This window comes from Oncorhynchus masou, unplaced genomic scaffold (genome assembly GCF_036934945.1).
Source record: "Oncorhynchus masou masou isolate Uvic2021 unplaced genomic scaffold, UVic_Omas_1.1 unplaced_scaffold_1998, whole genome shotgun sequence".
NCBI lineage: Eukaryota > Metazoa > Chordata > Actinopteri > Salmoniformes > Salmonidae > Oncorhynchus > Oncorhynchus masou.
This window is the reverse complement of record NW_027008488.1, coordinates 7,123-79,211: the sequence shown is the minus strand read 5'-3', so window position 1 is coordinate 79,211 and position 72,089 is coordinate 7,123. Positions and strand designations below refer to the sequence as shown.

Here is a 72,089-nt window from a genome sequence, read left to right as displayed (position 1 = left end):
CATTTGCCTCATCTCTCCACATCCTCTCCACCCGTGCTTCCACATTTGCCTCATCTCTCCACATCCTCTCCAGCCGTGCTCAACTCTCTCTTCCTCCGGTCTTTTAATTCAAACCAGTCCAATACAAACAATATTTATTCACATGGAAGGAACAGACCAGTATTGCCAGGGCAATATACAGTGTTAATATATTCAAAAATATATATATTATCTCTTTCTCGCTCTCTGTATCTTTATTTTTAATCCCCAGGAGGCCTTTTGGTAGGCCGACATTGTATATAAGAATTTGTTCTTAACTGACTTGCCTAGTAAAATATTTTAACTACAGAAAATCTATAAATGTATCTCTCTCTGTCTCTCTCTCAGTTTGTGAAGTGTGGCTATGCAGGCTCCAACTTCCCCGAGCACATCTTCCCTGCCTTGGTGGGCAGGCCAATCATTCGCTCCACAGCCAAAGTGGGCAACATTGAGATTAAGGTAATACTACGAAGCTCTCCTCTCCTGTGCAACACTCCAACGTTGGTTCAAAAGTTACGCCGACACAACAACCCTATTCCTGGACCAAGAAGCATGGACCAGACTTAATCTCATCTGTGTCTGTCATACTGACTCTCTTAGTCTAGTAACACCTATTTTAAAATGACATCCCATCCCCTCTCTTTGTTTTACTGGCTGGCTCTCTACTTTATGCTCCACCTCCTTCACCTGTCATCACATGATGAAGTAGAATATTCAGAAGATGGTAAGTGGTGTGAGTTCCTGGCTGGTGTGTGCAGGCCCATGCCCTCCCTGGTTGCCTAACGGGGAGAGCGAGTGATGCTGTGTTTTTACTTCATTTGGAGTGCCTTTTATTTGTTGTTGTTTTCTATATTTAATTTGTCTCTCATTGGTGTTTTATTTGGCTAAATATTTGGCTAATTATAACATTTTAAGTACTTCTGTGGAGAAAAATGGATTCCTAATGACTAGGCAGACAGAAATCTAGTGATTTCTTTTTAAGAGTCCACTCATTTCACTGTTTTGTTGTTCCTGTTTTTCATCTCAAGTTAGTTTAGCAGAAGGAACTTAAATGCCACATGGCCTGTGTCTGAAATGACATCCTGTTCCCTATATAGGGTCAGCATGCCCATTAAGCCCACGTACCCACTAAGCCCACGTACCCACTAAGCCCACGTACCCACTAAGCCCACGTACCCACTAAGCCCACGTACCCACTAAGCCCACTTCCAGCTTTGGATTCAAATGTATAATAAAAAGCTAGTTTTATAATCAACTTTTTCCGCCATTTTATGTTTCAGCCAATTAATCTGGTTGTTATATCCATAACCGTTTTTATTCTTAGCCAATCAGAAGTTTTATTATTAAGTTATTGAGTTGTGTTCCCCTAGTGGCCAATTTCAAAACTGAAGAAAAAACGTTGGTGTTGAGTCAACCCTCAGATAAATTGTTCAGACATTTTTTGGTACCTTCTCAGATAAGTGATCATACTATCATTTAAAATTAAGAAATTAATGTGCCTATATGCACATGCAGTGGTGGAAAAAGTTCTAAATTGTCATACTTGAGTAAAAGTAAATATACCTTAATAGAAAATGGCTCAAGTCACCTAGTAAAATACTACTTGAGTAAATAAATATACTTAAGTATTAAAAGTAAATGTTATTGCTAAAATATAGTATCAAGTATCGAAAGTAAAAGTATAAATCATTTCAAATTAGCAATGAATATAAATGTTCTACCATAACAAAAAATGTTATTTTGGGGAAGCATATTAGATTGTGAGTTGGGACATATAGATTTTGTATGTGAACTACTTCTAAGACCCATACATTCAGCTGTTCCCAACTCACTTCACTCGCGCTAGAGGGAGACTGGCCCGGCTGGTGTTAGCTCATGTGCAGATCACACCGCTGGTGTTAGCTCATGTGCAGATCAAACCGCTGGTGTTAGCTCATGTGCAGATCACACCGCGGCTGCTAGCACATGTGCAGATCAAACCGCTGGTGTTAGCTCATGTGCAGATCAAACCGCTGGTGTTAGCTCATGTGCAGATCACACCGCTGGTGCTAGCTCATGTGCAGATCACACCGCTGGTGCTAGCTCATGTGCAGATCAAACCGCTGGTGTTAGCTCATGTGCAGATCAAACCGCTGGTGTTAGCTCATGTGCAGATCACACCGCGGGTGCTAGCTCATGTGCAGATCACACCGCGGGTGCTAGCTCATGTGCAGATCAAACCGCTGGTGTTAGCTCATGTGCAGATCACACCGCTGGTGCTAGCTCATGTGCAGATCACACCGCGGGTGCTAGCTCATGTGCAGATTACACCGAGGGTGCTAGCTCATGTGCAGATCACACCGCGGGTGCTAGCTGATGTGCAGATCAAACCGCTGGAATGGCGATTTAAGGTGTTTACATGTTCTAATAATTTGAAAGAATTCTCAGAAAACAGGGTGTTTTAATTAGCGTATGTTTACTTTGATTTTGAAACACTTGGGGATGGTGTTGATATCCCTAATCAATGAACATGAGCATAACTGTCTTTTGTCGTCGTTTAAGTTGATTAAAACACAAAAACTACAGTTGTGCATCTAACCCTGGTGCCTTTACCAAGATTAGAAACCTCGGTACTTTCTCCAAGATGTTTGGAGTGGACAGGTAGTCGTTGATGCAGAGAGAGAAGAAGAAGATGATCAGGGTTGAGTGACATCAGTGGTGGAAGACCTACAAGTGGTGGACGAACATGCAAACAAATGAGGGACAATGAGATGACTATTGGGCGACAACTCGTGCACTTTGGGCTGGGGGCCTTGGCATATTGTGTTTTATGGTCCCCCACCGGTACCTTTTAATACAACAGTAGAGGGAGATTTTAAATGGTCTTCAGATATGGTTTAGGAAGACAAGTTGAACTTATTAACAACAGTAGTAGTACAGCAAATGTCAATCAGCTTTCAGATAATGAATTGAAAGTTGTGTTGGTGTGTTTGTGGTGATGGTGTGTTTGTGGTGATGGTGTGTTTGTGGTGATGGTGTGTTTGTGGTGATGGTGTGTTTGTGGTGATGGTGTGTTTGTGGTGATGGTGTGTTTGTGGTGATGGTGTGTTTGATGTGTGTGTGGTGGTGGTGTGTTTGTGGTGATGGTGTGTTTACATTTACATTTAAGTCATTTAGCAGACGCTCTTATCCAGAGCGACTTACAAATTGGTGAATTCACCTTCTGACATCCAGTGGAACAGCCACTTTACAATAGTTTGATGTGTGTGTGGTGGTGGTGTGTTTGTGGTGATGGTGTGTTTGTGGTGATGGTGTGTTTGTGGTGATGGTGTGTGTACATGGTGTGTTTGTGGTGATGGTGTGTTTGTGGTGATGGTGTGTTTGTGGTGATGGTGTGTTTGTGGTGATGGTGTGTTTGTGGTGATGGTGTGTGTACATGGTATGTTTGTGGTGATGGTGTGTTTGTGGTGATGGTGTGTTTGATGTGTGTGTGATGGTGGTGTGTTTGTGATGATGGTGTGTGTGTGTGTGTGTGTGTGTGTGTGTGTGATGGTGGGTGTACATAGCTGTTGATTGGCAGAACAGACAGGATGGAAGCAGCAGGTCTTCATTGAAAACACATGGCACTGCCAGACGGGGGCTCCTTCAGTGCCAAAACACACACTGTGTCAACTGTTTCTCTAACCTGGTCCTAGATCTGTTTGTTCCAACCATTGACCATAGCAGTTGGCACAAGTCAAAACAATACAAACAGATCTGGGACCAGGCTACGGTTTCTAAATGTGTCAAGTAGCTTCCGTGGGCAACAGTTTACTAGTCTGCGCTGATGACAGTCAGGCTCAGTGTATGCCAGTGAAATAGGAAGCGTTGTAATGTGTGACTAACACTTGGCTAACCAAATCATGTAGTGATTCCCAATGCCGGGTTTGCATGTAACTCTGACTGAGCCTTGCTCGAATGAGACTGAATCTGAACTTGACCTGCATGCAGATTGTCACGCAAACTTCTCATTGACGTCAATGGTGTCCATGTAAGTTACTTGCATGTTTCTCAAGTTTAGGATTGTGCCCTGTGCTCTGGTCAGAAAGGGAACAGGTTTTAAGAGTGAATGCATGGGAACATGCTGTTTTAAAGAATGCATGCTGGGTAATTGCTGACGGATGTGACTTGCCTCTTTTTGTTTGAGCGCTGCGTATGTGTATATCCCATTACTGTGTCTCTTTAGGCCATCGTGGAGCCGTCATGGAGGCAGTGTTGACATGCCCCTCTGTTACTGCTGGTGAAAGGTGACGGTACAGCTAAGCTAACGGTCTGATTTCTCCAGGGCCGTATTCATGAGGCTCTCCACCGATCCAACACAAACTATCCCGCTGAGAACAACACCTGCACTTTTCCAATAAGAAGAACGCTTGTTTCTGTTTACGGTTGCAAAATGCTTTGTCACGTCGTGTGCTAATGAACACGACCCAGGGGTGTCTATCTGAACCTTAAACCCCTTAACGTCCATAGGACCTGATGGTGGGCGACGAGGCCAGCGAGCTGCGCTCCATGCTCGAGGTCAACTACCCCATGGAGAACGGCATCGTCAGGAACTGGGACGACATGAAGCACCTGTGGGACTACACCTTCGGGCCTGAGAAGCTCAACGTCGACTCCAGGAACTGCAAAATCCTGCTCACCGAGCCGCCCATGAACCCCACCAAGAACCGAGAGAAGATCATTGAGGTGGGTATGTCGGGGGGGGGTGTGTGTAGCAAGTTGACTCCAAGTGCATAGCAACAGCTAGCTACCACTCTGACCTCATTACCGTGTGAGAACTAATGTAGGAACATCTGTGTGAGGTTCAGCATTAACAGAGCTCTAAAGCTGTGTGAGGGTCAGTATTAACAGAGCTCTAAAGCTGTGTGAGGGTCAGTGGGTTCAGCATTAAGAGCTCTAAAGCTGTGTGAGGTCAGTGGGTTCAGCATTAACAGAGCTCTAAAGCTGTGTGAGGGTCAGTGGGTTCAGCATTAACAGAGCTCTAAAGCTGTGTGAGGGTCAGAGGGTTCAGCATTAACAGAGCTCTAAAGCTGTGTGAGGGTCAGAGGGTTCAGCATTAACAGAGGTCTAAAGCTGTGTGAGGGTCAGTGGGTTCAGCATTAACAGAGCTCTAAAGCTGTGTGAGGGTCAGTGGGTCCAGCATTAACAGAGCTCTAAAGCTGCGTGAGGGTCAGCGGGTTCAGCATTAACAGAGCTCTAAAGCTGCGTGAGGGTCAGCGGGTTCAGCATTAACAGAGCTCTAAAGCTGCGTGAGGGTCAGCGGGTTCAGCATTAACAGAGCTCTAAAGCCGCGTGAGGGTCAGTGGGTTCAGCATTAACAGAGCTCTAAAGCTGCGTGAGGGTCAGTGGGTTCAGCATTAACAGAGCTCTAAAGCTGCGTGAGGGTCAGTGGGTGGGTTCAGCATTAACAGAGCTCTAAAGTTGCGTGAGGGTCAGTGGGTTCAGCATTAACAGAGCTCTAAAGCTGTGTGAGGGTCAGTGGGTTCAGCATTAACAGAGCTCTAAAGCTGTGTGAGGTTCAGCATTAACAGAGCTCTAAAGCGGTGTGAGGGTCAGTGGGTTCAGCATTAACAGAGCTCTAAAGCTGCGTGAGGGTCAGTGGGTTCAGCATTAACAGAGCTCTAAAGCTGCGTGAGGGTCAGTGGGTTCAGCATTAACAGAGCTCTAAAGCTGTGTGAGGGTCAGTGGGTTCAGCATTAACAGAGCTCTAAAGCTGTGTGAGGGTCAGTGGGTTCAGCATTAACAGAGCTGTGTGAGGGTCAGTGGGTTCAGCATTAACAGAGCTCTAAAGCTGCGTGAGGGTCAGCGGGTTCAGCATTAACAGAGCTCTAAAGCTGTGTGAGGGTCAGTGGGTTCAGCATTAACAGAGCTCTAAAGCTGTGTGAGGGTCAGCGGGTTCAGCATTAACAGAGCTCTAAAGCTGTGTGAGGGTCAGCGGGTTCAGCATTAACAGAGCTCTAAAGCTGTGTGAGGGTCAGTGGGTTCAGCATTAACAGAGCTCTAAAGCTGTGTGAGGGTCAGTGGGTTCAGCATTAACAGAGCTCTAAAGCTGCGTGAGGGTCAGTGGGTTCAGCATTAACAGAGCTCTAAAGCTGTGTGAGGGTCAGTGGGTTCAGCATTAACAGAGCTCTAAAGCTGCGTGAGGGTCAGTGGGTTCAGCATTAACAGAGCTGTGTGAGGGTCAGTGGGTTCAGCATTAACAGAGCTCTAAAGCTGTGTGAGGGTCAGTGGGTTCAGCATTAACAGAGCTCTAAAGCTGTGTGAGGGTCAGCGGGTTCATCATTAACAGAGCTCTAAAGCTGTGTGAGGGTCAGTGGGTTCAGCATTAACAGAGCTCTAAAGCTGTGTGAGGTTCAGCATTAACAGAGCTCTAAAGCTGTGTGAGGTTCAGTGGGTTCAGCATTAACAGAGCTGTGTGAGGGTCAGTGGGTTCAGCATTAACAGAGCTGTGTGAGGGTCAGTGGGTTCAGCATTAACAGAGCTGCGTGAGGGTCAGTGGGTTCAGCATTAACAGAGCTGTGTGAGGGTCAGTGGGTTCAGCATTAACAGAGCTCTAAAGCTGCGTGAGGGTCAGTGGGTTCAGCATTAACAGAGCTGTGTGAGGGTCAGTGGGTTCAGCATTAACAGAGCTCTAAAGCTGTGTGAGGGTCAGTGGGTTCATCATTAACAGAGCTCTAAAGCTGTGTGAGGGTCAGTGGGTTCAGCATTAACAGAGCTCTAAAGCTGCGTGAGGGTCAGTGGGTTCAGCATTAACAGAGCTGTGTGAGGGTCAGTGGGTTCAGCTTTAACAGAGCTGCGTGAGGGTCAGTGGGTTCAGCATTAACAGTGTGTTACACATGTTCATCATTCCAGAAGCAGTCCAGCTGTAAGACTGTATTTGATGGCGGTCTCTTAAAGTTGTCTCTCTGTCTCTGGTAGGTGATGTTTGAGACGTATCAGTTCTCAGGGGTCTACATTGCTATCCAGGCTGTGCTGACGCTCTACGCCCAAGGTACTAGACTAGAGGAACACACAGCCTCTTCAACTCTCTCTGGTTCACTTTAAGACCCAACTCAACACAGCTTACTCCCTCCCATTCAGAGGGTTTGTCAAACGTATCGGGGGTGTGTTAATTATGTTACTCTGTGCGTGTGTCTGACGTGTGTGTGTGTGTCTGACGCGTGTGTGTGTGTGTGTGTCTGACGCGTGTGTGTGTGTGTGTGTCTGACGCGTGTGTGTGTGTGTGTGTCTGACGCGTGTGTGTGTGTGTGTCTGGCGTGTGTGTGTGTCTGACGTGTGTGTGTGTCTGACGTGTGTGTGTGTGTGTCTGACGTGTGTGTGTGTGTGTGTGTCTGACGTGTGTGTGTGTGTGTGTCTGACGTGTGTGTGTGTGTGTGTGTGTGTCTGACGTGTGTGTGTGTCTGACCTCTGTGTGTGTGTGTGTGTGTGTGTGTGTGTGTGTGTGTGTGTCTGACCTCTGTGTGTGTGTCTGACCTCTGTGTGTGTGTGTGTGTCGGATTTCTCTGTGTGCGTGTCTGACCTGTGTGTGTCTGACCTCTCTGTGTGTTTCTGCCCTCAGGCCTGCTGACAGGTGTTGTGGTGGACTCTGGGGACGGTGTGACACACATCTGTCCGGTGTACGAGGGCTTCAGCTTGCCCCATCTGACACGACGCCTGGACATCGCTGGGAGGGACATAACCCGCTACCTCATTAAGGTACCTCTGCCGCGGCAGGTTAGGAGAATGGAACGCGGCAGGTTAGGAGGATGGAACGCGGCAGGTTAGGAGGATGGAACGCGGCAGGTTAGGAGGATGGAACGCGGCAGGTTAGGAGGATGGAACGCGGCAGGTTAGGAGAATGGAACGCGGCAGGTTAGGAGAATGGAACGCGGCAGGTTAGGAGAATGGAACGCGGCAGGTTAGGAGAATGGAACGCGGCAGGTTAGGAGAATGGAACGCGGCAGGTTAGGAGAATGGAACGCGGCAGGTTAGGAGAATGGAACGCGGCAGGTTAGGAGAATGGAGCGCGGCAGGTTAGGAGAATGGAACGCGGCAGGTTAGGAGAATGGAACGCGGCAGGTTAGGAGAATGGAACGCGGCAGGTTAGGAGAATGGAACGCGGCAGGTTAGGAGAATGGAACGCGGCAGGTTAGGAGAATGGAACGCGGCAGGTTAGGAGAATGGAACGCGGCAGGTTAGGAGAATGGAACGCGGCAGGTTAGGAGAATGGAACGCGGCAGGTTAGGAGGATGGAGCGCGGCAGGTTAGGAGGATGGAACGCGGCAGGTTAGGAGAATGGAACGCGGCAGGTTAGGAGGATGGAGCGCGGCAGGTTAGGAGGATGGAGCGCGGCAGGTTAGGAGGATGGAGCGCGGCAGGTTAGGAGAATGGAGCGCGGCAGGTTAGGAGAATGGAGCGCGGCAGTTTAGGAGAATTGAGTTATGGTTGTCCCCGATGCGACTGAAACATGCAGCTTTTGGTCTGTAGTTGTACTCCATCCAGTTACGGTCCTCATTCACTGTGTCCCAGTTCTCTGTCCTGTGGAAAAGGACCAGTGGCAGGTAGCCTAGTGGTTAGAGCGTTGGGCCAGTAACCAGCAGGTAGCCTAGTGGTTAGAGAGTTGGGCCAGTAACCAGCAGGTAGCCTAGTGGTTAGAGCGTTGGGCCAGTAACCAGCAGGTAGCCTAGTGGTTAGAGCGTTGGGCCAGTAACCAGCAGGTAGTCTAGTGGTTAGAGCGTTGGGCCAGTAACCAGCAGGTAGCCTAGTGGTTAGAGCGTTGGGCCAGTAACCAGCAGGTAGCCTAGTGGTTAGAGCGTTGGGCCAGTAACCAGCAGGTAACCTAGTGGTTAGAGCGTTGGGCCAGTAACCAGCAGGTAGTCTAGTGGTTAGAGCGTTGGGCCAGTAACCAGCAGGTAACCTAGTGGTTAGTGTTGGGACAGTAACCAGCAGGTAACCTAGTGGTTAGTGTTGGGCCAGTAACCAGCAGGTAACCTAGCGGTTAGAGCGTTGGGCCAGTATCCAGCAGGTAGCCTAGTGGTTAGAGCGTTGGGCCAGTAACCAGCAGGTAACCTAGTGGTTAGAGTGTTGGGCCAGTAACCAGCAGGTAACCTAGTGGTTAGTGTTGGGCCAGTAACCAGCAGGTAGCCTAGTGGTTAGAGTGAAAGGTTGCTGGATCGAATCCCCAAGCTAACAGTAAAAATCTGTCTTTCTGCCACTGAGCAAGGCAGTTTAACCCACTGTTCCCCGGGTGCTGAAGACGTGGACATTGATTAAGGGTGATTTAGAGGGGTTGGGTTAAATGTGGAAGACACATTTCAGTTGTACAACTGACTCGGTATCCCCCTTTCCCTGACAAGCTTGGTGGTAACACCTCTCTACCTCTCTGATCTCCAGCTGTTGCTGCTGAGGGGCTATGCGTTCAACCACTCTGCGGACTTTGAGACGGTGCGTATGATGAAGGAGAAGCTGTGCTACGTGGGTTACAACATCGAACAGGAGCAGAAACTGGCTCTGGAGACCACCGTGCTGGTCGAGTCCTACCAGGTCAGTACCACTGTCCTACCGGGTTAGTATCACTGTCTTCCCGGGTTAGTATCACTGTCTTCCCGGGTCAGTTCTACCAGGTCAGTACCACTGTCCTACTGGGTCAGTTCTACCAGGTCAGTACCACTGTCCTACCGGGTTAGTATCACTGTCTTCCCGGGTCAGTCCTACCAGGTCAGTACCACTGTCCTACCGGGTTAGTATCACTGTCTTCCCGGGACAGTTCTACCAGGTCAGTACCACTGTCCTACCGGGTTAGTATCACTGTCTTCCCGGGTCCGTTCTACCAGGTCAGTACCACTGTCCTACCGGGTTAGTATCACTGTCTTCCCGGGTCAGTCCTACCAGGTCAGTACCACTGTCCTACTGGGTCAGTCCTACCAGGTCAGTATCACTGTCCTACCGGGTTAGTATCACTGTCTTCCCGGGTCAGTCCTACCAGGTCAGTACCACTGTCCTACCGGGTCAGTCCTACCAGGTCAGTATCACTGTCTTCCCGGGTCAGTCCTACCAGGTCAGTACCACTGTCCTACTGGGTCAGTTCTACCAGGTCAGTACCACTGTCCTACTGGGTCAGTTCTACCAGGTCAGTACCACTGTCCTACCAGGTCAGTACCACAGTCCTACCGGTCAGTTCTACCAGGTCCGTTCCACAGTCCTACCGGGTCAGTACCACTGTCCTACCGGGTCAGTACCACTGTCCTACTGGGTCAGTCTTACCGGGTCAGTACCACTGTGCTACCGGGTCAGTACCACTGTTCTACCAGGTGAGCCGTACCAGGTGAGTTCTGCACGGTCAGTGTAAAATAGACCCCTAGTGACCACTCTGAGTAGCTGATGAGTAACAGAATATACCACCACACCACACCACTCTGAGTAGCTGATGAGTAACAGAATACTACCACCACACCACTCTGAGTAGCTGATGAGTAACAGAATATACCACCACACCACACCACTCTGAGCAGCTGATGAGTAACAGAATATACCACCACACCACTCTGAGTAGCTGATGAGTAACAGAATATACCACCACACCACTCTGAGTAGCTGATGAGTAACAGAATATACCACCACACCACTCTGAGCAGCTGATGAGTAACAGATTATACCACCACACCACTCTGAGTAGCTGATGAGTAACAGAATATACCACCACACCACTCTGAGCAGCTGATGAGTAACAATATACCACCACACCACTCTGAGCAGCTGATGAGTAACAGAATATACCACCACACCACCCTGAGCAGCTGATGAGTAACAGAATATACCACCACACCACACCACTCTGAGTAGCTGATGAGTAACAGAATATACCACCACACCACTCTGAGCAGCTGATGAGTAACAGAATATACCACCACACAACTCTTGAGCAGCTGATGAGTAACAGAATATACCACCACACCACTCTGAGTAGCTGATGAGTAACAGAATATACCACCACACTACTCTGAGTAGCTGATGAGTAACAGAATATACCACCACACCACTCTGAGCAGCTGATGAGTAACAGAATATACCACCACACCACTCTGAGCAGCTGATGAGTAACAGAATATACCACCACACCACTCTGAGTAGCTGATGAGTAACAGAATATACCACCACACCACTCTGAGCAGCTGATGAGTAACAATATACCACCACACGACTCTGAGCAGCTGATGAGTAACAGAATATACCACCACACCACACCACTCTGAGTAGCTGATGAGTAACAGAATATACCACCACACCACTCTGAGTAGCTGATGAGTAACAGAATATACCACCACACCACTCTGAGCAGCTGATGAGTAACAGATTATACCACCACACCACTCTGAGTAGCTGATGAGTAACAGAATATACCACCACACCACTCTGAGCAGCTGATGAGTAACAATATACCACCACACCACTCTGAGCAGCTGATGAGTAACAGAATATACCACCACACCACCCTGAGCAGCTGATGAGTAACAGAATATACCACCACACCACTCTGAGTAGCTGATGAGTAACAGAATATACCACCACACCACTCTGAGCAGCTGATGAGTAACAGAATATACCACCACACCACACCACTCTGAGTAGCTGATGAGTAACAGAATATACCACCACACCACTCTGAGCAGCTGATGAGTAACAGAATATACCACCACACCACTCTGAGCAGCTGATGAGTAACAGAATATACCACCACACCACACCACTCTGAGTAGCTGATGAGTAACAGAATATACCACCACACCACTCTGAGTAGCTGATGAGTAACAGAATATACCACCACACCACTCTGAGCAGCTGATGAGTAACAGAATATACCACCACACCACTCTGAGCAGCTGATGAGTAACAGAATATACCACCACACCACTCTGAGCAGCTGATGAGTAACAGAATATACCACCACACGACTCTGAGCAGCTGATGAGTAACAGAATATACCACCACACCACTCTGAGTAGCTGATGAGTAACAGAATATACCACCACACCACTCTGAGTAGCTGATGAGTAACAGAATATACCACCACACCACTCTGAGTAGCTGATGAGTAACAGAATATACCACCACACCACTCTGAGCAGCTGATGAGTAACAGAATATACCACCACACCACTCTGAGTAGCTGATGAGTAACAGAATATACCACCACACCACTCTGAGCAGCTGATGAGTAACAGAATATACCACCACACCACTCTGAGCAGCTGATGAGTAACAGAATATACCACCACACCACTCTGAGCAGCTGATGAGTAACAGAATATACCACCACACGACTCTGAGCAGCTGATGAGTAACAGAATATACCACCACACCACTCTGAGTAGCTGATGAGTAACAGAATATACCACCACACCACTCTGAGTAGCTGATGAGTAACAGAATATACCACCACACCACTCTGAGTAGCTGATGAGTAACAGAATATACCACCACACCACTCTGAGCAGCTGATGAGTAACAGAATATACCACCACACCACTCTGAGTAGCTGATGAGTAACAGAATATACCACCACACCACTCTGAGCAGCTGATGAGTAACAGAATATACCACCACACCACACCACTCTGAGTAGCTGATGAGTAACAGAATATACCACCACACCACTCTGAGTAGCTGATGAGTAACAGAATATACCACCACACCACTCTGAGTAGCTGATGAGTAACAGAATATACCACCACACCACTCTGAGCAGCTGATGAGTAACAGAATATACCACCACACCACTCTGAGCAGCTGATGAGTAACAGAATATACCACCACACCACTCTGAGTAGCTGATGAGTAACAGAATATACCACCACACCACTCTGAGTAGCTGATGAGTAACAGAATATACCACCACACCACTCTGAGTAGCTGATGAGTAACAGAATATACCACCACACCACTCTGAGCAGCTGATGAGTAACAGAATATACCACCACACCACTCTGAGTAGCTGATGAGTAACAGAATATACCACCACACCACTCTGAGTAGCTGATGAGTAACAGAATATACCACCACACCACTCTGAGTAGCTGATGAGTAACAGAATATACCACCACACCACTCTGAGCAGCTGATGAGTAACAGAATATACCACCACACCACTCTGAGTAGCTGATGAGTAACAGAATATACCACCACACCACTCTGAGCAGCTGATGAGTAACAGAATATACCACCACACCACTCTGAGTAGCTGATGAGTAACAGAATATACCACCACACCACTCTGAGTAGCTGATGAGTAACAGAATATACCACCACACCACTCTGAGTAGCTGATGAGTAACAGAATATACCACCACACCACTCTGAGCAGCTGATGAGTAACAGAATATACCACCACACCACTCTGAGTAGCTGATGAGTAACAGAATATACCACCACACCACTCTGAGTAGCTGATGAGTAACAGAATATACCACCACACCACTCTGAGTAGCTGATGAGTAACAGAATATACCACCACACCACTCTGAGCAGCTGATGAGTAACAGAATATACCACCACACCACTCTGAGTAGCTGATGAGTAACAGAATATACCACCACACCACTCTGAGTAGCTGATGAGTAACAGAATATACCACCACACCACTCTGAGCAGCTGATGAGTAACAGAATATACCACCACACCACTCTGAGCAGCTGATGAGTAACAGAATATACCACCACACCACTCTGAGTAGCTGATGAGTAACAGAATATACCACCACACCACTCTGAGTAGCTGATGAGTAACAGAATATACCACCACACCACTCTGAGCAGCTGATGAGTAACAGAATATACCACCACACCACTCTGAGTAGCTGATGAGTAACAGAATATACCACCACACCACACCACTCTGAGTAGCTGATGAGTAACAGAATATACCACCACACCACTCTGAGTAGCTGATGAGTAACAGAATATACCACCACACCACTCTGAGCAGCTGATGAGTAACAGAATATACCACCACACCACTCTGAGTAGCTGATGAGTAACAGAATATACCACCACACCACTCTGAGCAGCTGATGAGTAACAGAATATACCACCACACCACTCTGAGCAGCTGATGAGTAACAGAATATACCACCACACCACACCACTCTGAGTAGCTGATGAGTAACAGAATATACCACCACACCACTCTGAGTAGCTGATGAGTAACAGAATATACCACCACACCACTCTGAGTAGCTGATGAGTAACATAATATACCACCACACCACACCACTCTGAGTAGCTGATGAGTAACAGAATATACCACCACACCACTCTGAGTAGCTGATGAGTAACAGAATATACCACCACACCACTCTGAGTAGCTGATGAGTAACAGAATGTACCACCACACCACACAGGAGGCTGAACACTGGATTGGTCTCGACATGTTAATGTCGGTGGAGCTTCAGAGGAACCAGGAAGTGCTGAGCAGCTTCCAGAGAGTGGGTGGAATATTCCTCCATGATATTGCTTTTCTTTCATAAGAAGGGCACTCATTATAAAACACACACATCTTAAGAGTGTGTGTGTAGCGTATATGTGTGTGTTAGACAAGGTGGGTAGTGTGTCTGTGGGGGTGTGTGATATCATATCCTTTGTGGCCACAGGGCGGCGGTGGCTGGGCAGCTCTCAACTTCCTCCCACGGCCTGAGCTGAATAGAGCCTTTACACACAAGCTACAAAGACGCACACAACTCATAAAATACAGATGAACACGTTTTACAGTAAATACACACACACACACACACACACACACACACACACTCACCACCACACGTGATCATCAACAAGATACTACTACACATTCACCACACGTAAGCCTGAACAACATACACACACCACCCTCTGACTTTCAATCTCCCTCCCTCCCTCCCCTCCCTCCCCTCCCTCCCTCCCTCCCTCCCCTCCCTCCAGCTCCCAGACGGCAGGGTGATCAAGGTGGGAGGGGAGCGTTTCGAGGCTCCAGAGGCTTTGTTCCAGCCCCATCTCATCAACGTAGAGGGAGTCGGGGTGGCAGAGTTGCTCTTCAACACTATCCATGCAGCAGACATCGACACCAGGTAACTAACACAGACCGACAATACACACACACACTGACAATACACACACACACACAGGCCGACAATACACACACACAGACACTCATACACACACAGACCGACAATACACACACACACACTCATACACACACAGACCGACAATACACACACACACTGACAATATACACACACACACAGGCCGACAATACACACACACAGACACTCATACACACACAGGCCGACAATACACACACACAGACACTCATACACACACAGACCGACAATACACACACAGACCGACAATACAGACACACACACAGACCGACAATACACAGACACTACTTTTTTTATCGTCACCTGTTTTAATCTCCCCCTCTCTCTGCCTACCCCCCTCTCTCTCTCTCTGCCTCCCCCTCTCTCTCTGCCCCCCCCCCTCTCTCTCTCTCTCTCTCTCTGCCTCCCCCCTCTCTCTCTCTCTGCCTCCCCCTCTCTCTCTCTCTGCCTCCCCCCCTCTCTCTCTCTGCCTCCCCCCTCTCTCTCTGCCTCCCCTCTCTCTCTGCCTCCCCCCTCTCTCTCTCTCTGCCTCCCCCCTCTCTCTCTCTGCCTTCCCCTCGCTCTCTCTCTCTGCCTCCCCCTCTCTCTCTCTCTGCCTCCCCCTCTCTCTCTCTGCCTCCCCCCCTCTCTCTCTCTCTGCCTCCCCTCTCTCTCTCTCTGCCTCCCCCTCTCTCTCTCTGCCTCCCCCTCTCTCTCTCTGCCTCCCCCTCTCTCTGCCTCCCCCCCTCTCTCTCTCTCTGCCTCCCCCCCCTCTCTCTCTCTGCCTTCCCCCTCGCTCTCTCTCTCTGCCTCCCCCTCTCTCTCTCTCTGCCTCCCCCTCTCTCTCTCTGCCTCCCCCTCTCTCTCTGCCTCCCCCCTCTCTCTCTCTGCCTCCCCCTCTCTCTCTCTCTGCCTCCCCCCCTCTCTCTCTCTGCCTCCCCCTCTCTCTCTCTCTGCCTCCCCCTCTCTCTCTCTCTCTGCCTCCCCCTCTCTCTCTCTCTGCCTCCCCCCTCTCTCTCTCTGCCTCTGCCCCCCCTCTCTCTCTCTCTGCCTCCTCCCCCCCTCTCTCTCTCTTTGCCTCCCCCTCTCTCTCACCTCTCTCTCTCTGCCCCCCCCTCTCTCACCTCTCTCTGCCTCCCCCTCTCTCTCTCTCTGCCTCCCCCCTCTCTCTCTCTCTGCCTCCCCCTCTCTCTCTCTCTGCCTCCCCCTCTCTCTCTCTCTGCCTCCCCCCTCGCGCTCTCTCTCTGCCTCCCCTCGCGCTCTCTCTCTGCCTCCCCCTCGCTCTCTCTCTCTGCCTCCCCCTCTCTCTCTCTCTGCCTCCCCCCTCTCTCTCTGCCTCCCCCCTCTCTCTCTGCCTCCCCCTCTCTCTCTGCCTCCCCCTCTCTCTCTCTCTGCCTCCCCCCCTCTCTCTCTCTCTGCCTCCCCCCCTCTCTCTCTCTGCCTCCCCCTCTCTCTCTCTCTGCCTCCCCCTCTCTCTCTCTCTGGCTCCACACTCTCTCTCTCTCTGCCTCCCCCTCTCTCTCTCTCTGCCTCCCCCCCTCTCTCTCTCTCTGCCTCCCCCCCTCTCTCTCTCTGCCTCCCCCCCTCTCTCTCTGCCTCCCCCTCTCTCTCTCTGCCTCCCCCCCTCTCTCTCTGCCTCCCCCCCCTCTCTCTCTGCCTCCCCCCCTCTCTCTCTCTGCCTCCCCCTCTCTCTCTGCCTCCCCCCTCTCTCTCTCTGCCTCCCCCCCCTCTCTCTCAGGTCTGAGTTCTATAAACACATAGTGTTGTCAGGTGGGTCCACCATGTATCCAGGTCTTCCATCTCGACTAGAGAGGGAGCTCAAACAGCTCTACCTGGAACGCGTGCTGAAAGGCCACGTGGACAAACTCTCGGTGAGAACAACTCTTTTCAAATAGATTTTGTTTTTATTTAACTTACATTTATGAATAGAAAGTCAATAACAAATTGTTATTTGCAATGATGACCTGTCTAAAGGTCCAACCGGTCCCTAATGGACCTGAAGGGTGGGAGGAAGGATGTATGCTGAAAAGTATTGGGACAGGGCCCACTTCCTCAACATGGTGCAGTGTTGTAGTTAACCCACTAGGTGGAGACAAAAACATCTCTTCAGTAGTCAGCTCATCGTACACAACAGAAGTAGATCGCTGCTCTACAAATCACCTTGCATCCTGAATTACTAGTCATTATATGATGAGGTCAAGATTTATCCATCCTGTGCCAAACTCCTCCCCTCGGACATAATGCTGAATTTCCCCCCCCGTCTCCCTCTGTAGAAATTTAAGATCCGCATCGAGGACCCGCCGCGGCGTAAGCACATGGTGTTCCTGGGCGGGGCCGTGCTGGCGGACATCATGAAGGACAAAGATCACTTCTGGCTGACCAGGGAGGAGTACCAGGAGAAAGGTGTCAGGGTGCTGGAGAAACTGGGAGTCACTGTCAGATAAAGACCTCCGCAATGTTAAAGACCATACACACACACACACACACATACATACATACATATCCATATATTCACCCAAACATTGAAGAGTCATCATAGAGAAGCACCTAGAATGGTGTACGTGTAAAACACACAGACTCAACACGGTTTCCTCCCCCATGGCAGACTAGATCTCTATGTATCCTTCTTCCTCTTCTAAACAACAGAATCACAGCATCACCGTAGGGAGTGATGACGCCCTCCAGCTCTCCTCTGATGGTCTAGTATAGTTTAGCTCAGGGTTGGTAGTAGAGTTCAGGACATCACTCCTCCAGCCCTCCTCCTCTCCTCTGATGGTCTAGTATAGTTTAGCTCAGGGTTGGTAGTAGAGTTCAGGACATCACTCCTCCAGCCCTCCTCCTCTCCTCTGATAGTCTAGTATAGTTTAGCTCAGGGTTGGTAGTAGAGTTCAGGACATCACTCCTCCAGCCCTCCTCCTCTCCTCTGATGGTCTAGTATAGTTTAGCTCAGGGTTGGTAGTAGAGTTCAGGACATCACTCCTCCAGCTCTCCTCTGATGGTCTAGTATAGTTTAGCTCAGGGTTGGTAGTAGAGTTCAGGACATCACTCCTCCAGCCCTCCTCCTCTCCTCTGATGGTCTAGTATAGTTTAGCTCAGGGTTGGTAGTAGAGTTCAGGACATCACTCCTCCAGCCCTCCTCCTCTCCTCTGATGGTCTAGTATAGTTTAGCTCAGGGTTGGTAGTAGAGTTCAGGACATCACTCCTCCAGCCCTCCTCCTCTCCTCTGATAGTCTAGTATAGTTTAGCTCAGGGTTGGTAGTAGAGTTCAGGACATCACTCCTCCAGCCCTCCTCCTCTCCTCTGATGGTCTAGTATAGTTAGGAATTTTGGTAGTAGAGTTCACGGTGAATATCAAGTCTCCTGAAGAAAGATTTTCACAACACGGTGAAAGCACTATGGTGGAAAGTTAGTCAAGAAGTCTTTTTCCACACTGCTGTTTCTTTTCCAGACTAGTGCAGATCAGGGTTGAGGTCAATTTCAGTTTAGATTTTAATTTTTTAAATTTTTTTTTAAAGAAAGTGAAAACTGAATGGTCCCCAACCTTAATGCAGATGAGGAGACGAGGAGAACAACGTTAGACTATTGAGACCCACCCCTAGAACAGTTAAACCTCTCCTTACCAATCACTTCAAACTTCCCTGTTCTCTTCATAAAGGAGTCGCTAGAAGCTGTCCCTAATCGCTGATGCAGCGTCAGATGGTATCATAAAGGAGTTGCTAGAAGCTGTCCCTAATCGCTGATGCAGGGTCAGATGGTATCATAAAGGAGTCGCTAGAAGCTGTCCCTAATCGCTGATGCAGGGTCAGATGGTATCATAAATGAGTCGCTAGAAGCTGTCCCTAATCACTGATGCAGGGTCAGATGGTATCATAAAGGAGTAGCTAGAAGTTGTCTCTAATCGCTGATGCAGGGTCAGATGGTATCATAAAGGAGTTGCTAGAAGCTGTCCCTAATCGCTGATGCAGGGTCAGATGGTATCATAACGGAGTAGCTAGAAGCTGTCTCTAATCGCTGATGCAGGGTCAGATGGTATCATAAAGGAGTCGCTAGAAGCTGTCTCTAATCGCTGATGCAGGGTCAGATGGTATCTCATTTCCCAAATGGTTAAAGGGATAGTATGAGATTTTGGCAATTAAGACTTTTTGTTCTACTTACCCAGAGTCAGATGAACTTGTGGACACCAAAACAGGCTGAAATTCCAGGCAGTCTTTTCAAACAGCTCTTACACTGAAAGGGCATCATCATCATTTTAACATTCTCACAGTATTATTCCATCACAGTATGGAAATAGATTATAATTTAAAAAAACAAAACAAGTAAATCTATTATTTTTGACTGCACTGGTCCTTTAAGGTCAGGGTACGGTACGGGTTGACTGATCCTAAATCTGTGGTTATGTAGAGGCAACCTACCATACGTTTTCTAGGACGTCACAATCAGGATGCATCTCAAACAGGCATTGGCCAGTCCGGTATACACACAAACCTATTATTCATGGAGAACTGATCATGTTTTTATATGATGTTTTGTATATCATGATTTATTAATTTCTCTTTTTGGGAGAGGGATGTCTTGATTCTTCTGTTGGATATATACAGATCCTCTTCACCTTAATTTTTATTTTATTTTTTACAATTTTATTTTTTGTGTGGTGCACGACCATTTTAAAACAGAGCATATGTCATATGAAAATTCCTCCTTGTTTTTAATGAAGAATTGATGATGATGAGGATAGTGAAGAAGATAAGGGACATGACCCCCTGACCTTAGTGACGATAGTGGGGTTCAAAGGTCGGGGGTTCAGGAGTGGGGTTGTGTGAGGGTCATGATATAAAAACAACAACAACATGGTTCAATCTGAAAGTTGTACTTATTAGGTCTGTTCCAGTCGAGCTGCACACAACAACCAATGGTTATACGCCACGTCATCGACTTCAGTTTAGTCATGTCATCGACTTCACCGTCAGGTATCAGATTGCTACATCCTCTGGTATCGGTTTCCTAGACACAGAGTTTGTCCTGGACTAAACATTCTCCATGGAGAGTTTTCATTGGAATGCATTTTGAATCAGGTACCAGACTTAATCTGTCCGGTCAACTGGACCTAGATGTGGTCAGCTGATATGTTCAACACCTATCCAGCCACTGAAGGGTTAATCTGTCCGGTCAACTGGACCTAGATGTGGTCAGCTGATATGTTCAACACCTATCCAGCCACTGAAGGGTTAATCTGTCCGGTCAACTGGACCTAGATGTGGTCAGCTGATCTGTTAAACACCTATCCAGCCACTGAAGGGTTAATCTGTCCGGTCAACTGGACCTAGATGTGGTCAGCTGATCTGTTAAACACCTATCCAGCCACTGAAGGGTTAATCTGTCCGGTCAACTTAGATCTGATATGTTCAACACCTATCCAGCCACTGAAGGGTTAACCGGTCAACTGGACCTAGATGTGGTCAGCTGATATGTTTAACACCTATCCAGCCACTGAAGGGTTAATCTGTCCGGTCAACTGGACCTAGATGTGGTCAGCTGATATGTTCAACACCTATCCAGCCACTGAAGGGTTAATCTGTCCGGTCAACTGGACCTAGATGTGGTCAGCTGATATGTTCAACACCTATCCAGCCACTGAAGGGTTAATCTGTCCGGTCAACTGGACCTAGATGTGGTCAGCTGATATGTTCAACACCTATCCAGCCACTGAAGGGTTAATCTGTCCGGTCAACTGGACCTAGATGTGGTCAGCTGATATGTTCAACACCTATCCAGCCACTGAAGGGTTAATCTGTCCGGTCAACTGGACCTAGATGTGGTCAGCTGATATGTTCAACACCTATCCAGCCACTGAAGGGTTAATCTGTCCGGTCAACTGGACCTAGATGTGGTCAGCTGATATGTTCAACACCTATCCAGCCACTGAAGGGTTAATCTGTCCGGTCAACTGGACCTAGATGTGGTCAGCTGATATGTTCAACACCTATCCAGCCACTGAAGGGTTAATCTGTCCGGTCAACTGGACCTAGATGTGGTCAGCTGATATGTTCAACACCTATCCAGCCACTGAAGGGTTAATCTGTCGGTCAACTGGACCTAGATGTGGTCAGCTGATATGTTCAACACCTATCCAGCCACTGAAGGGTTAATCTGTGGTCAACTGGACCTAGATGTGGTCAGCTGATATGTTCAACACCTATCCAGCCACTGAAGGGTTAATCTGTCCGGTCAACTGGACCTAGATGTGGTCAGCTGATATGTTCAACACCTATCCAGCCACTGAAGCGTTAATCAGCCTGGAACATGTCCTCTGAGACTATCCAGTAAAAAGCTGGTATTTAAGTTCACTAGTCCGGCTCTCACCATCACAACATGATGTATGTTGGAGACACCACCCCCCACACAAGCCTAATATAATATTTGTTGTTTTCATAAATGTTCTATCCAGTGCCAAGAACAGTGATTGTTATCTGGATCTTTCATGTTTTTATTTGACGTTTCTGTCTTGTCTCTTTATTTTCTTATTGTTCATAGTGTAACTGCCTAACGTCGCTGATTTTAAATAAAGTAAATTGATTTATAAGTAAGTTCTTGTTGTGTGGCTCTTTCTTCTGAAGGACTAAACAGACCGAAAAGGTTAACAGCAGGGGGTGACCTTATATATATATATATATATATCCCATTTAGCAGACGCTTTTGTCCAAAGCGACTTACAAGTCGGCTGGGGCCACTACTTTTGCATATGGGTGGCCCTAGCGGGAATCGAACCCACGACGCTTGGCGTTGCAAGCACCATGCTCTACCGACTGAGCCACACAGGACCTTCCCATCTCCTCCGACCACGGAAACATCGGACATAATTCTGTTCATTCTCCAAAGGAGAGCGAGAGAAGAGGGTGGGGCATCATCTATATTATTCAAAAGAAACCACTTGAGGTGGACCCTGAGATCTCAAAATGGTGTCCAAAGTAGAATGGGACAGGAGAGAAGACGGTAGCATTATTACTTCCATCATATATGGGTTCATAGGTCACCCCCATGGTAAATACAACACACACCGGCCCCAGGGGGGCGAGCTGCCGGGGGAAGGAAGGAAGTAATTTCTAGTCCATAAACAAAGTAGCACTTAGGGAAAAAGACAAAAGGGAGAGAAGAGAGGAGGAACTGAGCCCAGAGCAGAGGGACTGAATAGGAGGAGGGCCGTGTTCTCGAGGATCAAAACCCTAATGTGACTGACTCATCTACAAATGAACAATGAAGTAGATATTTATGATGCAAGGTTCTGTGTAGATCAGTCGGCCTGTAATGTTGAACAAGCCTGAGGAAATGTAAACCTGGTTACACTAAACCTTTAACACCAACAGAGAATAAAAGCCTGTATCTTCAGGTCTCAAATACAGATCTCACACCTCCTGACTGACACTCCTGGGTTGTGTTCATTTGGCATCGCATTGGAAGAAAACAGATCGAAAACGTCCTGAAGTTGTCCAATAAGAAACATTTGTTTTTCGTATTCTGTTTTGCTATGATGTGCCATAATGAATATGACCCCGATCTCAGTCCCCCTGACTCTCCTCTCTGTTGACCCTTCTCTCTTGTCCAGGTACTGTTCAGTAGGCACGAAACTGAAGAAAACCCTACAGGCTGCTCTCGGTGTGAATAGTTTTCAGGACAGTGACTTTGGCTCAATTTGAGACCAGGGTTATTAGTCCCAAAGCGATCTCCATTGGGCGCGTTCGATGCAGATCACTTTTGTCAAGTGCCTTTCAAAGTTCTGTGGATAAACATTGTCCCAGTTGCGCCTACATGTCAACCGCAGTAAGTTTCTGCAGTAGCTCTTCACCAACTTCATCCTGCAGCCATCGCCTGCCTGCATGGTGGGAGGCTGCCTGCATGGTGAGAGGCTGCCTGCATGGTGGGAGGCTGCCTGCATGGTGGGAGGCTGCCTGCATGGTGAGAGGCTGCCTGCATGGTGAGAGGCTGCCTGCATGGTGGGAGGCTGCCTGCATGGTGGGAGGCTGCCTGGATGGTGGGAGGCTGCCTGCATGGTGGGAGGCTGCCTGCATGGTGAGAGGCTGCCTGCATGGTGGGAGGCTGCCTGCATGGTGGGAGGCTGCCTGCATGGTGGGAGGCTGCCTGCATGGTGGGAGGCTGCCTGCATGGTGGGAGGCTGCCTGCATGGTGGGAGGCTGCCTGCATGGTGGGAGGCGGCCTGCATGGTGGGAGGCTGCCTGCATGGTGAGAGGCTGCCTGCATGGTGGGAGGCTGCCTGCATGGTGAGAGGCTGCCTGCATGGTGAGAGGCTGCCTGCATGGTGGGAGGCTGCCTGGATGGTGGGAGGCTGCCTGCATGGTGAGAGGCTGCCTGCATGGTGGGAGGCGGCCTGCATGGTGAGAGGGTGCCTGCATGGTGAGAGGCTGCCTGCATGGTGGGAGGCTGCCTGCATGGTGAGAGGCTGCCTGCATGGTGAGAGGCTGCCTGCATGGTGAGAGGCTGCCTGCATGGTGGGAGGCTGCCTGCATGGTGGGAGGCTGCCTGCATGGTGGGAGGCTGCCTGCATGGAGGAGGCTCTAATGTCAACCAATCATGAGGGTGCTTTTGTTTGGCCCACTTGAATGTGACCAAAGACATGACAAACACTTCCCTTGAATCAACCATATTTACTTTGATGTGGGCTTTGGACAGGCAGGTTCTGCCCATGTTACTTTTCACACCGCCCCTCTGTGGTGACTATACAGGCCTCTGTGGTGACTACAGTCCACCAGGCAGACCGGCTCTGTGGTGACTATACAGTCACCAGGCAACCGCCCCTCTGTGGTGACTATACAGTCACACCAGGCCCACCCTCTGTGGTGAATGGTGACCTATACAGACACCAGGCAGACCACCCCTCTGTGGTGACTATACAGTCACACCAGGCAGACCACCCCTCTGTGGTGACTATGATCACACCAGGCAGACAGGCCACCCCTCTGTCTGACTATGTCACACCACACCACCCCTCTGTGGTGACTATACAGTCACACCTGTGGTGCAGAGTCACACCACCCCTCTGTGGTGACTATACAGTCACACCAGGCAGACCACCCCTCTGTGGTGACTATACAGTCACACCAGGCAGACCACCCCTCTGTGGTGACTATACAGTCACACCAGGCAGACCACCCCTCTGTGGTGACTATACAGTCACACCAGGCAGACCACCCCTCTGTGGTGACTATACAGTCACACCAGGCAGACCACCCCTCTGTGGTGACTATACAGTCACACCAGGCAGACCACCCCTCTGTGGTGACTATACAGTCACACCAGGCAGACCACCCCTCTGTGGTGACTATACAGTCACACCAGGCAGACCGCCCCTCTGTGGTGACTATACAGTCAGGCAGACCACCCCTCTGTGGTGACTATACAGTCACACCAGGCAGACCACCCCTCTGTGGTGACTATACAGTCACACCAGGCAGACCACCCCTCTGTGGTGACTATACAGTCACACCAGGCAGACCACCCCTCTGTGGTGACTATACAGTCACACCACCCCTCTGTGGTGACTATACAGTCACACCAGGCAGACCACCCCTCTGTGGTGACTATACAGTCACACCAGGCAGTCCACCCCTCTGTGGTGACTATACAGTCACACCAGGCAGACCACCCCTCTGTGGTGACTATACAGTCACACCAGGCAGACCCCCTCTGTGGTGACTATACAGTCACACCAGGCAGACCACCCCTCTGTGGTGACTATACAGTCACACCAGGCAGACCACCCCTCTGTGGTGACTATACAGTCACACCAGGCAGACCACCCCTCTGTGGTGACTATACAGTCACACCAGGCAGACCACCCCTCTGTGGTGACTATACAGTCACACCAGGCAGACCACCCCTCTGTGGTGACTATACAGTCACACCAGGCAGACCACCCCTCTGTGGTGACTATACAGTCACACCAGGCAGACCACCCCTCTGTGGTGACTATACAGTCACACCACCGCCCTCTGGGTGACAGTCACACCAGGCAGACCACCCCTCTGTGGTGACTATACAGTCACACCAGGCAGACCACCCCTCTGTGGTGACTATACAGTCACACCACAGACCGCCCCTCTGTGGTGACTATACAGTCACACCAGGCAGACCGCCCCTCTGTGGTGACTATACAGTCACACCAGGCAGACCGCCCCTCTGTGGTGACTATACAGTCACACCAGGCAGACCACCCCTCTGTGGTGACTATACAGTCACACCCTCCCCTCTGTGGTGACTATACAGTCACACCAGGCAGACCACCCCTCTGTGGTGACTATACAGTCACACCAGGCAGACCACCCCTCTGTGGTGACTATACAGTCACACCAGGCAGACCACCCCTCTGTGGTGACTATACAGTCACACCAGGCAGACCACCCCTCTGTGGTGACTATACAGTCACACCAGGCAGACCACCCCTCTGTGGTGACTATACAGTCACACCAGGCAGACCACCCCTCTGTGGTGACTATACAGTCACACCAGGCAGACCACCCCTCTGTGGTGACTATACAGTCACACCAGGCAGACCACCCCTCTGTGGTGACTATACAGTCACACCAGGCAGACCACCCCTCTGTGGTGACTATACAGTCACACCAGGCAGACCCCTCTGTGGTGACTATACAGTCACACCAGGCAGACCGCCCCTCTGTGGTGACTATACAGTCACACCAGGCAGTCCACCCCCTCTGTGGTGACTATACAGTCACACCAGGCAGACCACCCCTCTGTGGTGACTATACAGTCACACCACCACCCCTCTGTGGTGACTATACAGTCACACCACCCCTCTGTGGTGACTATACAGTCACACCAGGCAGACCGCCCCTCTGTGGTGACTATACAGTCACACCAGGCAGACCGCCCCTCTGTGGTGACTATACAGTCACACCAGGCAGACCACCCCTCTGTGGTGACTATACAGTCACACCAGGCAGACCACCCCTCTGTGGTGACTATACAGTCACACCAGGCAGACCACCCCTCTGTGGTGACTATACAGTCACACCAGGCAGACCACCCCTCTGTGGTGACTATACAGTCACACCAGGCAGACCACCCCTCTGTGGTGACTATACAGTCACACCAGGCAGACCACCCCTCTGTGGTGACTATACAGTCACACCAGGCAGACCGCCCCTCTGTGGTGACTATACAGTCACACCAGGCAGACCACAGTCACCTCTGTGGTGACTATACAGTCACACCAGGCAGACCACCCCTCTGTGGTGACTATACAGTCACACCACCACCCCACCCTCTGTGGGACCCTCTGTGGTGACTATACAGACCATTTAAGTCATTTAGCAGACGCCCTCTGTGGTGACTATACAGTCACACCAGGCAGACCGCCCTCTGTGGTGACTATACAGTCACACCAGGCAGACCGCCCCTCTGTGGTGACTATACAGTCACACCAGGCAGACCACCCCTCTGTGGTGACTATACAGTCACACCAGGCAGACCGCCCCTCTGTGGTGACTATACAGTCACACCACAACCCCTCTGTGGTGACTATACAGTCACACCAGGCAGACCACCCCTCTGTGGTGGCTATACAGTCACACCAGGCAGACCACCCCTCTGTGGTGACTATACAGTCACACCAGGCAGACCACCCCTCTGTGGTGACTATACAGTCACACCAGGCAGACCACCCCTCTGTGGTGACTATACAGTCACACATTTACATTTACATTTAAGTCATTTAGCAGACGCTCTCAGGCAGACCGCCCCTCTGTGGTGACTATACAGTCACACCACCCCTCTGTGGTGACTATACAGTCACACCACCCCTCTGTGCTGACTATACAGTCACACCAGGCAGACCGCCCCTCTGTGGTGACTATCCACCATTAATGTTAACAATAATAATACTAAGAAATACAACATACATGGACAGTGTACAAAACATTAAGAACACCTTCCTAATATTGTGTTTGATAGAACAGCCATGATCAATTTGTTGGGATGATCCACCATCCAAAGGACATGACACAACTTGACACAACTGTGGGAAACATTGGAGTCAACATGGTCCAGCATCCCTGATGGAAGTGTTCAACACCTTGTAGAGTCCATGTCCCGATGAATTGAGGCTGTTCATGATGGGTGTTACCCATGATGGATGTTTTGTACATGGAGTGTTATGATATGTTATGTGGATGTTACCCATGATGTGTTACCCATGTGTGTGATGGAGTGTTATATAGTGTTTTTTCCCCCAGATGTAAAAATAAGGAGTGTTAAAAAAAGATAAGAATCAAATACCCATGACAATGGTGGATGTTTCCATGATACAATTTCCCATTTTAATGATTTTCCCCATGAAAGTGTTCCATTGATATGATGGAGGAGGAGAGTGAGATGAAGTGCATGATGCTTTCAGGCAATGACAGTTCCCCATGATGTTGGATGTTACCCATGATGGAAGTGTTCCCCGATGAGGAGTGTTCACCATGATGGAGGAGTGTTACCCATGATGGAGGAGTGTTACCCATGATGGAGGAGTGTTGGCATGATCCACCATGAGAGTGAAGGTTCATGATGGAGGAGTGTTACACATGATGGAACTGTTAACCCATGATGGAGGAGTGTTACCCATGATGGAGGAGTGTTACCCATGATGGAAACCATGATGGAGGAGTGTTACCCATGATGGAGACTTCCTGATTGGCTGATGGAGGAGTTTGACCGATGAGTGTTACCCATGATGGAGGAGTGTTACCCATGATGGGAGTTACCCATGAATGGAGTGTTAATGGGAACCCATGATGGATTACCACAGATGACAACACATCCCATGATGGAGTGTTATCATGATGTTTACCCATGATGAAGTAATACCCATGATGATGGAGTGTTCCCTTATGATGGAGGAGTGTTACCCATGATGGAGTGTTACCCATGATAGTGTTACCCATGATGGAGTGTTACCCATGATGGAGTGTTACCCATTATAGTTACCCAAGTGACGATGAAGTGCATGATGGAGGAGTGTTACCCATGATGGAGTGTTACCCATGACAATGGAGTGTTCGATGGAGTGTTACCCATGATGATGGAGTGTTACCCATGATGAGTGTTACCCATGATGGAGTGTTACCCATGATGGAGTGTTACCCATGACGATGGAGTGTTACCCATGATGGCGTGTTACCCATGATGGCGTGTTACCCATGATGGAGTGTTACCCATGATGATGGAGTGTTACCCATGATGGAGTGTTACCCATGATGGAGTGTTACCCATGATGGTGGAGTGATACCCATGATGGAGTGTTACCCATGATGATGGAGTGTTACCCATGATGATGGAGTGTTACCCATGATGATGGAGTGTTACCCATGATGATGGAGTGTTACCCATGATGATGGAGTGTTACCCATGATGATGGAGTGTTACCCATGATGATGGAGTGTTACCCATGATGATGGAGTGTTACCCATGATGATGGAGTGTTACCCATGATGATGGAGTGTTACCCATGATGGAGTGTTACCCATGATGGAGTGTTACCCATGATGGAGTGTTACCCATGATGGAGTGTTACCCATGATGGAGTGTTACCCATGATGATGGAGTGTTACCCATGACGATGGAGTGTTACCTATGATGGAGTGTTACCCATGATGGAGTGTTACCCATGATGATGGAGTGTTACCCATGATGATGGAGTGTTACCCATGATGGAGTGTTACCCATGATGGAGTGTTACCCATGATGGAGTGATGATGTTACCCATGATGGAGTGTTACCCATGATGATGGAGTGTTACCCATGATGAGTGTTACCCATGATGGAGTGTTACCCATGATACCCATGATGGAGTGTTACCCATGATGGAGTGTTACCCATGATGAGTGTTACCCATGATGGAGGAGTGTTACCCATGATGGAGTGTTACCCATGATGATGGAGTGTTACCCATGATGGAGTGTTACCCATGACGATGGAGTGTTACCCATGACGATGGAGTGTTACCCATGATGATGGAGTGTTACCCATGGTGGAGTGATACCCATGATGGAGTGTTACCCATGATGATGGAGTGTTACCCATGATGATGGAGTGTTACCCATGATGATGGAGTGTTACCCATGATGATGGAGTGTTACCCATGATGGAGTGATGGAGTGTTACCCATGATGATGATGGAGTGTTACCCATGATGATGGAGTGTTACCCATGATGATGGAGTGTTACCCATGATGGAGTGTTACCCATGATGATTACCCATGATGAGTGTTACCCATGATGGAGTGTTACCCATGATGATGGAGTGTTACCCATGATGGAGTGTTACCCATGATGGAGTGTTACCCATGATGGAGTGTTATGATGGAGTGTTACCCATGATGGAGTGTTACCCATGATGGAGTGTTACCCATGATGATGGAGTGTTACCCATGATGATGGAGTGTTACCCCCATGATGATGGAGTGTTACCCATGATGGAGTGTTACCCATGATGATGAGTGTTACCCATGATGATGGAGTGTTACCCATGATGGAGTGTTACCCATGATGGAGTGTTATGGAGTGTTACCCATGATGATGGAGTGTTACCCATGATGAGTGTTATGATGGAGTGTTACCCATGATGATGGAGTGTTATGATGGAGTGTTACCCATGATGGAGTGTTACCCATGATGGAGTGTTACCCATGATGGAGTGTTACCCATGATGTTAATGATGGAGTGTTACCCATGATGGAGTGATGATGATGGAGTGTTACCCATGATGATGTTACCCATGATGGAGTGTTACCCATGATGATGGAGTGTTACCCATGATGATGGACCCATGATGAATGGAGTGTTACCCATGACAATGGAGTGTTACCCATGACAATGGAGTGTTACCCATGATGAGTGTTACCCATGATGATGATGGAGTGTTACCCATGATGATGGAGTGTTACCCATGACAATGGAGTGTTACCCATGATGAGTGTTACCCATGATGGAGTGTTACCCATGATGGAGTGTATGATGGAGTGTTACCCATGACGATGAGTGTTGATGAGATGGAGTGTTACCCATGATGGAGTGTTACCCATGACGATGGAGTGTTACCCATGAGGATGGAGTGTTACCCATGATGGAGTGTTACCCATGATGGAGTGTTACCCATGATGGAGTGTTACCCATGATGATGGAGTGTTACCCATGATGAAGTAGTGATACCCATGATGAAGTAGTGATACCCATGATGAAGGAGTGTTACCCATGAAGAAGGAGCACTATATGTCTGGAGTGGAGTAGTGACAATCATTCCATAGAAAGTGAACGAACATATAATGCCTGTGACACTTTTATAAAGGTGCATACATGCTTATAACAGGTTATAAGGCATTATACCAGTTGGCTTTTACGTAACGTGTTACCAAACAACCTTCCCCATTAGAAGCTTTCAGACAACAACAGATGTGTCAAATCCCGTTCTACAGCAACATGGTCTGGAACAACACATTCATTCAACCATTTAGGTTTGAGAGGAGCGTTGACATTACATACCTGACAACGCACCGTTGTATTTCTATGGACCCAACGGACACGTTAGTTGACAGGGTTGTACTCATTAGGACATGCAACTGAAACGTTTGAAAAAAACTTTAACCGCTTCTTATTGGAGTCCAGGTCGTCTCTTCCCGTTGCAGTCTGTTGTTCCTCCGTTCAGTACCTAATGAATACTTCTACCTTGTGTAGAATAGACTGGAACCTGGGACAGAACCATGTCCACCCGTCTCATTACTAAATCAGAAACATTTTGTCAGAACATCGCCCCCTCTTGAACGGACCCCAGCCCTCGTTTTTATTTTTATTTTGTCTTTATTTTTTAAGAACAAATTCTTATTTTCAATGACTGCCTAGGAACAGTGGGTTAACTGCCTGTTCAGGGGCAGAACGACAGATTTGTACCTTGTCATCTCAGGGATTTGAACTCTAACCACTAGGCTACCCTGCCGCCCCAATTAGTGTTGGGCTTTAACATTGTGGATGGAGTGTTGGGAGTGGATAGCTGCAGTGTCAATCATATGAGAAAAGGTGTGTGACTGGTGAGAAGGGGGCGGGACAAAGGTGAAACTGCTTCTTATAGGTCCTCAGTGAGAGTACACGATGCTGATAAGCTAATAATAATAATAATAATAATAATCTATCATTGACTCATTTTCTCAATAGAAAAGTCCCATTGAGTTTGACTTCCTTTCTCATATATTAGATACATATACAGTTGATTTCCTGCAGGTACATTTCAACTTTCAAACTGTATCAAATGTTAGTAACATTCATGTCTCAAAGTAGTGCTTCACAAACATCTACGATAGTCAGACGTTTTCAAACCTCAAGTGGTGAGATAAATCCCACATTGACACACCTCAGATTTGACAGAAACTTTTTTTTTAAAGGCTAAGTATATGTCCCAAATGGCAGCCTATTCAGTTTATAGTGCACTACTTTGACCAGGGCCCTATGAGAATAGGGTGCCATTTGGGACTCATCCTAAATGTGTTCCTGGCTTTAGAGAAGGTATCTAGACACTGTCTATCTATTTCCTACCAACTGGCATATCTGTCTGTCTGTCTGTCTGTGCACCCTGTGGCATCTAGACAGTATCTCTTACCAACTGTCTGTCTGTCTGTCCACCCTGTGGTATCTAGACACTATCTCCTACCAACTGTCTGTCTGTCTGTCTACCCTGTGGCCCTGTGGTATCTAGACACTATCTCCTACCAACTGTCTGTCTGTCCACCCTGTGGTATCTAGACAATATCTCCTACCAACTGTCTGTCTGTCTGTCTGTCCACCCTGCCGCCCTGTGGTATCTAGACACTATCTCTTACCAACTGTCTGTCTGTCTGTCCACCCTGTGGCCCTGTGGTATCTAGACACTATCTCCTACCAACTGTCTGTCTGTCTGTCTGTCTGTCTGTCTGTCTGTCTGTCTGTTTGTCTGTCTGTTCACCCATGTGGTATGTAGACACTATCTCCTACCGTCTGTCTGTCTGTCCACCCTGCCGCCCTGTGGTATCTAGACACTATCTCTTACCAACTGTCTGTCTGTCTGTCCACCCTGTGGTATCTAGACACTATATCCTACCAACTGTCTGTCTGTCTGTCCACCCTGTGGTATCTAGACACTATATCCTACCAACTGTCTGTCTGTCCACCCTGCCGCCCTGTGGTATCTAGACACTATCTCCTACCAACTGTCTGTCTGTCTGTGCACCCTGTGGCCCTGTGGTATCTAGACACTATCTCCTACCAACTGTCTGTCTGTCCACCATGTGGCCCTGTGGTATCTAGACAATATCTCCTACCAACTGTCTGTCTGTCTGTCTGTGCACCCTGTGGCCCTGTGGTACCTAGACACTATCTCCTACCAACTGTCTGTCTGTCTGTCCACCCTGTGGTATCTAGACAATATCTCCTACCAACTGTCTGTCTGTCTGTGCACCCTGTGGCCCTGTGGTATCTAGACACTATCTCCTACCAACTGTCTGTCCACCCTGTGGTATCTAGACACTATCTCCTACCAACTGTCTGTCCACCCTGTGGTATCTAGACAATATCTCCTACCAACTGTCTGTCTGTCTGTCCACCCTGTGGTATCTAGACACTATCTCCTACCAATTGTCTGTCTGTCTGTCCACCCTGTGGTATCTAGACACTATCTCCTACCAACTGTCTGTCTGTCCACCCTGCCGCCCTGCGGTATCTAAACACTATCTCCTACCAACTGTCTGTCTGTCTGTCTGTCTGTCCACCCTGCCGCCCTGCGGTATCTAAACACTATCTCCTACCAACTGTCTGTCCACCCTGCGGCTGGTGGGGCAATTCATAGAGAAAATAAATACAATTAAAAATGATCTTTGGATTCAAAACATCAAAACTCGATGTGTCCCTGTTGATTCTCCCCGGAGAGGTTAAAGTTGAACCTCTGTGTAGTAGGCTCCACACCAACTTCCTGGACACAAATGAAAGATAGTGCTGGACTAAGAAGCCATTTCAATATGGATTCTCCATTGAGTATGTTTTTAAGTCCAGGACGAGACTTAATCAGTGGGAAGGTTTCCTGGTTGATTGTAGGGTCCAACTCAAACCTTTATAAACGCTGATATTGCAGTTCATGTGAAGATGGTGTAAATGAAATGTACTGGGGTAGTGAAGAGGTAACATTTGTTACTAACACCAAAGGAGGCTTTAGTCAACACGCACGCACACACACACACACACACACACACCACTACAGCAGCTTTAGGCTTATCTCCTAGTTGTTGCTCTAAGGACTTGGGACAGAAGGCCAGTTCAGAGGGGGCTGGGATCGGCCCTGGTGGCATATAATCAGAACTATCAAAAAAAAAAAAGGACCTGGGTTCAAATGCTATTTGAAATCATTTCAAAGACTTAAAACTGTGCTTGATTGATCTCGCCTGGATTAATGAACCAATAGGAGTCTAAACACGGCAAACCCCGCCCATCTGGCGCTTCAGGCCGGCTAGAACAAACACTGAAATTATTTTTTATAAAATGTCAAATACTATATGAACCCAGGTCTAATATCAAACAGGCTCTCCGAGCAAACAACCACGCAGGACAACAACGTACGCAAACTAAACAATTCAAGTTGTTCAACACCAAGTCGGTGTAAATAGTAGAAAGTACCTGGTTGTATGTGATACATGACATATTAGTCAGCTATAAAAAATAAAAAGAGTCCCTCCCTCAAACAGGAATGGAGGGAACAAGACAGTCACGTGGAAAGAGGAGAGAGAGAAGAACAGCACACAAGAAGGAGCTTATCAATCTTTAAGCCATTTCAAAATGGCAGCCACAACACGCCAACGCTGTATATACACGTCCGTCTGGAGAGTAACAAAACCACAAAACCAAAATGGGGCATAGGACCGCTCTTCTTCTCCCCCTCCCTCTCCCCTCCATGTGTTTTTTGGGTTTATGTCATTGAGGCTTCATGCCTGCCCCCGCAGCTCCCGCACGCCACCCCGGCCCGGTGGCAGGCGTGAAGGGGCGGGTACAGACAGAGACACGGCGCCACCAGGGACAACCCCAGCAGAGCTGCCCAGCGCGTGCCCAGCCTCCCCTCGCCACCCCCCTCACAGGAGCAGGGGTCTGAGTAGTCCCCCTCCGGGTCAGACATGCAGTGGTACAGCAGTGTGTCGGCCAGCCACAAGCAGCTGACCCCCCGGACACACGCCCTGATCGGGTCTGGCGCATCCTGGCAGCGCCCCCGTCGGTTGTTACCGCCGTAGAACGTTCCGCCGCAGTATTGGCACTGCAGGCGCTCGCCAACCCCGCCCTCCTCAGACTTCTTGTCCTGTCCATCAGACGAGCCAGGGAGGAGGGGCTGGGGCTGGCTAGAGACCACGCCCCCACCGAAGCCCTGATCCCCTGGACGGCGGTGTTGCGAACCCAAGCCGGCGTAGTGGTGCCTCTTGGGTAAAGGTCTGAAGGTAGGTTTGGGGTCGGAGGAATCTACCGGTGTGGATACCAGGGGATAACTATAGTGGTGTTTGTGTGGCTCGCTCTTAGCGAAGTGGACATAGGACTCAGAGTCGTCTGGCGGGCGGATGTATTTGTGGCGCACGGTGGCGTGGCGGTAGTCCTCATAGCCCGTGAGCCAGGAGCGTTCTAGTTGGTCCATATGGAGTTCCGAGGGGGAGGAGGATTCTGAGGGGAGCTCCCAGGAACGTTCCCGGGGGTTGATCCTGACGATCTCCTCGTCGTCCTGGAAGGTGACGTGGCGAGGGATGCGGGGCAGAGGCTGCAGGGAGGAGAGCGAGAGGAGAGAGAGAGAGAGGAGAGAGGGAGAGAGAGGAGAGCGAGAGGAGAGCGAGAGAGAGAGAAAGGAGGAGAAAGAGAGAGGAGAGGGAGAGAGAGAGAGAAAGGAGAGAGAGAGAGAGAGAAAGGAGATGAGCGAGAGGAGAGAGAGGGAGAGAGAGAGGAGAGGGAGTGAGAGAGGAGAGAGAAAGGAGAGGGAGAGAGAGAGAAAGGAGAAAGGAGAAAGGAGAGAGAGAGAGGAGAGGGAGAGAGAGAGAGAGGAGAGAGAGAGGGAGAGAGAGAAAGGAGAGAGGGAGAGAGAGAAAGGAGAGAGGGAGAGAGAGAGAGGAGAGGGAGAGAGAGAGAGGAGAGGGAGAGAGAAAGGAGAGGAAGAGAGAGAGAGAGGAGAGGAAGAGAGAGAGAGAGGGAAAGGAGAGGAGGAGGAGAGAGAGAGAGAGAGAGAGAGAGAGAGAAAGGAGAGAGCGAGAGAAAGGAGAGAGAGAGAGGAGGGAGAAAGAGAGAAGGGAGGGAGAGAGAGAGGAGAGGGGGGGAGAGAGGAGAGAGGGAGAGGGAGAGAGAGAGAGGGAGAGAGAGAGAGGGGGGATGAACAAATGCCTAGAATTGAACAAATGTCATTAGATAACAAGTTGGAGCTACAGACACGGTGTGGATGATGCTGTGTAACTTTTGTATTTATAGTTCCACTGTGTACATTTTACTACACAGTATTTTCTAAATATATGCATTACTATTGGTAATATGCAGTAAAGAAGTGGTAAACAGTGAGGTGGGTAAAACACTGACTGCTGTTATGCAGAGTAAGACAAATGCAAAATACATGTCAAAAAAGTAACCGTACAATAGCAGTAACGAGGCTCTATACAGGGGGTACGGGTTGGTTGAGGTAGTGTAATGGGGGCCGGCCTGAGTGATTCACGGAAGGTTTGAAAAAAAGTCCAGACATCTCTGTAGAATGCATGTTTTTCGGGCACCTGGTTTTATTTTTGGGTTACCAAGCCCCCATTTTCAAAACGGTTTTAAATGCATTTAAGGGAAATCCAGACTTCCATGCCCGCTATGGGAGCACCATACTACGGCCCCAAATCAATGGGGGCCGGCATTAGTGATTTATGGAGGTTTGGAGAAAAAAAGTCTGAAAATATTTTAAGTCCAAACTTCTCATGGTTTAGGGTAGAACCTGTTCAGCAGTCTAATGGTTTGGGGGTAGAAGCTGTTCAGCAGTCTAATGGTCTGGGGGTAGAACCTGTTCAGCAGTCTAATGGTCTGGGGGTAGAACCTGTTCAGCAGTCTAATGGTCTGGGGGTAGAACCTGTTCAGCAGTCTAATGGTCTGGGGGTAGAACCTGTTCAGCAGTCTAATGGTTTGGGGGTAGAAGCTGTTCAGCAGTCTAATGGTCTGGGGGTAGAAGCTGTTCAGCAGTCTAATGGTTTAGGGTAGAACCTGTTCAGCAGTATAATGGTTTGGGGGTAGAACCTGTTTAGCAGTCTTATGGTCTGGGGGTAGAAGCTGTTCAGCAGTCTAATGGTTTGGGGGTAGAAGCTGTTCAGCAGTCTAATGGTCTGGGGGTAGAAGCTGTTCAGCAGTCTAATGGTTTGGGGGTAGAACCTGTTCAGCAGTCTAATGGTTTGGGGGTAGAAGCTGTTCAGCAGTCTAATGGTTTGGGGGTAGAACCTGTTCAGCAGTCTAATGGTCTTGGGGGTAGAACCTGTTCAGCAGTCTTAATGGTCTAATGGTTTGGGGGTAGAAGCTGTTCAGCAGTGGCTTGGGGGTAATGGTTTGGGGTAGAACCTGTTCAGCAGTCTAATGGTTTGGGGTAGAACCTGTTCAGCAGTCTAATGGTTTGGGGGTAGAACCTGTTCAGCAGTCTAATGGTTTGGGGTAGAACCTGTTCAGCAGTCTAATGGTTTGGGGGTAGAAGCTGTTCAGCAGTCTAATGGTTTGGGGGTAGAAGCTGTTCAGCAGTCTAATGGTTTGGGGGTAGAAGCTGTTCAGCAGTCTAATGGTTTGGGGGTAGAAGCTGTTCAGCAGTCTAATGGTCTGGGGGTAGAAGCTGTTCAGCAGTCTAATGGTTTGGGGTAGAACCTGTTCAGCAGTCTAATGGTTTGGGGTAGAACCTGTTCAGCAGTCTAATGGTTTGGGGGTAGAAGCTGTTCAGCAGTCTAATGGTTTAGGGTAGAACCTGTTCAGCAGTCTAATGGTCTGGAGGTAGAACCTGTTCAGCAGTCTAATGGTTTGGGGGTAGAACCTGTTCAGCAGTCTAATGGTTTGGGGGTAGAACCTGTTCAGCAGTCTAATGGTCTGGGGGTAGAAGCTGTTCAGCAGTCTAATGGTTTGGGGGTAGAAGCTGTTCAGCAGTCTAATGGTTTGGGGGTAGAACCTGTTCAGCAGTCTAATGGTATGGGGGTAGAAGCTGTTCAGCAGTCTAATGGTTTGGGGGTAGAAGCTGTTCAGCAGTCTAATGGTTTGGGGGTAGAAGCTGTTCAGCAGTCTAATGGTTTAGGGTAGAACCTGTTCAGCAGTCTAATGGTTTGGGGGTAGAAGCTGTTCAGCAGTCTAATGGTTTGGGGGTAGAACCTGTTCAGCAGTCTAATGGTTTGGGGGTAGAAGCTGTTCAGCAGTCTAATGGTTTGGGGGTAGAAGCTGTTCAGCAGTCTAATGGTTTGGGGGTAGAAGCTGTTCAGCAGTCTTATGGTCTGGGGGTAGAACCTGTTCAGCAGTCTAATGGTTTGGGGGTAGAACCTGTTCAGCAGTCTAATGGTTTGGGGTAGAACCTGTTCAGCAGTCTAATGGTTTGGGGGTAGAAGCTGTTCAGCAGTCTAATGGTTTGGGGGTAGAAGCTGTTCAGCAGTCTAATGGTTTGGGGGGAACCTGTTCAGCAGTCTAATGGTCTGTTCAGCAGTCTAATGGTTTGGGGGTAGAACCTGTTCAGCAGTCTAATGGTTTGGGGGTAGAAGCTGTTCAGCAGTCTAATGGTTTGGGGGTAGAAGCTGTTCAGCAGTCTAATGGTTTGGGGGTAGAAGCTGTTCAGCAGTCTAATGGTTTAGGGTAGAACCTGTTCAGCAGTCTAATGGGTTGGGGGTAGAACCTGTTCAGCAGTCTAATGGTTTGGGGGTAGAACCTGTTCAGCAGTCTAATGGTTTGGGGGTAGAAGATGTTCAGGTACCTTTTAGTCCCAGACTTGGTGCTCCGGTACCGTTTGCCGTGTAGTAGCAGAGAGAACAGTCTATGACTTGGGTGGCTAGAGTCTTGACAATTTTTTAGGGCCTTCCTCTGACACCGCCTGGTATAGAGGTCCTGGATGGCACGAAGCTTGGCCCGAGTGATGTACTGGGCCTTACGCACTACCATCTGTAGTGCCATTGCGGTCGGAGGCCGAGCAGTTGCCATACCAGGCGGTGATGCAACCAGTCAGGACGCTCTCGATGGTGCAGCTGAATAACCTTTTGAGGATCTGAGGACCCATGCCAAATCTTTTCAGTCTCCTGAGGGGGAATAGGTTTTGTCGTGCCCTCTTCACGACTGTCTAGGTGTGTTTGGACCATGTTAGTTTGTTGGTGATGTGGACACCAAGGAACTTGAAACTCTCAACCTGCTCCACTACAGCCAAGTTGATGTGAATAGGGGCGTGCTCAGCCCGCCTTTTCCTGTAGTACACGATCAGCTCCTTCGTCTTGCTCACATTGAGGGAGATGTTGTTGTCCTGGCACCACACTGCCAGTTCTCTGACCTCCTCCTTATAGGCTGTGTCATCGTTGTCAGTGATCAGGCCTACCACTGTTGTGTCGTCTGCAAACTTAATGATGGTGTTGGAGTCGTGCTTGTCCACGCAGTCGTCGGTGAACAGGGAGTACATCTGTGGATCTGTTTGGGGATCTGTTTGGGCGGTATCCAAATTGGAGGGTTTCTGGGATGATGGTGTTGATGTGAGCCATGACCAGCCTTTCAAAGCACGTCATGGCTACAGATGTGAGTGTTACGGGTCGGTAGTAATTTAGACATGTTACCATGGCGTTCTTGGGCACAGGGTCTATGGCGGTCTGCTTGAAACATGTTGGTATTACAGACTGGGTCAGGGAAGCACATCCAGTGTCAACATCATCCCATCCCTTACTCTCCTCCCATTGGCTTACCAGATCTAGGAAGTAGTGGTCTGACAACCTATAGGGTTCGTGGAGGTCGTTTCCCAGGATGCAGTTGTTGTGTAAGTGGGATGAGTCAGCGAGGGGGGAGGAGTCCAGTGGCTGCAGACAGGGCTCCAGTCTCTCGGAGGAGGAGTTAGACGAGCTGTCTGTGGCATTCTGATTGGACAAAAGACAAAACCAGAAGAGTCAGTAAAGCTCTGATTGGACAAGCAGTTGTCGGTGGGCAGGTATGGTTTGAGCAAATGGTCTATATATTTTATATTTTTTATATTGTATTTCTCTCTCCAAATCTCCCCCTCTGCTCCCCCCCCACTGTCTCTGATTGCCCCCTCTGTCTGTGCTCCCCCCCCACTGTCTCTGCTTCCCCCCACCCACTGTCTCTGCTTACCCCCCCTCCCCTATCTCTGCTTCCCCATCTCGGCCCCCCCCCCACTGTCTCTGCTCCCCCCCCACTGTCTCTGCTTCCCCATCTCCCCCCCCCCCTTTGCTTCCCCCCCACTCTACCCGCTCTGCCCCCCACCCTCTCTGCTTCCCCCCCCACTCTACCCTCTCTGCTTCCCCCCCACTCTACCCTCTCTGCCTCCCCCCCACTCTACACTCTCTGCTTCCCAGGTCATTCTACAAAAATTGAGGCTTTCCTGTCCTGGCCTTATTCACCAGGAAAACCCCTTAAAAGTGTGAGATAATGACACAAAACATTTTTGGGATTTTAATTGAAGTGTTTTACTATTAATAAAACATGTGTAAGACAGTTATATTGCAATTTTTTTTATATATTGTAGAGCACGGTCAGTACCATGAAATTGGCTTGTCTCCCAGGTCAGGAGTCATGGTTTAGTGACATTTTTTGAGTTTAAAAATATAGTTTTCTCCCTCTTTAAATGTCATAATACAAAGAAAAATATATTTATTTAGTGGACTACTTAAAAAACTAAAATATCAAATAATTATTTCAAATAATTTACAAGTAATAGCTGTCCCTCAATTTCATGTCACTGGTGTTCAAATTTATTAAAAAACACCACTTTGAAAAAATTAAACTTCTTTGCCAAATTCTTCCTGGGTCAAAGGTTCATTGGAGACGGAACTGTTTTTGAAAAGCACATGGTGAGTGTGCGCTCTCTCTTCATCTGTTAACAATATGACGATTAACTTGGTAATTTCATGCGAGGACTTAAGATGTGTCACTGGTGTTATACAGTTTATAGTAAGGGGAAAGGAAATTGGATACAAATTTTTGATAAAATTGCATGATTAAGTGATTTATTTACAATTTAAGAAGTGTGGTTTGAGCTACAGTGGCCGCCATCTTAGATTTGCCATCTTGTCTGCAGATTTGCCACTGGTGTTATCGTCACTGCTGTTACTGTTCTTGCTGGTAACCAGTGACATGAGGATAACGCCAATGACAATCAATAACACCACAAACCTTTTTCTCAACGTCATGTTTTATAAAACCCTCAACGATTATATTTAAAAAAAGACTAAGTATTTTATTACTTTTTTCAATATTGTAATCACATAATATAGCTTTCCTTTTGAATAGATATGGTGAAATGAGGTGCTGCTGAAATGCGTTAGACTCGACAGGCAGCCCAGGCATGCTGACCCACACCACAGAGAAGCCTACCTTCAACAAAAACACCAGACATACTGACAGGATTTAGAGAGTCAGAAAAGGAGAGTGGAGGATCTCACAGAAAGAGAAGAAAGACAGCAGTGGAAGGAAATGTCGGATCAGACAGGCAAAACACAGAGAGAGATTGAGAGCAGGAACCACATTGTTGACCCCCATCCACTCCAGACCCAGACCTGCAATAAAGACAATGTGTCTGTAGGAAGACAAAGTAACTCTGTAGATACAGAGTACATATAAGGGATAATTCACCCCAATTACAAAATGACTCTGGTTTCTTTACCAAGTATGCAGTCTGTGGACAAGGTATGACAGCAAGCCATGCGTTGGTTTACCTGGCCATTGTTTCAACTGCTAATTATTTTGCATCTGTGGCACAAAACCAAAGCGTGGCTTGCTGTCATACCTTGTCCACAGACTGCTTTACACGGTAAGGAAATCAATATGTCAATTAGTAATTCAGATTAACTATCCTTTTTAAGGAGACCTCGACAATATTTGTCACATGGCACGAGAATTGATATATATATACTGTTTTAATTAACAAGCCACGTAGTTTTGTGGCGTGACAGAGTAGGATTTCATGTTTGTATTATGTTGCATCTTACACTGGAAATCAAATACATTTTATTACATCATTACAGACACAAATCTGTTGTGTTATGAAAGACACATTTTAGTCAATAGGCTTCATTTTTTGGTCTTAATCTTTGACCAATAACCCTCATTTTATTGTTCATATTAAATCAACCCATCTTAAGAAAACCTGAAATGATTTGTAATTTAAAAATATTACTAATAAATTGATCAAATTTTTTTGAAATAATTTTGTTTGTCATTGGTGTCACATTGTGTCACTGGTATTACTGTATGGGATATTGGTGTTCTGGCATCAGAGTTAACCAATTTAATTTAAAATGATTTTTGGTATTTGTTGCCACATTCATTAGAAAACATTTTAAGGATATGATCATTCCATTTTGATGATTCAACCTCAATTATTTCTAATGTTACAAAACAACAAAACAATAGTATAAATGGAACTGTACATGTTTAAAGCCAATTATTACTATTCCAAACACGTTCTTAGTATTCTCATGAACCCTTTCTGTCTTTGATTATATAAAGACTGACATGACATTCTAGAAAGCCTGAATTGTCATCTAAAATATAGGTAACGCCAGTGACCAAAAGGCAATGGTAATGTAGTAAAAATATAAAAATATGTTAAGCTGTCATTTATGTTGATTTATAATGTTACGGGGTTAACTATTATCTGACTATTATCTGACTAAACTGACTAAGTTTTGATAAAACATTTTTTATTACAATTTGTAAAAGTTGGCTGTTCAAAAAGCCACCATTTTCATAGAATGACCCTCCCTCTCTGCTTCCCTCCCCTCGACCCTCTCTGTTTCTCTCCCCTTGACCCTCTCTGCTTCCCTCCCCTCGACCCTCTCTGCTTCCCTCCCCTCGACCCTCTCTGCTTCCCCCTCTCTGCTTCCCTCCCCTCTACCGCCTCTGCTTCCCTCCCCTCTACCCTCTCTGCTTCCCTCCCCCTCGACCCTCTCTGCTTCCCTCCCCTCTACCCTGTCTGCTTCCCTCCGACCCTCTGTCTGCTTCCCTCCCCTCGACCCTCTGCTTCCCTCCCCTCGACCCCTCTGCTTCCCTCCCCTCTCTCTCCAGGTCTGCTTCCAGCCTGTGTGAGTCTGCTTATCCTCCCTTTCCTCCTCTGCTTTTCCCTCAAACCTTGGCCAGACACAAAACACACCAGGCCGCCGGCTAGCCGACCAGCAGCCAGATGACTCTACACATTGTGGACCCTCTCTGTCTGTGTGACCCTCTCTGCTGAGCTCCCCCAGACAGATATTTTGGACCCTGTCTGGCCCTGGACAGCCTCCAGGTCTACTTCCAGCCTGTGTGACTAGCATTATCCTGGCCCTATTCCTCCTCAGGCTTTGGTCCAAGTCAAACCTTGGCCAGACACAAACACACCAGGCCCTATATAGTGACCAGCAGCCAGATGACCACATATTGGGTGTCTGTGTGACTCCACATTGCTGAGCGCCCAGACAGATATTTTGGACAGGCAGGCAGGTGGACAGCCTCAGGGGGCATATTCCCTATATAGTGCACTACTTTAGACCAGAGCCCTATTCCCTATATAGTGCACTACTTTAGACCAGAGCCCTATTTCCTATATAGTGTATTACTTTAGACCAGAGCCCTATTCCCTATATAGTGCACTACTTTATACCAGGACCCTATTCCCTATATAGTGCACTACTTTAGACCAGAGCCCTATTCCCTATATAGTGTATTACTTTAGACCAGAGCCCTATTCCCTATATAGTGCACTACTTTAGACCAGAGCCCTATTCCCTATATAGTCCACTACTTTATACCAGGACCCTATTCCCTATATAGTGCACTACTTTAGACCAGAGCCCTATTCCCTATATAGTGCACTACTTTAGACCAGAGCCCTATTCCCTATATAGTGCACTACTTTAGACCAGAGCCCTATTCCCTATATAGTGCACTACTTAAAACCAGAGCCCTAATCCCTATATAGTGCACTACTTTAGACCAGAGCCCTATTCCCTATATAGTGCACTACTTAAAACCAGAGCCCTAATCCCTATATAGTGCACTACTTTAGACCAGAGCCCTATTCCCTATATAGTGCACTACTTTAGACCAGAGCCCTATTCCCTATATAGTGCACTACTTTATACCAGGACCCTATTCCCTATATAGTGCACTACTTTAGACCAGAGCCCTATTCCCTATATAGTGCACTACTTTATACCAGGACCCTATTCCCTATATAGTGCACTACTTTATACCAGGACCCTATTCCCTATATAGTGCACTACTTTATACCAGGACCCTATTCCCTATATAGTGCACTACTTTAGACCAGAGCCCTATTCCCTATATAGTGCACTACTTTATACCAGGACCCTATTCCCTATATAGTGCACTACTTTATACCAGGACCCTATTCCCTATATAGTGCACTACTTTAGACCAGAGCCCTATTCCCTATATAGTGCACTACTTTAGACCAGAGCCCTATTCCCTATATAGTGCACTACTTTAGACCAGAGCCCTATTCCCTATATAGTGCACTACTTTAGACCAGAGCCCTATTCCCTATATAGTGCACTACTTTAGACCAGAGCCCTAATCCCTATATAGTGCACTACTTGAGACCAGAGCCCTATTCCCTATATAGTGCACTACTTTAGACCAGAGCCCTATTCCCTATATAGTGCACTACTTTAGACCAGAGCCCTATTCCCTATATAGTGCACTACTTTATACCAGGACCCTATTCCCTATATAGTGCACTACTTTAGACCAGAGCCCTATTCCCTATATAGTGCACTACTTTAGACCAGAGCCCTATTCCCTATATAGTCCACTACTTTATACCAGGACCCTATTCCCTATATAGTGTATTACTTTAGACCAGAGCCCTATTCCCTATATAGTGCACTACTTTAGACCAGAGCCCTATTCCCTATATAGTGTATTACTTTAGACCAGAGCCCTATTCCCTATATAGTGCACTACTTTAGACCAGAGCCCTATTCCCTATATAGTGCACTACTTTAGACCAGAGCCCTATTCCCTATATAGTGCACTACTTTAGACCAGAGCCCTATTCCCTATATAGTGCACTACTTTAGACCAGAGCCCTATTCCCTATATAGTGCACTACTTTTAACCAGGAAATAGGGTGTTATTTAGGAAGCAACGGCACTCTGTCTGTCTGTCTGTCTGTCTGTCTGTCTGTCGCTGCCCACACCGGCAGGCCAGGGGGAAGTGTGTAGAGACACTTTATTTAGCTTTTTCAACCGGTTTCTCCCCCCACCCACTGGTTTGCTTTATGGGGGTCCGTGTTGGACTAAACTTAACTTCTCCCTCCCTCCATGGCCAGCGTTGAGATCTACCCACAGAGTGGACTGTAATGTTGATTGGTTGTTACAAAGCCCTTCAGAATGGCTGGCCCAAAAATAACAACAACCCCAACCCAAACCCCCTGTACCACCCCCTCCTCCCCTCTCTCTCTGGGGCTTCAGGTGGGTGGATCTTGGGGTACTCCTGTCTGTCCATCGGTTCTGGCTACCCCTGCCACCAGCTCTGGGTCATATTCATTAGTGCACATCGTAGGAAAACATTTTTTGCAACAGAAAACAAAAAACAAGTGTTTCTTATTGGCAAAGTTGAGGTAGTCCCACCCTGTTTTGGTGTTTTCTTCCATTTGGTGTCTAGTGAATACAACCCTGCTCTCATTACTGCTGATCAGTCACTACACAGATCACCTCTCCTCTGTTTCTACTGCAGCCCATCACACACGAGAGAGAGAGACACAGAGCGAGAGAGACACAGAGCGAGAGAGAGACACAGAGAGAAACACAGAGAGAGAGAGACAGAGAGAGCGAGAGACAGAGAGAGCGAGAGACAGAGACAGAGAGAGAGAGACAAAGAGAGAGAGAGACAAAGAGAGAGAGAGACACAGAGAGAGACACAGAGAGAGAGAGAGACACACAGAGAGAGAGAGACACACAGAGAGAGAGAGACACACAGAGAGAGAGAGACACACAGAGAGAGAGAGACACACAGAGAGAGAGAGACACACAGAGAGAGAGAGACACACAGAGAGAGAGAGACAAAGAGAGAGAGAGACACAGAGAGAGAGACAGAGAGAGAGAGAGACACAGAGAGAGACACAGAGAGAGGGAGAGACACAGAGAGAGACAGAGCGAGAGAGAGAGACACACAGAGAGAGAGAGACACACAGAGAGAGAGACACACAGAGAGAGAGAGACACACAGAGAGAGAGACACACGAGAGAGAGAGAGACAGAGAGAGAGAGAGAGAGAGACACACAGAGAGACACAGAGAGAGAGAGACACAGAGAGAGAGACACAGAGAGAGAGAGACACAGAGAGAGAGACACAGAGCGAGAGAGACAGAGAGAGACACAGAGAGAAACACAGAGATAGAGAGAGAAACACAGAGAGAGAGAGACACACAGAGAGAGAGAGAGACACAGAGCGAGAGACACACAGAGAGAGAGAGACACAGAGAGAAACACAGAGATAGAGAGAAACACAGAGAGAGAAACACAGAGAGAGAGACACAGAGAGAGAGACACAGAGAGAGAGAGAGACACAGAGAGAGACACAGAGAGAGACACAGAGAGAGACACAGAGAGAGAGAGAAAGAGAGGGGATGTTGTGGAGAGAAGAGGGGGAAAGGGGGGGGCGAAAGAGGAAGACAGCAGCTAAATGTCTCAAAACTAGAAGAATGGTAGCAAAATATACCTCTGTCTCTCTGTGTCTCACTCTCCTTCTCAATTTCTCTGTCAATTCAATTCAATTCAAGGGCTTTATTGGCATGGGAAACATGTGTTAACATTGCCAAAGCAAGTAAGGTAGATAATATATAAAGTGAAATAAACAATAAAAATTAACAGTAGACATCACACATACAGAAGTTTCAAAACAATAAAGACATTACAAATGTCATATTATATATATATATATATATATATATATATATATATATATATACAGTGTTTTTACAATGTACAAATGGTAAAGGACACAAGATAAAATAAATAAGCATAAATATGGGTTGTATTTACAATGGTGTGTGTTCTTCACTGGTTGCCCTTTTCTCGTGTCTCTCTCTCAACAAAAATAGTGTCCGCTCAGCGAGAGGCAGGGGAGGGGGGGTTGGGTTAAGTATAGGCTAGCCCACGAGGAATAATTGAGGAAGAATGTGCTTCCTAGCCCTGTCCCCTCCCCCTTCTCGTGTGTGTGTGTACACAGGGTAGTAAATCAGTATATCCTGTCTGACACGCCACCACCCACCTCGTAACACACCGGGCCACTGTAGGAGAGGTGGTCAACAGGAGCCTCAGCCTATGCAGAGGTGTGTGTGTAAACTCAGACCATTCATCTCGCTCTAACAGACAGTTGAAGTCAAGATGAGCCACATCCTCCCCCCCCCCCATCTCTCTCTCTGACTGCTGGTAAATCACAGTGTTACAAAGCTTAGATGCAGCTGCCAACGTTAGTTTGATTGTGGTGAGTGGTGGGGGGAGGTGGTGCTAACAGGAAGTGACCTTTTGACCCTGCCTGCTGCTCCCAGTGTCACGCTACAGGAGGATGGTGTAGGTAACACACACACACACACACACAGACCCGTAACAGAGGGCGTAGTGGGACGCAGTGAGGGGTAGACAGGTAACAGGGGTGCTTTAATGAGTGACCTATGATAGATCAGGGTTTTAGGCTGGGCTTATGTAATGTAATGATGGTCATCACTATAACCTAAATGAGTTAAACATCTAAATGAGACATCAGTTAAACATCTAAATCTGAACACATCATCTCACAGTTAAACATCTAAATGAGACAGACAGTTAAACATCTAAATGAGACGTGAACACATCATTTACAGTTAAACATCTAAATGAGACAGGTCGTACTTACGGTGAACACATCATCTCTGACAGTTAAACATCTAAATGAGACATGTGTTTCTGAACACATCATCTCTGACAGTTAAACATCTAAATGAGACAGGTCGTGTTTACGGTGAACACATCATCTCTGACAGTTAAACATCTAAATGAACACATCATCTCTGACAGTTAAACATCTAAATGAGACAGGTCGTGTTTACGGTGAACACATCATCTCTGACACAGTTAAACATCTAAATGAAATGAGAACACATCATCTCTGACACAGTTAAACATCTAAATGAGACAGGTCGTGTTTACGGTGAACACATCATCTCTGACAGTTAAACATCTAAATGAGACAGGTCGTGTTTACGGTGAACACATCATCTCTGACAGTTAAACATCTAAATGAGACAGGTCGTGTTTACGGTGAACACATCATCTCTGACAGTTAAACATCTAAATGAGACACGGTGAACACATCATCTCTGACAGTTAAACATCTAAATGAGACGTCACGGTGAACACGTCGCCCAGTTCTGTCTCGTTCTGGAGTGTTGAGGAGGACGTCGTGGAGCCTACGGGGAGCAAAGAGTGGCAAAATTAACTAACTCAGGTTGTGCAATATTTTCAGGTAAAGACTTTTCAATCGCATTGTTACACCTTAATTCATAATAATCATTTGACGAATGCTTAAATTTGTCATATTTCACACGTACAAATGTATATTAGGGGCGGCAGGGTAGCAGGGTAGTGGTTAGAGAATTGGACCAGTAACAGAAAGGTTGTTAGATTGAATCCCCGAACTGACAAGGTACAAATCTGTTGTTCTGCCCCTGAACAAGGCAGTTAACCCACCGTTCCTAGGTCGTCATTTTAAATAATAATTAGTTCTTAACTGACTTGCCTAGTTAAATAAAAGGACAAATAAAAAATATGAATATACATGTGTGAATTGGAGGTGTCATTTGCATGTTCCAACTCCCCCTGAGATCTCCTTAGAGGTCACGGCCAGAGTCACCATTGCCCAGTACCCCTGGAGCAATTATGGTGAAGGGACTTGCTCAAGAGCACAACGGCAGATTTGACCATCGTAGCACCAAGCATGCTACTCCTTTAAAAAGGCCCGTGTCAGACCGTTCCAGAGTTTCCCCCACCTTCTGCCATGTCCTCCATGGCTTTCCGTACGCCCCTGTCGAAGGCCCGAGCATCAGCAGGCCTCTGGAACGTCAGGCCACACCTCCTGTCTTCCACCATCCAATGGTGGAAGGTGGGCGTGGCCTTGGTGTACAGAAGGTTCTTTCTCAGAGCACACTCCAGGATCACCTGAGTAATCACACAACAGATACGTCATTCAATCAGTCAATCAATCAATCAACCTGTCAATCAATCATCATGATAATTATTTAGCAGTGTTGTATTGGAGACCAACTTCAGTCGAGACGAGACCAGAACAATGAGTCCAATTTAACACTATATTGTACTGTACTGGTTGTCATAGTGACAGCATGTTGACTACAGAAGACTAGACTATATTGTACTGTACTGGTTGTCATGGTGACAGCATGTTGACTACAGAAGACTAGACTATATTGTACCGTACCAGTTGTCATAGTGACAGCATGTTGCTACAGAAGAATAGACTATATTGTACTGTACTAGTTGTCATAGTGACAGCATGTTGACTACAGAAGACCAGACTATCTTGTACTGTACTGGCTGTCATGGTGACAGCATGTTGACTACAGAAGACTAGACTATATTGTACCGTACCAGTTGTCATAGTGACAGCATGTTGACTACAGAAGACTAGACTATATTGTACCGTACCAGTTGTCATAGTGACAGCATGTTGACTACAGAAGACTAGACTATATTGTACCGTACCAATTGTCATAGTGACAGCATGTTGACTACAGAAGACTAGACTATATTGTACTGTACTAGTTGTCATAGTGACAGCATGCTGACTACAGAAGACTAGACTATATTGTACTGTACTAGTTGTCATAGTGACAGCATGTTGACTACAGCAGACTAGACTATATTGTACTGTACTAGTTGTCATAGTGACAGCATGTTGACTACAGAAGACCAGACTATACTGTACTGTACCAGTTGTAATAGTGACAACATGTTGACTACAGAAGACTTTGTAATAAAACCTATTTTGGACATTTGTAACCCCTTATTGCTATTATGGTGTGTGTGTGTGTGTGTGTGTGTGTGTGTGTGTGTGTGTGTGTGTGTGTGTGTGTGTGTGTGTGTGTATTATGGTGTGTGTGTGAGTGTGTGTATTTGGTGTGTGTTTGTGTGTCTGATGCTCACCTGTTTGTCCCTCACCTGTTTGTCCCTCGCCTGTTGGTCCCTCACCTGTTGGTCCCTCACCTGTTGGTCCCTCACCTGTTGGTCCCTCACCTGTTGGTCCCTCACCTGTTGGTCCCTCACCTGTTGGTCCCCCACCTGTTTGTCCCCCACCTGTTTGTCCCTCACCTGTTTGTCCCGTAGCCGTTCTCCATGGATGACGAAGTGGGAGCGACCCAGGGGGGCGAGTCCGAGCCCCGGCTCGGGGGGCAGGACCCTGCAGACTCCCACTCTACTCAGAGCCCCCCCGTCCTGGACCAACCAGCCTCCACTGGAATCATCCCTCACCATCACCACGGCTTTTACACACACGATGTAGCTGTCGCTGGAGAGGGAGGGGGAGGGACCATCAACACCATTATGAGTCTCAATGATACATCATCACATTAAGGTGAACCATGTTCTGCTCCTAGATTCTCACTCTGGTGATGACAGACTGAGGGAAGGTGTGTTTCACATTGCAGCCGACTCTTAAGGCAAGTTGAGCCTGAGGGTTGTACATCACCTTCCATCATATACAACTAATCAATAGTACTATGGTTCTAAATATAACTAATCAATAGTACTGGGGTTGTACATCACCTTCCATCATATACAACTAATCAATAGTACTATGGTTCTAAATACAACTAATCAATAGTACTGGGGTTGTACATCACCTTCCATCATATACAACTAATCAATAGTACTATGGTTCTAAAAAACTAATCAATAGTACTATGGTTCTAAATACAACTAATCAATAGTACTGGGGTTCTACATCACCTGCCATCTTATACAACTAATCAATAGTACTATGGTTCTAAATATAACTAATCAATAGTACTGGGGTTGTACATCTTCCATTATACAACTAATCAATAGTAGACTAAATCAACTAATCAATAGTACTATGGTTCTAAATACAACTAATCAATAGTACTATGGTTCTAAATACAACTAATCAATAGTACTATGGTTCTAAATACAACTAATCAATAGTATGGTTCTATATACAACTATTATATGACAACTAATCAATAGTACTCATTGTACATCACCTTCCATCAAATACAACTAATCAATAGTAGATGGTTCTAAATACATAATCAATAGTACTATGGTTCTAAATACAACTAATCAATAGTACTATGGTTCTAAATACAACTAATCAATAGTACTATGGTTCTAAAAACAACTAATCAATAGTACTGGGGTTCTAAATACAACTAATCAATTACTGGGGTTCTAAATACAACTAATCAATAGTACTGGGGGTAAATCACCTTCCATCATATACAACTAATCAATAGTACTGGGGTTCTAAATACAACTAATCAATAGTACTATGGTTCTAAATACAACTAATCAATAGTACTGGGGTTCTACATCACCTTCATCATATACAACTAATCAATAGTACTATGGTTCTAAATATTAATCAATAGTACTGGGGGTAAATCACCTTCCTCATATCAATCAATAGTACTATGGTTCTAAATACAACTAATCAATAGTACTGGGGTTGTAAATCACCTTCCATCATATACAACTAATCAATAGTACTAGAGTTCTAAATACAACAGAGAGAGAGAGAGAGAGGGAGATACTTCATTGAGAGAAAGAGAAAGAGGCTTCATTGAGAGAGAGAGACTTCATTGAGAGAAAGAGGAAGACTTCATTGAGAGAGAGAGAGCTTCATTGAGAGAGAGAGACTGCATTGAGAGAGAGACTTCATTGAGAGAAAGAGAAAGAGACTTCATTGAGATTGAGAGAGACTTCATTGAGAGAGACTTCATTGAGAGAGAGACTTCATTGAGAGAGAGACTTCATTGAGACTTCATTGAGAGAAGAGAGAGACTTCAGAAAGAGACTTCATTGAGAGACAGAGACTTCATAGAGAGAGAGACTTCATTGAGAGAGATTTCATTGAGAGAGAGACTTCATTGAGAGAGAGACTTCATTGAGAGAGAGACTTCATTGAGAGAGAGAGAGAGACTTCATTGAGAGAGAGACTTCATTGAGACAGAGAGAGACTTCATTGAGAAAACAAAAAGATAAGACTTGACACATTGGAGAGAGATTAACATTGAGAGAGACTTCATTGAGAGAGAGACTTCACAGAGAGAGAGACCTGACCACTTCATTGAGAGAAAAGAAAGAGACTTCATTGTACAGAAGAGAGAGAGACTTCATTGAGAGAGAGACTTCATAGGAGACATGGCTCTCAAGGGAAGAGATGTGCTCACTGCCCACTGGAAACTGAGCTGCACTTCTAACCTTGCCCAATGAGATATTAGAGAGACATATTTTCAGATTGAGAGAGAGACAAATTCAATTTTGAGAGACTCCCATATCTAGAGAGAGACTTCATTGAGAGAGCAAGATTTGTGACCTTCATTGAGAGCAAAGAAGGCTTCATTGTAAATACAAGGCATTCATTTATTTATTTTATCTTGTGTCCTTTCATTTGCACAGTAAAAAGACTGTAGAGATAGAGAGAGAGACTTCATTTGTAATGTCTTTGTTTTGAAACTTTGTATGTGTGATGTCTACTGTTAATTTTTATTGTTTATTTCACTTTATATATTATAGAGACTTGCTTTGGCAATGTTAGACATATGTTTCCCATGCCAATAAAGCCCCTTCATTGAAGAGAGAGCTTCAGAGAGAGAGAGGCTTCATTGAGAGAGAGAGAGAGGCTTCATTGAGAGAGAGAGCTTCAGAGAGAGAGAGGCTTCATTGAGAGAGAGAGAGAGACTTCATTGAGTCATTGAGAGAGACTTCATTGAGAGAGACTTCATTGAGAGAGAGAGACTTCATTGAGAGAGAGACTTCATTGAGACTTCATTGAGAGAGAGGGAGAAAGAGACTTCATTGAGAGAGAGAGACTTCATAGAGAGAGAGACTTCATTGAGAGAGAGGCTTCATTGTGAGAGAGAGAGAGAGACTTCATTGAGAGAGAGAGATATACTTCATTGAGAGAAAGAGAGAGAGAGAGACTTCATTGAGAGAGAGAGACTTCATTGAGAGAACTTCATTGAGAGAGACTTCATTGAGAGAAAGAGAGAGACTTCATTGAGAGACTTCATTGAGAGAGAGAGACTTCATTGAGAGAGACTTCATTGAGAGAGAGACTTCATTGAGAGAGTGAGACTTCATTGAGAGACTTCATTGAGAGAGAGCTTCATTGAGAGAGACTTCATTGAGAGAGAGAGAGACTTCATTGAGAGAGAGGCTTCATTGAGAGAGACTTCATTGAGAGAGAGAGAGAGAGAGAGACTTCATTGAGAGAGAGAGACTTCATTGAGAGAGACTTCATTGAGAGAGAGAGACTTCATTGAGAGAGAGAGGCTTCATTGAGAGAGAGAGACTTCATTGAGAGAGAGAGACTTCATTGAGAGAAGAGAGGCTTCATTGAGAGAGAGAGACTTCATTGAGTCATTGAGAGAGAGAGACTTCATTGAGAGAGACTTCATTGAGAGAGAGAGACTTCATTGAGAGAGAGACTTCATTGAGAGACTTCATTGAGAGAGAGAGACTTCATTGAGAGAGAAAGAGACTTCATTGAGAGAGAGACTTCATTGAGAGAGAGAGAGACTTCATTGAGAGAGAGAGACTTCATTGAGTCATTGAGAGAGACTTCATTGAGAGAGACTTCATTGAGAGAGAGAGACTTCATTGAGAGAGAGACTTCATTGAGAGAGAGAGAAAGAGACTTCATTGAGAGAGAGACTTCATTGAGAGAAAGAGAGACTTCATTGAGAGAGAGAGAGACTTCATTGAGAGAGAGACTTCATTGAGAGAGAGACTTAATTGAGAGAAAGACTTCATTGAGAGAGAGAGAGACTTCATTGAGAGAGACTTCATTGAGAGAGACTTCAGAGAGACTTCATTGAGAAAGAGACTTCATTGAGAGAGAGAAAGAGACTTCATTGAGAAAGAGACTTCATTGAGAAAGAGACTTCATTGAGAGAGAGAGAGACTTCATTGAGAGAGACTTCATTGAGAGACTTCATTGAGAGAAAGACTTCATTGAGAGAGAGAGACAGACTTCATTGAGAGAGAGAGAGATATACTTCATTGAGAGAAAGAGAGAGAGACTTCATTGAGAGAGAGAGAGACTTCATTGAGAAAGAGACTTCATTGAGAGAGACTTCATTGAGAGACTTCATTGAGAGAGAGACTTCATTGAGAGAAAGAGAGACTTCATTGAGAGAGAGACATCATTGAGAGAAAGAGAGAGAGACTTCATTGAGAGAAAGAGAGACTTCATTGAGAGAAATTGAGAGAGACTTCATTGAGAGAATTGAGAGAGAGACTTCATTGAGAGAAGGAGAGAGACTTCATTGAGAGAAGGAGAGAGACTTCATTGAGAGAAAGAGAGAGAGACTTCATTGAGAGACATAGACAGACTTCATTGAGAGAGAGAGAGACTGACTTCATTGAGAGAGACTTCATTGAGAGAAAGAGAGACTTCATTGTGAGAGAGAGACAGACTTCATTGAGAGAAAGAGAGAGACTTCATTGAGAGAGACTTCATTGAGAAAGAGACTTCATTGAGAGAGAGACTTCATTGAGAGAGAGACTTCATTGAGAAATTGAGAGACTTCATTCTGCAAAAATATCCTCAGTGACAAGAGAACACTTCATTAATGCATGAGAGCAGAATTAGAGCCGATAGAGACTTAATTATCAAAATTCATTGAAAAGAGCAGTTCATTCTAGAACCACCTAAAAGACTTCATTCCCAAACCTTCACAACAAAGCCATCACCTACAGAGAGATGAACCATTGAGAAGAGTCCCTCATTGCAAGAGGTCCTTTCATTGAGAGAAACACACCCTACAGAGCCCCATGACAGAGCACAATTAGACCCAACCAAACTTCATTGAGAAAAAAAAAGATAATTACTTGACACATTGGAAAGAATTAACAAAAAAACAGAGCAAATTAGAATGCTATTTGGCCCTACACAGAGAGACTACACAGAGGAGAATACCTGACCACTGTGACTGACTTCAAAATTAAGGAAAGCTTTGACTATGTACAGACTTCAGCGAGATAGCCTTGCTATTGAGAAAGAGAGCTTCATTGAGAGAGAGACATGGCTTCATTGAGAGAAGACAGGCTATGTGCTCATTGACAAAATGAGGTGGAAACTGAGCTGCACTTCATTGAGAATGTATGACCATATTAGAGAGACATACTTCATTGAGAGATTACACAGATCCACAAAGAATTCGAAAACAAATCCAATTTTGAAAAAACTCCCATATCTACTGGGTGAAAGACAGTGTGCCATCAGAGCAGCAAGATTTGTGACTTCATTGAGAGAAAGAGGGACCATTGAAGAAGACGCACCATTGTAAATACAACACATATCTATGCTTATTTATTTTATCTTGTGTCCTTTCATTTGAGATTGTAAAAACACTTATTGAGATAATATGACATTTGAAATGTCTTTATTGAAGAAACTTCTGTATGTGTGATGTCTACTGTTAAGATTGTTTATTTCACTTTATATATTATATACCTTACTTCTTTGGCAATGTTAACAGATGTTTCATTGCCAATAAAGAGACTTGAATTGAATTGAATTGAGAGAGGCTTCATTGAGAGAGAGAGACTTCATTGAGAGAGAGACTTCATTGAGAGAGAGAGATATATACTTCATTGAGAGAGAGAGAGACTTCATTGAGAGAAAGAGAAAGACTTCATTGAGAGAAAGAGAGAGACTTCATTGAGAGAGAGAGAGACTTCATTGAGAGAGAGAGAGACTTCATTGAGAGAGAGAGAGACTTCATTGAGAGAGAGGCTTCATTGAGAGAGAGAGAGATATACTTCATTGAGAGAAAGAGAGAGAGAGACTTCATTGAGAGAGAGAGATATACTTCATTGAGAGAAAGAGAGAGAGAGACTTCATTGAGAGAGAGAGACTTCATTGAGAGAGAGAGATATACTTCATTGAGAGAAAGAGAGAGAGAGACTTCATTGAGAGAGAGAGACTTCATTGAGAGAAAGAGAGAGACTTCATTGAGAGAGAGACTTCATTGAGAGAAAGAGAGACTTCATTGAGAGAAAGAGAGAGAGACTTCATTGAGAGAAATAGAGAGACTTCATTGAGAGTTAGAGAGACTTCATTGAGAGAAGGAGAGAGCCCAGACTTCATTGAGAGGAAGAGAGAGAGAGACTTCATGGGGGAGAGAGACTTCATTGAAAGAATGACTGAATTGAATGGAGGCTTCATTGAGAGAAAGAGAGACTTCATTGAGAGAGACTTCATTGAAAGAACATATACAGACTTCATTGTGAGAGAGAGACATACTTCATTGAGAGAAATACAAGATTTCATTGTGAGAGAGAAGGGAGACAATTTACCAACAACACAACACCATGGGAGGGAGAACAGACTTCACACAACACCATGTAAGTCAGAAAGAACAATCAGGGTACCAACAGACACCATTAAGACAGACAGACAATCAGGGTACCAACAACACAACACCATGTAAGGAGAACAATAAGGACTTCATTGTACCAAGACAGACTTCATTGTGAGAACAGAACTTCATCAGGGAGAAATAGACAACACCATGTGAGAGAACAGAACATTGTGAGAAATAGAGACAACACCATTGAGAGAAACAGAACCTTCATTGTGAGAAATAGACAGACTTCATTGTGAGAGAGGGAGAGACAGAACTTCATTGAGAAATAGAGACAACACCATGTGTCAGAACAGAACAAGGGAGAGACAGACTTCATTAAGAGAAATAGAGACTTCATTGAGGGCCAACAACACGTACACCATGTAAGTAACCAGACAACACCAGTACCAACAACACCATGTCTCAGAACAATAACTACCAACACAGGACACCATGGAGGAGAGGAGAACAGGACGGGTACCAAGTGGACCAGGTGGGGGAGAACAGAACAAGAGGAAACCAACAAAGAATGACATGAAGTGAATGGTGTCGTGAGGTCATTTGGGGTGATAGACTGATACCATATAGACAGCCATGTAAAATGAACAGAACAACAGGCTGTCCTCCATACATGTTAAGTCTACCTGATTACCATCAGGGTACCAACAACACAACACCATGTAAGACAGAACAGAACAATAAGGGTACCAACAACACAACACCATGTAAGTCAGAACAGAACAATCAGGGTACCAACAACACAACACCATGTAAGACAGAACAGAACCATCAGGGTAACAACAACACACCATGTAAGTCAGAACAGAACCATCAGGGTACCAACAACACAACACCATGTAAGACAGAACAGAACAATCAGGGTACCAACAACACAACACCATGTAAGACAGAACAGAACAATCAGGGTACCAACAACACAACACCATGTAAGACAGAACAGAACAATCAGGGTACCAACAACACAACACCATGTAAGTCAGAACAGAACAATCAGGGTACCAACAACACCATGTAAGTCAGAACAGAACAATCAGGGTACCAACAACACCATGTAAGTCAGAACAGAACAATCAGGGTACCAACAACACAACACCATGTAAGTCAGAACAGAACAATCAGGGTACCAACAACACAACACCATGTAAGTCAGAACAGAACAATCAGGGTACCAACAACACAACACCATGTAAGACAGAACAGAACAATCAGGGTACCAACAACACAACACCATGTAAGACTGAACAGAACCATCAGGGTACCAACAACACAACACCATGTAAGACAGAACAGAACCATCAGGGTACCAACAACACAACACCATGTAAGTCAGAACAGAACAATCAGGGTACCAACAACACCATGTAAGACAGAACAGAACCATCAGGGTACCCAACACAACACCATGTAAGACAGAACAGAACCATCAGGGTACCAACAACACCATGTAAGTCAGAACAGAACAATCAGGGTACCAACAACAACACCATGTAAGTCAGAACAGAACAATAAGGGTACCAACAACACAACACCATGTAAGTCAGAACAGAACAATCAGGGTACCAACAACACAACACCATGTAAGACAGAACAGAACCATCAGGGTACCAACAACACAACACCATGTAAGACAGAACAGAACCATCAGGGTACCAACAACACAACACCATGTAAGTCAGAACAGAACAATCAGGGTACCAACAACACAACACCATGTAAGTCAGAACAGAACCAATCAGGGTACCAACAACACAACACCATGTAAGACAGAACAGAACAATTAGGGTACCAGCAACACCATGTAAGTCAGAACAGAACAATCAGGGTACCAACAACACAACATTATGCACAAGCTCTTCAGTCAATTCAGTAGACTCCAATTCATTCTCAAGTGTTTAACTAACTAACTAACTAACTGCCTGCCTGCCTGCCTGCCTGTCAGTCAGTCAGTCAGTCAGTCAGTCAGTCATGTATGGACCCAGAACTTCATCAAACATCTGACCAACTATGTGAGACTTTAGTTCATTGGAATTGGAAGGGACACACAGGTGGCTAAGGTGACCTACACACCACACACACACACACACACACACACACACACACACACACACACACACACACACACAACCAGAGCCAGCCAGCCAACCAGCCAGCCAGTGTTATGACCAGCGTTATGCTAGGCAGCTCTGCTCCAATACTGTCTGGATTTCTAGGAGAGCTCAGAATCCACACACACACATCCCACTAGTAGGTTGGATTGAGTCTGCCACACACACACACACACACACACCACACACACACACACACACACACACTCTGCATGAGTCACCAGCAGAGTCAGCAGACAGCGTCTCTGCCTTCAGTCTGCATACAGCCACCAGACTACTCTAAATATATGACAGACGTATGTATTTTTGTTGAAACTGGCCAAATAAAAACATGGAGAGTAGCTCTCATCCACAATGACATAAGACTGTCTAGCTGGTCTGTCTCACTGTGATAAAGATAGGCTGTAGATCTGGTCTCAACGGAGAGGAATTCATATGAGAGGGTAGTAACATATACACCCTGTGACGACAGCAGGGTGAAACACAGCAGACAGACAGACCCTATAATCTGAGGTCAGGCCACAACACAGACCTACTGCACCGGGCAAGAGAGGGGTGTGCACATAACCACACACTGGAGAGAGAACACACACACGCATCAACTTCTGCCTATCCTGGCTCCTTCCAAACGTGGTCACACCTCATCAAACACACAGGTCATTAAAAGACAGAGACGTAGAGTCTGTCTGTCAGTGGCGTCCATCCCTCCACCACTCCTTCCTAGCAGACTGTATGATGGGATTCTAATCTGTTACCTAGACCTGCTTCAGGTAGACTGTGTGTGATGGGATTCTAATCTGTTACCTAGACCTGCTTCAGGTAGACTGTGTGTGATGGGATTCTAATCTGTTATCTAGGCCTGCTTCAGGTAGACTGTGTGTGATGGGATTCTAATCTGTTACCTAGGCCTGCTTCAGGTAGACTGTGTGTGATGGGATTCTAATCTGTTACCTAGACCTGCTTCAGGTAGACTGTGTGTGATGGGATTCTAATCTGTTACCTAGACCTGCTTCAGGTAGACTGTGTGTGATGGGATTCTAATCTGTTACTAGGCCTGCTTCAGGTCCACTGTGTGTAATGGGATTCTAATCTTACCTAGGCCTGCTTCAGGTAGACTGTGTGTGATGGGATTCTAATCTGTTCTAGGCCCTATCCTGGCTTCTTCCAAACCCTTCAGGTAGACTGTGTGTCATGGGATTCTAATCAAACACACAGACTGTCATGATGGGAAAAGACAGGCCTGAGACTGTGTGTGAGAGTCTGTCTGTCTGTCCACTGTGTGTGATGGGATTCTAATCTGTTACCTAGACCTGCCACCACTCCTTCCTAGCAGACTGTGTGATGGGATTCTAATCTGTTACCTAGACCTGCTTCAGGTAGACTGTGTGTGATGGGATTCTAATCTGTTACCTAGGCCTGCTTCAGGTAGACTGTGTGTGATGGGATTCTAATCTGTTACCTAGGCCTGCTTCAGGTTAGACTGTGTGTGATGGGATTCTAATCTGTTACCTAGACCTGCTTCAGGTCCACTGTGTGTGATGGGATTCTAATCTGTTACCTAGACCTGCTTCAGGTAGACTGTGTGTGATGGGATTCTAATCTGTTACCTAGACCTGCTTCAGGTAGACTGTGTGTGATGGGATTCTAATCTGTTACCTAGACCTGCTTCAGGTAGACTGTGTGTGATGGGATTCTAATCTGTTACCTAGGCCTGCTTCAGGTAGACTGTGTGTGATGGGATTCTAATCTGTTACCTAGGCCTGCTTCAGGTAGACTGTGTGTGATGGGATTCTAATCTGTTACCTAGACCTGCTTCAGGTAGACTGTGTGTGATGGGATTCTAATCTGTTACCTAGACCTGCTTCAGGTAGACTGTGTGTGATGGGATTCTAATCTGTTACCTAGACCTGCTTCAGGTAGACTGTGTGTGATGGGATTCTAATCTGTTACCAGGTAGAGATGGGATTCTAATCCTGCTTCAGGTAGACTGTGTGTGATGGGATTCTAATCTGTTACCTAGACCTGCTTCAGGTAGACTGTGTGTGATGGGATTCTAATCTGTTACCAAGGCCTGCTTCAGGTAGACTGTGTGTGATGGGATTCTAATCTGTTACCTAGGCCTGCTTCAGGTAGACTGTGTGTGATGGGATTCTAATCTGTTACCAAGGCCTGCTTCAGGTAGACTGTGTGTGATGGGATTCTAATCTGTTACCTAGACCTGCTTCAGGTCCACTGTGTGTGATGGGATTCTAATCTGTTACCTAGACCTGCTTCAGGTAGACTGTGTGTGATGGGATTCTAATCTGTTCTGCCTGCTTTACCAATCTGTTGCCTGCTTCAGGTAGACTGTGTGATGGGATTCTAATCTGTTACCAAGGCCTGCTTCAGGTAGACTGTGTGATGGGATTCTAATCTGTTACCAAGGCCTGCTTCAGGAGATAGAGGTGATGGGATTCAGTTGCAGACCTGAAGGGCAGACCCATTCTGTGTGATAGAGATAGAGGCAGTGAGGCCAGTTGCAGAGACCCATTCTGTGTGATAGAGATAGAGGCAGTGAGGCCAGTTGCAGACCAGACCCATTCTGTGTGATAGAGATAGAGGCAGTGAGGCCAGTTGCAGACCTGAAGGGCAGACCCATTCTGTGTGATAGAGATAGAGGCAGTGAGGCCAGTTGCAGACCAGACAGACCCATTCTGTGATAGAGATAGAGGCAGTGAGGCCAGTTGCAGACCTGAAGGGCAGACCCATTCTGTGTGATAGAGGCAGTGAGGTCAGTTGCTGCACCAAGGGACTGGTAAACTACCTACAGACAGATGGGGGTCAGTTATGGACATAGAGGTTGGCTGATCTCCAAATATTCCTAGTTTGAATATGACATACAATAACCCTATCATGACAGGCTGATTATAGGAAGAACCATTCTAGTCATATTGATCATTCTAATTATAGGAAGAACCATTCTAGTCATATTGATCATTCTAATTATAGGAAGAACTATTGTATTCATATTGATCATTCTAATTATAGCAAGAACCATTCTAGTCATATTGATCATTCTAATTATAGGAAGAACTATTGTATTCATATTGATCATTCTAATTATAGCAAGAACCATTCTAGTCATATTGATCATTCTAATTATAGCAAGAACCATTCTAGTCATATTGATCATTCTAATTATAGGAAGAACCATTCTAGTCATATTGATCATTCTAATTATAGGAAGAACTATTGTATTCATATTGATCATTCTAAACAATGAACCATTCTATGATCATTCTAATTATAGAAGAACCATTCTAGTCATATTTTCTTCTTGTCAATTTATATAAGGTTCTCATGTTTGTTCTTGTAGATTTATTATCAGGGCCCCAGACAGGATTTTCATTGTTTGTTCTCTATCAAGGGCCCCAAACAATGGCTATTTTCAATACAGGTTCTCATGTTTGTTCTTGTCATGGATTTATTTTCAATACAGGTTCTCATGTTTGTTCTTGTCATGGATTTATTTTCCATATGGGTCCTCATGTTTGTTCTTGTCATGGATTTAATTTTCAATACAGGTTCTCATGTTTGTTCTTGTCATGGATTTATTTTCAATACAGGTTCTCATGTTTGTTCTTGTCATGGATTTATTTTCAATACAGGTTCTCATGTTTGTTCTTGTCATGGATTTATTTCCCATTGTCCTCATGTTTGTTCTTGTCATGGATTTGCTCAACACCTGCGTCCTCGCTCCTGAGTCCTCTCTTGTATCCTTTTGAAAAGGTCAGAGGTAATGGAGGAGAGGGGAAGTGGATGAAAACGCACCTTTATGAAATTAGACTCTCCTCTTGTGACACTTGTGTGTCATTATGTAAATGAAGTTCACAGGGGTGGAATAAATGCATATAGTGATCAAAACTAATGAAGATAGTTGTGCAAGACATTTAGTAGATAAAACGATAAGCAGCATATTGTTTTTAAAATGTTGGCATGCTTTTCTCCTCTGACGAAACAACAGCTGAATCAAAGGGGGCGTGACAAATTTCAAAAGTCTTCCGTGAGGTACTCAGGTAGGATACACATGACTGTCCTCCATGAAAGGTGGCTATTGAGGACGGGAGGACTCTCTTCCGTTCACCTACTAACTCAATTGACATCTCCTCCACCACTCGGCCACTTGTCGGTTTCCGGGTCACGGAGGAGCGAGGACAAAGGGTGGAGGATGGACTTTTGCCCAAATGAGAAAAGGCCAGAGAGGCCAGGGAGTCACCTTGGTAACGCGCAGCTTCCGTCCGGAATCAGGTAACAGGGAAAAACGCTTTTTCCAAATGGGAATTTAGTGAGGGTTGTTGATGTCACACAGCCGACAGGGAAGGGCGGACATAGAATGACTGAAAGCTGGGGCTTATTGACATGGAGGTACTATGTCATAGAACGATCAGATAGAAATACATAATGTAGAACAAACATTCTGTGTCATATGGAATGGGATTATGAGCAGTTCTGTCCTGCTGGCTCAGACCATAGAACGATCAGATAGAAATACATAATGTAGAACAAACATTCTGTGTCATATGGAATGGGATTATAAAGAGCAGTTCTGTCCTGCTGGCTCAGACCAGAAGGGTTTTAGGGGGTTGGAAGCTTGGTTTGCTATTGACTGGGATTCTCTTCCAGCTTTTGCACTTGTCTGACCACTCTTACGTGTGTGTGACTGAGCACACACACACACACACAGTCCAGTTATTACCCCTGTACAGGTGAAGAAAGACTGTCTGCCTGGACATGTGAGGGTTATCAATAACTACAGCTGACAGTTACTAGATGCAACTTTCCCTCGGGGGCCTGGAGTGGCAATAATCTCCAATGACCTCACCTCATCCAAGACCAATGGTAAATCGCACTCTCTCTCGTTCTCGCTCTCCCCATCTGGCCCTCTCTCTCTTTCTGTCTGTCTCTTTCTGTGTGTGGTGGGTGGCAGATAGGTCTGGTGGTTAGAGTGTTGGGCCAGTAACCGAAAGGTTGCTGGATAGAATCCCCGAGCTGACAAGGTAAGATTCTGTTGTTCTGCCCCTGAACAAGGCAGTTAACACACTGTTCCATGGGCGCTGTGGATGACGATTAAGGAAGCCCCCTGCACCTCTCTGATTCAGAGGGGTTGGGTTAAATGCAGAAGACACATTTCAGTTGAAGGCATTCAGTTGTCCAACTGACTAGGTATCCCTCTTTCTGTGTCTCTTTCTCACTCTCTGTGTCTTTCTGTCTCACTCTTTCTGTGTCTGTCTCTCTCTCTCTGTGTCTCTCTCGCTCTTTCTGTGTCTGTCTCTCTCTCTGTGTCTCTCTCGCTCTTTCTGTGTCTCTCTCGCTCTTTCTGTGTCTGTCTCTCTGCTCTTTCTGTGTCTCTTCTCTGTGTCTCTCTTTCTGTGTCTGTCTGTTCTCACTCTTTCTGTGTCTGTCTCTCTCACTCTTTCTGTGTCTGTCTTTCTCGCTCTTTCTGTCTGTCTCTCTCACTGTGTCTTTCTGTCTTCACTATTTCTGTGTCTGTCTTTCTCACTCTGTGTCTTTCTGTCTCTCTTGCTCTTTCTGTGTCTGTCTCTCTCACTCTGTGTCTTTCTGCTCTGTCTTTCTCGCTCTTTCGGTGTCTGTCTCTCTCACTGTGTCTTTCTGTCTGTCTTTCTCGCTCTTTGTGTCTGTCTCAGTCTGTGTCTGTTCTTCCTCTATTATCCTCTGTTTCAGGAGCCAGTGTTTCCCCTAGATTATTTTCCAGGTGGTGTGCACAGGCCCCTTACTCCTTGCTATGTAGTGTTTTCTGTTTGGTGTTGTCTCTGATGCTCTTTGACATGTAGATATGTTGACTGGAGCTGAATATAATAGACTTTTCCCTGAATGCTAGAAAGACACGCATAGAAAGAGCATCAACTGTGTTGAGAGAGGCGTTCACCTTTCTAATCATTCTGCTGCTATGAAGACATGGTCCAACTCATTCCTACACAGGCAGTGACTGACAGTGAGTGAGTGAGTGAGTGAGTGAGTGAGTGAGTGAGTGAGTGAGTGAGTGAGACAGTGAGTGAGTGACAGTGAGTGAGTGAGTGAGTGAGACAGTGAGTGAGTGAGACAGTGAGTGATTGAGATAGTGAGTGAGTGAGTGAGACAGTGAGTGAGTGAGACAGTGAGTGAGTGAGACAGTGAGTGAGTGAGTGAGTGAGTGAGTGAGTGAGTGAGTGAGTGTAGCAGTTGAATCAATGCTTGGTGGTCAGCTCTGGGTTACGTTGCAGAGCAGCGACCTTAGCTGAATGTCATTGGGCATCAGAGTCAAATACTGAAATACTGACAGTGCACATGTTAGTAACCTAGAGCTCAATACATCTTCCACTAATGTCTCTGTCCTCTCTGTGTGAGTGTGTTTGTGTGTCTGTCCTCTCTGTGTGAGTGTGTGCCTCTGTCCTCTCTGTGTATGTGTGTCTCCGTCCTCTCTGTGTGAGTGTGCATGTGTGTCTCTGTCCTCTCTGTGTGAGTGTGTTTGTGTGTCTCTGTCCTCTCTGTGTCAGTGTGTATCCGTCCTCTCTGTGTGAGTGTGTATGTGTGTCTGTCCTCTCTGTGTGAGTGTGTTTGTGTGTCTGTCCTCTCTGTGTGAGTGTGTTTGTCCTCTCTGTGTGAGTGTGTATGTGTGTCTGTCCTGTCCTCTCTGTGTGAGTGTGTGTGTGTGTCCTCTCTGTGTGAGTGTGTATGTGTGTCTGTCCTCCTCCCTGTGTGAGTGTGCATGTGTGTCTGTCCTCCTGCGTGAGTGTGTTTGTGTGTCTGTCCTCTCTGCGTGAGGCGGTGCCTGTCTGTCCTCTCTGTGTGAGTGTTTGTGTGTCTGTCCTCTCTGTGTGAGTGTGTTTGTGTGTCTGTCCTCTCTGTGTGAGTGTGTTTGTGTGTCTGTCCTCTCTGTGTGAGTGTGTTTGTGTGTCTGTCCTCTCTGTGTGAGTATCTCTGTCCTCATGTGTGAGTGTGTTTGTGTGTCTGTCCTCTCTGTGTGAGTATCTCTGTCCTCTCTGTGTGAGTGTGTTTGTGTGTCTGTCCTCTCTGTGTGAGTATCTCTGTCCTCTCTGTGTGAGTGTGTTTGTGTGTCTGTCCTCTCTGTGTGAGTATCTCTGTCCTCTCTGTGTGAGTGTGTCATCTCTGTCCTCTTTGTGTGAGTGAGGTATCTCTGTCCTCTCAGTCAAAGTGTGTGCTCTGGCCCCCCTGTGTGGAACAAACTCCGTCCTCTCTGTGTGAGTGGGTCAATCTGTCCTCTGTGTGAGTGTGTGTCTCCACCTCTTCAAGTGAATACCTAGGAGTGTGAGTGTGTGTCTCCCCCCTCTTAAATGATTTAGTGTATTGTGTGTCTGTTCCACCCTCTGTCATGAGTGTGTGTAAGTCGCTCTGGATAAGAGAGTGTGTCAAAGAGAGAAAGTCAGAGAACTAATTTTATATTTGGATCCTTAATTTTGCAGACAATGAGTGCAGTTACAATAATGTGATTATTGTGTAAAGTCAGATTAATATAATAGTTTGATTAAAACGTTTACATGCTTTGCAAGAATAACGATTTCCCGTAATTATCCTGTTTACACGAACACATCTGAAATCTGGCTACCTGACGTCACTCTGATAAATGCAGAAAATTGCCAATTAAATCAAAGTTTATTTGTCGCGTGCGCTGAATACAACAGGTGTAGACCTTACTGTGAAATGATTGCTTACAGGCTCTAACCAATAGCGCAAAAAAGGGTGTTAGGTGAACAATAGGTAAGTAAAGAACTAAAAACAACAGTAAAAGGACAGGCTATAACAGTAGCGAGGCTCTATACAGTAGCGAGGCTAAATACAGACACCGGTTAGTCAGGCTGATTGTATGTACATGTAGGTATGGTTAAAGTAACGATATGATGAACAGAGAGTAGCAGCAGCGTAAAAGAGGTGGGTGGCGGGACACAAGGCAGATAGCCCAGATAGAGCCCGGTTGTAAACGTGCTACCCTAGCGACCATGTTCTTTTTGGGAAGCATATTTGATTCTGGGTTCTATAAGTTTGTGAAAACTACTTCTAAAGATCCATACATTGTAGTTTCTAACTCACTTCGCTCGCGCTAAAGAGGGGTTCGCTCGGCTGGTCCTAGAACATGCGCAGATTAATGTGTTTACGTGTCCTAATCATTTGTCAAAGTGTTCAGAAAACAGGGTGTTTTAATCGCCGTATGCTTCATTCGATTTTGACTTGAAGCCTATTAAGAGAAGCAGAGTAAGGTGTTTACATGACTATTGGATAATCTGCCTACTACCATAATCAGTTTAATATCGCGTTATAAGTGTGCCTGTAAACGTATTCAATGTGTCATTACGGATAAAAAAAATAAAGCCTTCAAATGTGTATTGAGTAGAATATCAAATATTTTTTTAATAAACAGCAGCTTTTGCCCTTACTAATCATTATATTTATATGCATTTAATCCGATCGCTGTAATAAAATCAGATAACTTTTTACAAACTGGGCATTTGGCCTGGCTTGCTGTGTGTAAGAACAACAGGATCCTGTCTTTATTCTTTGGTTGCCGCACTAATGGCCCTCATGTCAAGGTAGCAAGGCCCCTGGCTGTAGGTAGCTATGCACGGTGAATGGGGCGCGCTGAAGGTTACAGTTTTTATGAATGGGCGAGCGTCACGCGACTGCCACGCAAACATCCCCTCCTGTGCCCTTCGCCCTTCCGACAGCTATCTATCAGGATCTGCATGACTGACATTCTACAGAGCCTCTCTGCTTCCAAAGCAATACGTCTACCTATGATTAAGCACGCACACGCAGCATTATAAAGGCCAATAGCCTATTGAATATCGACGATAAAGGAGGCTGTAGATTGATGCCATTAATAATAGGCTTGAATAAACCAAAATAGGTGTTGCCAACAAGAAAGATCTTGCCTACAAACAACTACAAGTAAGCCAATGCCTCAAACATGATGCTATATGTTAGTCTACTAGAAATATAACTGAACTGCATCACAGTGGTTCTCCCAGTGTGTGTGTGTGTGTGTGTGTTATAAGGAACTCAGTCAGGCTTTCATCTTACTCTTGACGCTGTAAAAGCAGAATGCACGAGGTGAAACCAGTGGTTCTCCCAGTATGTGTGTGTGTGTGTTTTATAAGGAACTCAGTCAGGCTTTCATCTTACTCTTGACGCTGTAAAAGCAGAATGCACAAGGTGAAACCAGTGGTTCTCCCAGTGTGTGTGTGTGTGTGTGTGTGTGTTTTATAAGGAACTCAGTCAGGCTTTCATCTTACTCTTGACGCTGTAAAAGCAGAATGCACGAGGTGAAACCAGTGGTTCTCCCAGTATGTGTGTGTGTTTTATAAGGAACTCAGTCAGGCTTTCATCTTACTCTTGACGCTGTAAAAGCAGAATGCACGAGGTGAAACCAGTTTTCCTCTTGTCATTGCAGATCTTAGAGACATTTTGCGAGGCCTTTTTTGCCCAAATATCACACGAATACACAGACTTGCCAAAATATATAGAAACGTCTAAATGTTCTATACAAAAAAATAAAAAATCAATACAACTCATGCCAAAATGTGTAGAATTGTGGGAAAAAGCTTGACCTGCACAATTCTCTCTCCACCAACAAGAAGGGTGTGAACAGTTTGTATCATGAATGTACCCCAATGCTGGAAGGGGAGACTGAGTGAAACAGTTTGGGAATCCCTGGCCTAAACAACATTAAAACGATCCAAAGACAAAACTCAGAAAGCTTACATGCCAAGACTATTGAAGAGGCTCTGTTTACATTTGAAATGCTTTCGATTTGAGCACGATAAAGGAAGGCACGGCACAATGATTCAGACTTTATGAATAGCCTGGGGTTAGCACAGGTTACAAAGAAACTGGAATAACGATCCAACGTTACAATAATGACACGCAATAATGTCCCGCAATTCTACGGGACATAGATTTTAAACATCTAAACATATATTTAAAAAAACGGGTTGATGTTGTCAGGCAAACTTTGCAAACCTGTCGTCCTCGATTGGTGTTTTTATGAATGAAACGTGCTCCCGGGAAGACTTCTTCCCCTAGTCACAGTTTGAAGCGAGCATACTTTCAAACGATGACCTAAACACAAATAAGCAAACGAATAGCTACAAAGAGATAAGACGACAGTCTCTGTTCCATCCGTCGATAGATTGTAACTAGTTTCAAACTTGGTTCCATTTTTAAAAGGCCATACCGCTGCTAATCTCTTCACAACATGTTTCCGATCCACCCACGCTGCAACCCCCACCCCCTTTAACTCTTATGTAAATGAGAGCGATTGTGAAAAGAGATGGTGGATGGGGCATATCGGATATCTCATATCCTCCTTCCGAAAAGAGTTCCCCCAGCCACAGCTTGAACAAACAAACACAGACCGATGGCCTAAACGAATGTTGCATAGGCTACGAGACAATATCAACCGCAAAGTAACGAGAAGCGACAGGCTCTGTTCCCATCCGTCGATAGAGTAACTTTTACAACGCGAGAGTTTCGAACTTGGTTACATTTTAAAAGGCCCTACTGCTGATTTCTTTACAACATGTTTCCGATCCACCCACGCTGCAACCACCACACCACCTTCCCCCTCCTCTCCCTCCGCAAGACAGAATCAGTAGACTAGAACAAGGCGGGGGCCCTAAAACCCCCCCAGTCCTCTTCTGCTTTCACTGTCAATATATTATAGCCTAATCCCCTATGCCACAGACCATTTTCAAAACTTTCAAAAATACTTATTTAAAAAAAAACTGAAACTAAACAGATGCACAAGGCATTTGTTTTCAACAAATAATATGTAACTTAGTTGAGCATTTCTCAATGGGAAATATATATATATTGGAGTCGATATTTACTAGTCTAGGATGTACGGTTCCAATTTGACAATCGCTCCATCTGTTGCAAGCTGCCTGGCCAGCAAAGTGAACGTTAGTAGAACGCAATGTCTTACTAGCCCGGGTCCAAAATCTGTGCCATGTGATATTATGGGCAGATTTTCTACTAGCCCGGTCTAAAAAGTTACCTACTTGCCTCCGGCTATCTTCCTTTTGAACCGTTTTTTGAAACACTCAAAATGTTAAACTCTGCCCGATAATCATAGCTTCGTCCAGACATACTGTGTCATATAGCCGTTTTATTGTATTCTTGTTTGATTTGCTTTCAACGCTTTGCGATTCTTTCTGCCTAATGAAAAGCGCTAATGAAGTTTAATACATTGTTATAATACTTACTCGCTTGGGTGTGTTTCTTCTATCATTTTCTCGTTTCACCTGAAATAATATCCCAATGCGGGTGCATGCTTTTTGCTCGTCATTTTTTTCAACACCTATCCTCAGTCCGTTCCCTTCTATTCCGCGTAGAAGCCTATCTTTCCGCTGCCTTTGTGTGAATACACAACGCTCTTTGCTTCAGTCTTAGACTACAGTAGGTCTCTCTCTGCTGTCCTTTTCTTGTCATGCCAACCAGTTGCTTGTGTAAAATAAAGACTCTCCGAAAGTTTATAATCCTCAGGGTAATACGGTGAAGTAAAAAATGTGCCTCCTAAATTCTGGGGGGCCGGTTTTCGACGGCCAGTTCAGCGTTGCTGAATGGGCACTGGCGTTACCGAGGGGTGGCCCCGCGAGAGCCCCATCGCTCGCTACTCCATGTTGGATTGTGCAGGCACCCCTACGTCACGGCGAAGGGAGATAGGAGATGCCGCGTTCAAAACAACTGGGAACTGGGAACTCGGAAATCTCCGACTTCCGACTTTAGTACGTCCAAGACTTCTGGAATTCCAAGTCGGGCCTCTTTCTAGAGCTCCGACTTTCCGACATGAAGATCACTGAAGTCATGATTTGACCTCATATTTTCCAAGTTCACAGTTGTCTGAAAGCGCCAGAGCAGTGTCCTCACTGGTTACCGCAAACAAAACGTCACAAACCCCGCCCATTTCTACAATTTATCTTCTTAAAATGTCATTTTAAACCTAACCTTAACCCTAACCTTAACACACTGCTAAACTTATGACTAACCTTAACCTTAAATTGATACTACCAAGCAAATGTTTGTTTTCATGAATTATTATGATATAGCCACATTTGTATGATATTTAGACTTTGTGGCTGTGGTAACTAGTGGAAACCCAGAGAGTGACGCCACGTTCAAAATGACTGGGAACTCGGGAAATTCTCCAACTTCCGACTTCAGTGCGTTGAAAACAACTGGGAACTCAGAAAAAAACGAGCTCCGACTGGGGAAAAAATAGTTTTGAACGGTCATCCAACTCTTAATTGTAAGTCTGTGTGCGTCATTTCAGACAAACAGCGAAGGAAAAGAATGTTCGGCGTTGCGTCTCGTGGGTAACGACAGAAGAGAACCATGGAGTGGCCAGAGAGAGCCAGACTTGTAAATTAGGCTAAGGAACAGAAGGTCGTCACCGGGTAACTACCTCATGAAGCTGGTTGAGAAAATGCCAAGAGTGTGCAAAGCTGTCATCAAGGCTAAGGGTGGCTACTTTGAAGAATATCAAATATAAATTACATTTTGAGTTGTTTAACACTTTTTTTTGGTTACTACATGATTCCATATGTGCTATTTCGTAGTGTTGATGTCTTTACTATTATTCTACAATGTAGAAAATAGTCAAACAAATAAAGAAAAACCCATGAATGAGTAGGTGTTCTAAAACTCTTGACCGGTAGTGTATAGATATTTGATGAAACATTGACTTTGGCCTTCACTGTCACACCCTGACCTGAGTATTCTTTGTTTTCTTTATATATTTGGGTTATTTAGGTTTTGGTTTTGTAGGTTTATGGGGTTGTTAATCATCTAGGTGTTTATATATGTGTATGGTTGCCTAGATTGGTTCTCAATTAGAGGCAGGTGTTTATCGTTGTCTCTGATTGGGAACCATATTTAGGCAGCCATCTTCTTTAGGTATTGTCTATGTCTAGTTGTCTAGTCTAGTTGCCTGTGTATGCACATTTATAGTAGAGCGTCACGGTCATTTTGTATAGTTTGTTTAAGTGTTTTTTCGTCTTATTAAAGAATGTGTTCATATCACACTGCGCCTGGGTCTCCTCCAATACGACGACCGTGACATTCACTGCTAAAGCCCACAGAAACATGTTGAATAACACATTCATAAACAGCTAAAAAAAAAGTTAACTAAAATAATGAATAAGGAAACAAGTTATGAAGTGTCTGTCTTGTATCTGTCAGATATAACAAAACTTAGGGGATAAAAATGTGTGTGGCGCATTTGTCCCAGATTTGACACCCTCACACATGTTTACAGACGCACCATTGAGAGCATCCTGTCAGGCCGTGTCACCGCCTGGTACACAGCCGCAGGGCTCTCCAGAGGGTGGTGCGGTCAGCCCAACACATCACCGGGAGCACACTGCCTGCCCTTCAGGACGTCTACAACACCCGGTGTCACAGGAAGGCCAAGAAGATCATCAAGGACCTCAGCCAACCGAGCCACGGCCTGTTCACCCCGCTACCATCCAGAAAGCGAGGTCAGTACAGGTGCATCAAAGCAGGGACCGAGAGACTGAAAAACAGCTTCTATCTCAAGGCCATCAGACTGTTAAATAGCCATCACTAACTGGCCTCCACCCAGTACCTTGCCCTGAACTTAGTCACTGTCACTAGCCGGGTACCACCCGTTAGTCATCCCTGCACCTTAGAGACTGCTGCCCTTTGTACATAGACATGGAACACTGGTCACTTTAATAATGTTTACATACTGTTTTACCCACAATGGAAATAAGTCAGATATTGTGTGTATATGATTTAACAATGAAATAAGTTCTAGATTTAACAATGGTTCTGTATTGTGTGTTATCCATGATTTAACATTCAGAGTAGGTTATCCTCCATGATTTAACAATGGAAATAAGTTATCCTCATGATTTAACAATGGAAATAAGTCCCAGACTGTA

General features: G+C 46.0%; 2 protein-coding genes across 2 annotated transcripts in view; one reads left to right on the top strand and one right to left on the bottom strand.

The window, feature by feature from the left end:
• Nucleotides 1–17,632, top strand: part of LOC135532717 (actin-related protein 2-A-like) — a 19,160-nt gene extending 1,528 nt beyond the window's left edge. The window contains exons 2-9 of the mRNA XM_064960184.1: nt 367–477; nt 4,507–4,722; nt 6,955–7,027; nt 7,595–7,731; nt 9,409–9,558; nt 14,967–15,112; nt 16,863–16,995; nt 17,398–17,632. Of these exons, the coding sequence (XP_064816256.1) occupies nt 367–477; nt 4,507–4,722; nt 6,955–7,027; nt 7,595–7,731; nt 9,409–9,558; nt 14,967–15,112; nt 16,863–16,995; nt 17,398–17,568 (1,137 nt within the window). The 3' untranslated portion in view covers nt 17,569–17,632. The remainder of the gene's footprint in view (nt 1–366; nt 478–4,506; nt 4,723–6,954; nt 7,028–7,594; nt 7,732–9,408; nt 9,559–14,966; nt 15,113–16,862; nt 16,996–17,397) is intronic.
• A 12,816-nt stretch (nt 17,633–30,448) lies between these two features.
• Nucleotides 30,449–70,027, bottom strand: LOC135532716 (sprouty-related, EVH1 domain-containing protein 2-like). The gene is made up of 6 exons (XM_064960183.1): nt 69,390–70,027; nt 49,725–49,920; nt 48,389–48,557; nt 47,751–47,809; nt 39,094–39,261; nt 30,449–34,946 (listed from the first exon to the last, which is right to left on the bottom strand). The coding sequence occupies exons 1-6, from the start codon at nt 69,413–69,415 to the stop codon at nt 34,119–34,121; spliced, it is 1,446 nt and encodes a 481-aa protein (XP_064816255.1). The 5' UTR covers nt 69,416–70,027; the 3' UTR covers nt 30,449–34,118.
• Between the last annotated feature and the right edge of the window lie 2,062 nt (nt 70,028–72,089).

Excerpts from the sequence above, each read along its gene's own strand:
- LOC135532716 (XM_064960183.1), bottom strand. The coding sequence starts at position 69,415 with ATGATAGAAGAAACACACCCAAGCGA. Across the intron at positions 49,921-69,389 it reads GAAGAAACACACCCAAGCGA|CGACAGCTACATCGTGTGTG; the intron begins GTAAGTATTATA and ends CTCCCTCTCCAG. Across the intron at positions 47,810-48,388 it reads CATGGAGGACATGGCAGAAG|GCTCCACGACGTCCTCCTCA; the intron begins GTGGGGGAAACT and ends TGCTCCCCGTAG.